A 72,089-nucleotide genomic window follows, 5' to 3' on the forward strand; every position below is an offset into this window, starting at 1 on the left:
AGTTAGCAAAATATTTATTGAGCGCGGTTGATAATTATTAGCTTGTGCGAAACACTCCCAGAACATTTGCTAAATAAGCCCCACTGTGTCTCAACTGTGTTCAAAGGTAATTTCCATCTGCTGTAAAATCCTCACCATGGCCCTTTCCAACCATAGGGAGTGGAAGTGGAGGAGGTGGGGGGGTGTTGCTAAGTTGAATCTCATGTCCAATTAGCCTAAGGACTACGTCCTAACGTTCAGGTTGTATGGTATAATGTCCATACAAGCATACTACTTAGAATGAAGCATTGTGTTGGGCAATTATTCTTAGGAGTGTGGATATTGGAGCAGGTTAGTGCAGGGTCACAGCAGATCTGTGTAGTAGTGTGTAGTAGAGACTCACACTGGTCTGTATGTCACATAGTTAGGTGTGACCCTGTCAAGCCAAGACCATCGCTCAGCAGCCCAACCCTGACCCACAGACCAACTCTGACCCTGCTTCATACTAAAAAAAACTCCATCTTCTAGGAAGCCAGACTGTAGAAGAACCCACCTGACGCTAATTTAGATATTTTAAACTTTCCCGAATGAGCCTCTACTTTAATGTAAAATGGATGATTCCTTAATGTGAGAAAGAAATGCAAATAAAAAAGGACAGACTTAATAAGTAGACTTGACAGTTGGCTGGGAAAAGCCCCAGACAAGGCCTACACCACCACAGTGGCAAATTCCACTAGCTCCTGTCCCAGCCCCAGTCCACCATCTGCAGGGTAACAGTGAACCTGGTGGGAGAGGAACAGTCCTCTCCCTGTCCTCCTTCTCCGTAATGCTATCCTATCCCTGCAGTGATCTGCGACTCAGGCTCTTCTCTGACTGTTTACCGTTCATATCCATTCATCATTGAGGGCCCCAGGGGCCATGGGATCTCAAGACCTAACCCCATCCTCATCAAGACACACACACAGGCACGGAAATATGCACACACGCACAACCCCTGAGAGAGAGAGAGATAGAGAGAGAGAGAGAGAGAGAGAGAGAGAGAGAGAGAGAGAGAGAGAGAGAGAGAGAGAGAGAGAGAGAGAGAGAGAGAGAGAGAGAGAGAGAGAAAGAGAGAGAGAGAGAAAGAGAGAGAGAGAGAAAGAGAGAGAGAAAGAGAGAGAGAAAGAGAGAAAGAGAGAGAGAGAGAGAGAGAGAGAGAGAGAGAGAGAGAGAGAGAGATGAATTAATCTTAATCTCCTGATGGAAGCTGTGTGAAGCGCTGGACAGTCTGGGCACACAGGGTCACTTTATGACCCCTCATAGCTGTTTGTTCCGCTACTCTCCTCTTGTCCTCTCCACCCCTCCACCCTCCACCTCTCCTACTCTCCTCCGCCCCTCCATCTCCAACTCTCCACTCAAGCTGTTAATACCTGTCTTCAATAGGGTCACGATTACCGAGCAACATCCTCTGCCCGGCTGTATTCTTCCCAGCCACCCTGTGTTCATTCCGTAACCAAGGATTCTAATAATGAGAGTGGATGGCTGGGTAAGCAACATTTGTGGCCAGAGAGTTTCCATTGACACTCACTGGACTTTGGACAGGAGGCATCGACATGGCTAATATACTCACTGTTGGAGCCATTCTAACCCTATATAAATGTCTGTATTTCTGTCTGTATCCGTGTTACAGAGAAAGAGACAGAGAGAGACAGAATGTGTGTTAGATGGGATACATCAAGCCGTAATTAAAACGCGTCCCTAAGGGCCTTTAAGGGCCTTTAAGGGCTGTAGAACAGACAACCACAGTGGCAGCCATGTTTGGCTAGTCTAGCCATTTCTTAATCTGAGGTCATCTCCTAACATTCCTCTCATTTTGAACTGGAACTCTGTCCACACACACATAGATACACACACAAACACACACAGAACGAGAACAAACCATCCACCCTCCAATAAACCAGTCTAGTTTATACAGCCGTGATATGGATCAGTGGTTCCCAGGAAAACCTCAGATCTTTCCCCTCCTGTGGTTGAAGTCGGAACGCCATCAGATTCTGAACAGAATGTGGACCAGTTCGCAGTTTTCCCAGTGTCCCAGAGACTTTCCCCAATCGCACCCCTAATTAAGAAGGAACTTTCCGTGCTCGTAAATGCCGAAACGTGACCATAAAACAGCCTCTGCTCGAAAACAGAGGAAATCTCCAGTAGTCACAATCTCCGGTTGCATCCCAAATGGAACCCTATTTCCTATATAGTCCACTATACATGTGCTTTTTTGTATTTTTTTTGTACCATCATCTTTGGAATGCAAGAGAAAGGCCATAATGTATTATTCCAGCCCAGGCACAATTTTTTTCCCTCCACTAGATGGCAGCATTGTATGTGTATGTGTAAAGGTTAAGACTGATCCAATGAACCATTGCATTTCTGTTCAACATCTGGTTTTTCAGACTGCCGAAATGTGCCTAATTGGTTTATTAATACATTTTCAAGTTCATAACTACACTCTCCTCAAACAATAGCGTGATATTCTTTCACTGTAATAGCTATTGTAAATTGGACAGTGCAGTTAGATTAACAAGAATTTAAGCTTTCTGCCAATATCAGATATGTCTATGTCCTGGGAAATGTTCTTGTTACTTACAACCTCATGCTAATCACATTAGCCTACGTTAGCTCAACCGTCCCGCGGGGGACCCACTGATCCTGTAGAGGTTTTAAATCGGCTTGAAAATCTATGGAAAGACTTGAAAATGGATGTCTAGCAATGATCAACAATCTACTTGACAGAGCTAGAATAATTGGGAAAATATTGTAAAATCCAGGTGTGCAAAGCTCTTAGAGACTTAGAGACTTACCCAAAAATACTCAGTTGTAATCACTGCCAAAGGTGCTTCTACAAAATATTGACTCAGGGGTGTGAATAATTATGTAAATTCGATACTTCTGTATTTCATTTTCAATAAATTTGAAAAAAATTCCAAAAACATGTTTTCACTTTGTCATTATGGGGTATCGTCTGTCGATTGGTGAGAAATATTGAATTCAGGCTGTAACCCAACAAAATGTGGAATATATCAAGAGGTATGAATACTTTCAGAAGGCGCTGTACCTGGGTCATATACGTAAGTCCCAAAAGTACAGCTCACACTTTATTTGGACAGTCCGGAAAGTCCATCTGTAGATGCTCTACAGATTGTCATACTATCAACAAACTATCTGTTGATAAGCAACTGTTTTCTAAGGTTACGGTTGGGGTTAGATTTAGGATAAGGGTTACGGGTTAAGGTTAGGGTTAGCGTTAAAATAAGGGTTAAGTTTAGGGTTATGATAAGGGTTAAGATTAGGGATATGGTTAATAGATAGTGAAATGCCTATTTAAATAAAAGTTCAATAAAAAATATAAAAATAGATAGTTAGTTGAAATGTTACTGGTAGTTTGTAGAGTATCTACAGATGGACTATCCAAATAAAGTGTTAACAAAATACGAACTCCACACTAAATCAGGAGCACATAGTATGTTTTGACATACTGTTTGTATTTGACCCACATCTGGTTCCACTTACAGTTCAAGCTCTTATGTAGACATCAAATCAAATCAAAGTTTATTTGTCACGTGCGCCAAATACAACGTGTAGACTTTACAGTGAAATGCTTATAGTGCAAAAAAGGTATTAGGTGAACAATAGGTAAGTAAAGAAATAAAACAACAGTAAAAAGACAGGCTATATACAGTAGCGAGGCTATAAAAGTAGGGAGGCTACATACAGACACCGGTTAGTCGGGCTGATTGAGGTAGTATGTAGATATGGTTGAAGTGACTATGCATATATGATGAACAGAGAGTAGCAGTAGCGTAAAAGAGGGGTTGGTGGGTGGTGGGTGGCTGGACACAATGCAGATGGCCCGGTTAGCCAATGTGCGGGAGCACTGGTTGGTCGGCCCAATTGAGGTAGTATGTACATGAATGTATAGTTAAAGTGACCATGCATATATGATAAACTGAGAGTAGCAGCATATCTGAGTTGTTATGCTCTAAGTGATGTGGTAGACTGATATGATGGCTAGACTGTGTAGGACACAGTCTGCTACAGTATCTACACCACAGAGGTATTATAACCCAAACACTCCAGCTGGGGACTTTTGTAACTCTGTCAGATCCCGAGGACTTATAACGCGTAACAACATACCGATGTGATTCTGTTATCTCTCAGAGAGACCACCTGGAGGGACAGAGAAGGTGTTCCAAATGGCACCCTATTCCCTACATAGTGCACTACTTTTGACCAGGGTCTATAGGGGAAAGTAGTGCTCTATAGGGAATATGGTGTCATTTGGGACACAGTCCGGTTATGAACGTGATCCTAGACTTAATTGATCTTATTCTCATCTTTCACTTCTACACATATGTATTTCCGAGATTCATCTACTAACTTCGTGCTCCACTAGCAGAAACGTTTCAAAGAAACGGAATAGAGAGGTGAAAATGAACGCATGCACAAGCACAGACATGTAGGCACGCACACACGCACGCACACACGCACGCACGCACGCACGCACACACACACACATAGAGAGAGCGACCGCGGGAGACACACACAGAGAAGATAAGATAACACTGAAACAGCACCTTTACCACCTACTTGGTAAAACAGGAGGTTCAAATATTATTGTATCTTTCTCTTACTGTACCTTGAGACCCGTTTTTCATAGCAGAGCAGACATTGACCGCCTCTCTTAACAGACAAACATGAAATCAGACAGCTACACCAGGACAACGCACAATGCCCGCAGACGACATGCTCGCAGTCAGAGCCCTTTCTTTAACCTTTACTTAACACCCATCCCGGATCCGGGAGCATCCTCATCAGTAAAAGCTGACTAGCATAGCCTAGCATAGCGCCACAAGTAAATAATAGCATATAAATATCATGAAATCACAAGTCCAATACAGCAAATGAAAGATAAACATCTTGTGAATCCAGCCATCATTTCCGATTTTTAAAATGTTTTACAGCGAAAACACAATATGTATTTCTATTAGCTAACCACAATAGCCAAAGACTCAACCGCATATTTTCACCATGTTTCTACCGCATAGGTAGCTATCACAAAACCGACCAAATATAGATAGAATTAGTCACTAACCAAGAAACAACTTCATCAGATGACAGTCTTATAACATGTTATACAATAAATTTATGTTTTGTTCAAAAATGTGCATATTTGAGGTATAAATCATAGTTTTACATTGCAGCTACCATCAAAAATATCACCAAAGCAGCCATAATAATTACAGAGAGCAACGTGAAATACCTAAATACTCATCATAAAACATTTATGAAAAATACATGGTGTACAGCAAATGAAAGATAAACATCTTCTGAATCCAGCCAATATTTCAGATTTTTTAAGTGTTTTACAGCGAAAACACAATATAGCATTATATTAGCTTACCACAATAGAAAAACACACAACCGCATTTATTCACCGCATAGATAGCATTCGCAAAAACCAGCAAAAGATATAAAATTAATCACTAACCTTGACCAACTTCATCAGATGACAGTCTTATAACATCAGGTTATACAATACACTTATGTTTTGTTCGAAAATGTGCATATTTGGAGCTGCAGACCGTGGTTATACATTGTGAATATGTAGCATCGATTCACCAGAATGTCCGGAGCTATTTTGGACACTCACCTAATCTGACCAAAGAACTCATCATAAACTTTACATAAAAATACTTGTTGTATGGCAAATGAAAGATACACTGGTTCTTAATGCAACCGCCGTGTTAGATTTTTAAAAATAACTTTACCATAACAAACAGCTTGCGTTATTGCGAGACAGCGCCCGCCAAAACGGCAGAGAATAGAAATAACATTTTCCACAGAAATACGAAATAACATCATAAATTGTTCTTATTTTTGTTGAGCTTCCATCAGAATCTTGTACAAGGAGTCCTAGGTCGAGGATAAATCGTTGTTTGGTTTTAGAATGTCCTTTTCTCCTGTCGAATTCGTGCCACAATGCTAGCCAATGTTGATGACGTTCCCAGTTTCTCTCGACGCAAAGAAAGGAAAACTCCAAAAGTCCCAATAAACGTTGAATAAACTGATGAAACTCGGTTGAAAAAACCTACTTTATGATGTTTTTCTAATATGTATCAAATAAAAACAGAGCCGGAGATATCCGCCGTGTATACCGAACGCTTTTCAGAAGCCAATGTCGACGTACTTCGCACGCCAGAGAAGACAAAGAAATTTCCAGACCTGTCACTCCAAAAGCTCTTGTTCGGCCTCAGATCAAGCTAGACACCCCATTCCACCTTCCACTGCCTGTTGACATCTAGTGGAAGGCGTATGAAGTGCATGCATATCGATAAATATTAGGCAATTGAATAGGCAGGCCCTGGAACAGAGCATCGTTTTCAGATTTTTCACTTCCTGTATGGAAGTTTGCTGCAAAATGAGTTCTGTTTTACTCACAGATATAATTCAAACCGTTTTAGAAACTTGAGAGTGTTTTCTATCCAATAGTAATAATAATATGCATATTGTACGATCTAGAATAGAGTACGAGGCAGTTTAATTTGGGCACGATTTTTTCCAAAGTGAAAACAGCGCCCCCCTATTGACAAGAATTAATGCCCTCCCTGGTACCACACCACACAACCAACATGATACATATTATAGAGGAAAAGTCCAGCTCTTGGTTTCCTGCGTTAATATAGACTGGGCATATCAAGTGTCAGCTTCCATTTAGGTATTTACTGTAAATGAAAAGGGGACCTCAGAAATAGTCATTATTGTTGAAGCTGAAAGAAAACACGGCAGGCATGAGACAGTATTGAGATTTTATAAAATGCTTTTGCTTTCACTGACTGTCGTCGCTGTTATGAGTGTTAGGAGAGCTGCCAAGCTGAGACTACTGTTGGGCTAACCAGTAGGACAGGCAGCAGGGCATCACAAACAGCTGAAATGACAACTGGACACATTGTATCGACAGTGGGCACAGAGAACCCAAATGCCGTTTGATACTTTGGTCGTCATGGACGTGAGCTGATCCTCCTGGTCTACAGTACATGTGTATGATTTCGACTAACCCTAACCCCCATGTCTACCTATATAAGATTACTGTACAATTAAGATATACGGTAGGGGGCTCAGCAGGAGTCTGCAGTGATGCTGTGTCTGTACTAGCCAATTACCCCCCATCAGATAGCAGGGAGTGACTGGCTACTCTTCATCTCTTTACCCCCCCCCCCCCCCATCAGATAGCAGGGAGTGACTGGCTACTCTCTTCATCTCTTTACCCCCCATCAGATAGCAGGGAGTGACTGGCTAGTCTTCATCTCTTTACCCCCCATCAGATAGCAGGGAGTGACTGGCTACTCTTCATCTCTTTACCCCCCATCAGATAGCAGGGAGTGACTGGCTAGTCTTCATCTCTTTACCCCCCATCAGATAGCAGGGAGTGACTGGCTACTCTTCATCTCTTTACCCCCCATCAGATAGCAGGGAGTGACTGGCTACTCTTCATCTCTTTACCCCCCATCAGATAGCAGGGAGTGACTGGCTAGTCTTCATCTCTTTACCCCCCATCAGATAGCAGGGAGTGACTGGCTACTCTTCATCTCTTTACCCTTCCCTCAAGTACAGAACATACTGTAGGTCTTATTCACAGAGCAGAGACTGTCTGGTATGACGTCACTGCTGGGCCGCAGGGACATCATGATATCTGTCCTATAATGGTCACCTTTAATCTGTGGCTTTCACTACTATGTCACTACTATGTCACAACTGTGTCACTGTGTCAGCTTGTCCTCTCAGGACCACAGCCAAGTACCATTTAAACCCCGTACTAATCCATCCCCCAGGCCCCAATGTGTGTGTGTGTGTGTGTGTGTAAGAGTCAGAGAGTCTCCTGAATGTTTACATATTGCCTAGATATTTAGATATAGCTTAAATATTGTTTAGATCTTCATAAGATATGTCAAAACAAAAGGCTGCATGCATCAGAGAGAACACACAGCTGTGTGTAGGCTATTTGGCATTAATACCCCATACCCTGTCCAGCACTAATGCTAAAGGTTGAGTTTTCTAACAGTACAAAGCTTGTAGATGAATAATCAATACACCAGAGTGTCTGGCAGCGAGCCTCAGTTATTTGTCATCACCGTCTTCGATGATGCTTGTAATGAGAAATTATTTGATTCATTATTTGTCTTTTTGATCTATAATTATCTGTTGTAACTTAGTACTGATGTTCCTATTTAGCTGCCAGTATCAAATGTCTGCCAGTGTTGAATGTTATGGTTAAAGTTTAACGGCAGGCTGGGCCGAGGTCACACTGATAATGGGTCGTGCCACAAAATGAGTGCCCTTTGCGTCCCGTTGATATTTTAAGTAGAAATTGCGCACTAATATTTCATTTTAAAAAGCCTATTATTTTCAATGAACTGCCATATAATATAGACCACACGAATAATTCAATAAATCAGATTTGTATATGAATAAAAACTTGCTAAAGTGCCCACCCTCTGTGACTTCTAGGACGATTACAACCCACTTAACCCCAAATGTTCACCATCAAAGTCCTAATTATATTTCATTATTTTTTTCATGTGATTAGTGATTCATTTATATTCTGTATGTCCCTCATTTTAAGGTCATTGTGTTATGTGAAGTAAACTATCGACTTAATATGGGTAAACTATTCCTTTTAAAATATTTGTTTCAAAAGAAACATTGAAAATCTAACAGTGAAATCATAGTGTGAAAGAAGGTGGGCTGGTTCTACTATTTTCTGGTGTTTCGCGGTGGAAAACTGAGCGGAAGCCGTCAGCCCTGTTATCCATAGACAGACAGGCTAGAAACGCAAAAAGAAATTATGCCTGCATTCAATTGCCATCCCTGTTGCCCACAAGCTTCCTGATTTAAGATTAAATCATCAATCCTGTTACGCACAACCCCTTCTACGGTCAACCCTCTTACTTTATATGGCACTTAGTATAATCTTTTTTTTAACCTCAAAATGGGAAAACTTCTTTTTTTTTTGTACATGTGCAGGTAAAAATCAACAAAAACCACAAAGTTACACATCTCAAAAGCCACCGAATTGGTTGAAGGACCTTAATGTATCTGTGACACTGTTCGATTCTGTAGCAGCGGAGGCTGTGACTTCCTACAAACCTCTCAGGCTGGTGTTTACAGAACATTCTGTGCTGTGTGATTAATATAGAAGGGACTTCTCAGAGAAGGTCCATTAGACATTCTCTCTGCTTTTGTTCTGGAGATGTCTCTCTGTTGAAACTTGTAATAAACCGGATAGATTTTTCATTGATATTATCAACAATCCTTTTTGTTCACCTGAAAATCCCCTTGCTCTTCACATGTTTAGTACACAAACAGGCCGTGTCTAGACTTGACAGTTCATGCAGCTTTTGTATTCTGATCATGGAGTTCTGATCATGGAATTCCTAACACGTAATGCTTCTACACCTACGTTTGCCTCTAACTCCCAAAACGCACATTTTCTGGAGACTTGTGAGCAGAGGGCTGATGACGCCGCCCAATTGTATGTGCTTTCGGTAGCCTGATTGCGTCCAAACTAAGAAATCTGCTCACAATGCCTCCCTGGCTGTGTCTACACTTGACACTTACATGCGACTTCTATCAGAATACGAAGATCGCATTGAAAAGACAGGTCTAGATGCACAAAAGTCGCATTGTGGTCGGATTGTGTTCCGATCTGTCTTTCAATGCGATCTTTGTATTATGATAGCAGGAGTAACATGTATGTGTCATGAGTAGACACAGCCAGGGATACATTGTGAACGTGGTTTACAATCAGCGATTTCCCTTTACAGAATGCTAGCACAAATGAAGGTTTAGTCAGGAATAGCCGTGGACCAAAAGAGAAAAGCTAACTTTTTGGAAGACGAGATCACTGCGATGGTAGAGGAGATTGAAGACAGGCAACACGTATTAGTCGGTGGACTAAATAGTGGATTGACAAACAAAGCCAAACAGGTAGCTTGGGAGTGTGTCGCAGCTGCAGTGAACGAGGTGGGGCAGCAAGACAGAACTGTGGCTGATGTGAAAAAGAAATGGTCTGACCTTAAACTGCAAGGGAAAAAATAATAGCCATACATAACCTCAGGATTAAGGCAACAGGAGGGGGGCCTGGCACGCCGGAGCTCTCCCTAATGGACCAGCACATACACTAGCACATGCTCCAACGGCGACAGTGAACGTTTCAAAAAAGGTGAGTTTATTCTATTTTTCATGTGGTTTAATCCCAACTTTTACATTGTTTAGCAGTAACATTGGAAACGGTGAAGTTGGCGCGAAACCCCCAGGACTGCATCACCGGATCACGGTAAGTAATTAAGAGGATGTGAAACTTGGTTGTCAGTAACTTAATATACAAGACATGCGCTGATGTATTTTATTCACATAGAAACGAGGAAGCTTTGTTGCAGCCCGTGCGCTGGGTGAGTGTGCCCCCTCCACCCAGGGAGGGTTCCCAAATCAGCAGGTGCCAGGAGTGAGGGGCAAGGTTTGGCCACAGGTGTCAAGGGTCCATCCACGTCTGCATCCACATGTTGACCGCCTCAGTCCTGCAAACCCAGAACGAGTTGAACACATTGGATGGGCAGATTGTGACTGAACTCGGAAGAATATGTGAATAAAAAACCTTTGTATATTGTCTGGCATTGTTTCTTACCACCAATCTCTATGAGCTGCCGCCTCCTCCTCACTGCATCAGCCAGGGCAGGTGCTCCATTTGGTGTTGGGTTAGGAGGCTCTTGGCGGTCCATTCTAATCTCTGCATCCATTTCAATACCATGCCTCAGGGCTATGTTGTGGAGCAGACCACATGCCAGTATTATGCGTGTCACCTTTGATTGGGGAGGAAAACCATTCATTCTTAAAACAGGCCAACATTTTATATTTAGGTTTGAAATTGCACACCCCAATGTTCTTGTCAAACAAACTTACACTACTAATGGGCACTACAGTTACTGAGATGTCCCCTTAATCTGTTCGCATTTTGTTGCAATGCTAGTGGAAACTAAAGGAATGAGCTGATTCCATTCTTTTACAACAGCATTGCTACAAAATGAACAAGCTTCAAGGGGACATCTCAGGAACTGTAGGGCCAAATTAAAAACTGCTCTCAGCTATTTGGCCAAAACCTTTGGGTGTGCAATTTCAATAAAATGCTAAATATAAAATGTTGGTATATGTTGCTTTAAGTTGACCATTTTAAAACTAAATTTAAGTTTTGTATTTTTATTAAATGAAGTTACCTTCTCTGGCTTGTAGAGGAGCTTTCCACCTGATGCAGCAAGGCAACGCCTACTGCCCTTCAGCAGTCCGATGGTGCCCTCCACCACCGACCTTGTTCTGCCGTGCGCCAAATTATAGCACATTTCCTCTGTTGTTCGGGGTTCTGCAGAGGGAGTGAGAAGCCACGCTTTCAGTTGATAGCCCCGGTCACCTAATAGGGTAAAACCGTTGTTACATTATATTTGCACGGTTAATAGGCTATTATACAGTGAAAAAAACTCTGAGAAGCCAACCAGCGCCACTCTCACCAGCTTCTAGACGCAGGCCTACTCTGCTGTGGCGCAGAATGAATGAGTCGTGCGTAGACCCTGGCAACTTGGAGCATAACTGCATACGGGCATCGCAGATGATCTGAACATTCCATGAATGGAAATTCTTCCTGTTAACATATACATGTTCAGCTACAGACGGTGCGTGTAAGGCAATATGCATGCTGTCATGGGAAATTAAACGAGCGAACAAACTCGGCTTTGACGCGCGCCTGTAAATGGGAAATGAACGTATCTCGTGGACAATGCGTGTAGGCAGGATGTGGCTGAATGATGGCTGTGATATACCCGACCTGTCACTCATTTCCCTCTGGAGTGTCCCAGTAGCGAGGAATCCCAAAGTGGACAGTACTTGGACAGATACGCTGTAATCATGCCATACCCGTGTCTTCCTTTCCAGATTAGGGGCTAAATCCGAGCACAAATCTAACAGAACATTTCTTGGGAGACAATAGCGATTTATAAGCCATGGATCATCATGTGCAAAAAAGTAATTCCGAGCTCGGGAAACTCTCTCCCTTCTAAAAGCACAGTTTTCAATGTCTTCCAATAACTCAAGAACAGCCATGGGTACCTTTTCTAATTTGACACACTATTTATAGAACATCACATCCTGTTTTTAATTCAAAACACCTTGCGTCTGGCAGTTAATTCCTCACACCTTTTAATTGATCATTCCTAACAAATTGTTCATAAAGCTAATGTAAAGTTCCCACAGGCTTGGACTCAGATGCCTCCCAAACTGCAATACCCCTACATAACCAGCAGGAAAATCACTTACGTCGGGACTTTGCGTAGAGATAAGATAATTTCCACGTCAAAGTAAGGTTTTATAAATAACTATTTATGTGGTTTTCTGCGTAAGTCAAACTTAAGATCAGAATTGACCGTAAGTCTGTTTTATAAATGAGGCCCTAGGTCACTATCCCATCAATATCCTCCCATTATGCTTGTGGTAATGGTAGCCTCCCCAAAACGTTTTAAACAAACAAAATCAAATAGACTGTTGTGGATAGTACTTAAAACTGACATCCTAATCAAAGACCCCTGTTCCCAATGAGCTTTTATCTTTCTCAACAAAATCCAATGGTTTACACTTTTCAATGAGCTACAATCAATAGGACTAGGTGTAATCAAATAGAATGGCCACATAATCAATGATCCAACTCCTTGTGACTGACTTGGCAACCATACAGGAAGTACTATTTGAGGAACAAGAAAAAGGGTAAGTAGAATCAGCGTTAAGCTCTTGATCTGCAGCGAAGGAAAGTGAAGACAGGACAAGAGCAGGTTCCTCGGGGGACTAAGTGGATCACAGACACTTTCTTCTTTGGTGGATTAGCTACGCATCCTCCCAGGCCGCCCTGGGGGAGCCAGACCGAGTAGGTATCAACACAGCTCCTCTCAGCCCTTCTCCACTGGCTTACCGGTAGATAGACTATACACCCTTTGTCTCATGTGTCCATGAGTGAGTTTTAATAAACAGTGTGAACAAGTGAGCAGCCTACAGCTGTTATTTTACTGAATGTACTTGCATATCTACATATGTATTAGTTTGTCAGTGTGTGAAAGGATCTATACCTCCTTGTCAGTGGTGTAAAGTACCACTTAAGTTGTTTTTTGGGGCATCTGTACTTTACTTTACTATTTATATTTTTGACAACTTTTACTATTACTTCACTACATTCCTAAAGAAAATAATGCACTTTTTTTACTCCATACATTTTCCCTCACACCCAAAAATACTCGTTATATTTTGAATGCTTAGCAGGACAAGAAAATGGCCCAATTCAGACATTTACTGCCTCTGATCTGAAGGACTCATTAAACACAAATGCTTCATTTGTAAATGATCTCTGACTGTTGTAGTGTGCCCCTGGCTATCCGTAAATTTAAAAAAGAAAGACAATTGTGCTGCCTGGTTTGCTTAATATAAGCACTATGAAATTATTCTTTACTTTTACTACATTGTTGAATAATAGTGAAGACATCACAACTATGAAATAACACATATGGAATAATGTAGTAACCAAAAAAAGTTAAACAAATCAAAATATATCTTATATTTGAGATTCTTCAAATAGCCACACTTTTCCTTGATGACAGCTTTGCACACTCTTGGCATTCTCTCAACCAGCTTCACCTGGAATGCTTTTCCAATAGTCTTGAAGGAGTTCCCACATATACTGAGCACTTATTGGTTGCTTTTCCTTCACTCTGCGGTCCGACTCATCCCAAACCATCTCAATTTGGTTGAGGTCGGGGGATTGTGGAGGCCAGGTCATCTGATGCAGCACTCCATCACTCATCTTCTTGGTCAAATAGCCCTTACACAGCCTGGAGGTGTGTTGGGTCATTGCCCTGTTGAAAAACAAATTATAGTCCCAATAAACCCAAACCAGATGGGATGGCGTATCGCTGCAGAATGCTGTGGTAGCCATGCTGGTTAAGTGTGCTTTGAATTGTAAATAAATTACAGACAGTGTCACCAGCAAAGCACCCCCACACCATATCACCTCCTCCTCCATGCTTTATGGTTGGAAATACACATGTGGAGACCATCCGTTTACCCACACCACGTCTCACAAGGACACGGCGGTTAGAACCAAAGGACAAATTCCCACCGGTCTAATGTCCATTGCTCGTGTTTCTTGGCCCAAGCAAGTCTCTTCTTCTTATTAGTGTCCTTTAGTAGTGGTCTCTTTGCAGCAATTCGATCATGAAGGCCTGATTCACGCAGTCTCCTCTGAACAGTTGATGTTGAGATGTGTCTGCTACTTGAACTCTGTGAAGCATTTATTTGGGCTGCAATTTCTAAGGCTGGTAACTCTAATGAATCCTCTGCAGCAGAGGTAACTCTGGGTCTTCCATTTCTGTGGAGGTCCTCATGAGAGCCAGTTTCATCATAGCACTTGATGGTTTTTGCAGCTGCACTTGAAGAAACTTAATTTTTCGTATTGACTGACTTTCCTGTCTTAAAGTAATGATGGACTGTCGTTTCTCTTTGCATATTTGAGCTGTTCTTGCCATAATATGGACTTGGTATTTTACCAAATAGGGCTATCTCCTATGTACCACCCTACCTTGTCACAACACGACTGATTGGCTCAAACGCATTAAGGAAAGAAATTCCACAAATTAACTTTTAACAAGGCACACCTGTTAATTTAAATGCATTCCAGATGACTACCTCATGAAGCTGCTTGAGAGAATGCCAAGAGTGCCAATGCCTATTTGAAGAATCTCAAATATAACAAATTGTGATTTGTTTTAACACTTTTTTGGTTACTACATGATTCCGTATGTGTTATTTCATAGTGCTGATGTCTTCACTATTATTCTACAATGTAGAAAACAGTAAAAAGAAAAGAAAAACCCTTGAATGAGTAGGTGTTCTAAAACTTTTGACCGGTAGTGTATATTTTTTGCAATTACATTTACTTTTGATACCTACGTATATTTAAAACCAAATACTTTTAGACTTTATACAAGTAGTATTTTACTGGGTGACTTTTACTTGAGTCATTTTCTATTAAGGTATCTTTACTTTTACTCAAGTATGACAATTGGGTACTTTTTCCACCACTGCTCCTTGTCCCTGTGTTTGTTTGAATAAATACAGAAGAGTGTGAAGAAGCACAATACTGGCTATGCATGGCAGAGTACTTCAGACCAGTACTACTCTTCTCTTGGCTGTGGGGCAGAAGTTAATATGGTCAAGGAGGCTTTTGTGTCCCTGCACTGGAAAGGCCTTGTCCCTGTCCCCTCTCTACTCTGCTCTGTATATCCCTGTCCCTGGGTTCCCAGCACTTGTCAATGTATAGTGGTGCTACGAGTGCCAGGGAAAAGAGTGGAGAAGGTCAAATAGGCAGCTTGCAAAGAACCGCAGGGTTTGTTCACAGACAGGCCTACAGAAAGAATTCCATATCAGTGACCATATGTAATTAACTGTTTTCGCTAGGTAACAAAACTGGATTTGTTCCCTTTCTTGAATTTCCGTTGGGGCCTGGGGAGAATGACTATCAGAGTTGTCAAATTGTGTTTGTCTTTTTGTCTCAGCTGGAGTAGTGGCCTGTGGTTTTGGCTGTGCAGGTGGAGGGAGAGAGAGAGTGTACTATTTACAGTTCATTTTTATTGTTTATTTTACTTTTGTTTATCTACTTCACCTGCTTTGGCAATATTAACATGTTTCCCATGCCAATATAGCCCTTAAATTGAATTTTGAGAGAGAGAGAGAGAGAGAGAGAGAGAGAGACTGTGGCAGGGAGAGATGAAGGGACGTGGGGCCTGGAGAGGACCCAGAGGCAGAGGAGAAAAAGAAGACAGATGGCAGTGAGGTAGAATTCATGCCAACAGGGTTGGACGTTTCAGGAAATAAGGACGATGGAGGTGTATAATTTTACAGCATGAAGAAGTATGGAATTGAAACCATGGAACCCTCTTTATACTTCCACAAGCACAGAGCACGAAAAAACGAACAAAGATGAAACAAAAGCACAACTTCTCATAGTTTCCACACTAAGCGTTTGTGTATACATGGACAGTATATGTTTATACAGTATATGTTTGCATATGCAGAGTGTGTGTATGTGTATGTCTGTATGACAGGGGTCAATCCATTGAGAACATGGGTCACAACTTGTATACCTAACATGGCCACTACAGCCACTATGTCACTGAGAGACAAATAAATGCATTAATATTTCCGAATGTCATCTCTGCCATCCAAAAAGCTTTGCCCTGTAATTAACCATTTTCGGCTGTAATACCGTAACTGGCCGCCGTAAATGCTGAGAGAAAGGATGGCAGCGTGAAGAGGTAACATAAGGTCTATATAGCCACAGTTAATCTCAGCCCAAATCAGTTTAAACCTCTTCAGGATCGGACACTTTTTTTAAAAAATTTCACCTAAAATGACATACAGGCAGTTAGATTTGGGTAGCTCAGGACCTGAAGCACTTAAGTTTGTGAAAATGTGAAATTAATGTAGGAGAATATAACACATTAGATCTGGTAAAAGATAATACAAACAAAAGAACATGCATTTTCTATATATTTAAAAAAAAATCATCTTTGAAATTCAAGAGAAAGGCCATAATATCATATAGGAGTTTAGGCGCAATTTAGACTTTGGCCACTAGATAGCAGCAGTGTCTGTGCAAAGTTTCAGACTGATCCAGTGAAGCATTGCAATACTGCACAATATTTTGTGTCAAGTCGGCCCAAATGTTGTAACTATCCTACTATCCTACCGATCCTTGATTTCGGCGATGTCATTTACAAAATAGACTCCAACACTCTTCTCAGAAAATTGGATGTAGTCTATCACAGTAACATCCATTTTGTCACAAAAGACCCATATACTACCCACCACTGCGACCTGTATGCTCTCATTGGCTGGCCCTCACTTCATATTTGTTGCCCAACCCACTGACTCCAGGTGATCTATAAGTCTTTGCTAGGTAAAGCCCCGCCTTATCTCAGCTCACTGGTCACCATAGCAGCACCCACCCATAGCACGCGCTCCAGCAGGTATATTTCACTGGTCATCCCCAAAGCCAACTCCTCCTTTGGCCGCCTTTCCTTCCAGTTCTCTGCTGCAGAAGACTGGAACAAATTATAAAAATCACTGAAGCTGGAGTCTTATATCTCCCTCCCTAACTTTAAGCATCAGCTATCAGAGCAGCTTACCGATCATTGCACCTGTACACAGTCCATCTGTAAATAGCCCACCCAACATCCCCATATTGTTATTTAAAATGTTTTGCTCCTTTGCACCCCAGTATCTCTACTTGCACATTCATCGTCTGCACATCTATCACTTCAGTGTTAAATTGCTAAATTGTAATTATTTCGCCACTATGGCCTATTTATTGCCTTACCTCCCTGATCTTACCAATGTATATAGATTTTTCTATTGTGTTATTGACTGTATGTTTGTTTATCCCATGTGTAACTCTGTGTTTGTGTCACACTGCGTTGCTTTATCTTGGCCAGGTCGCAGTTGTAAATGAGAACTTGTTCTCAACTGGCCTACCTGGTTAAAATAAAGTGCCGATTTGGTGAATTTATACATTTTCAGGTACATAACTATAGAGAACATACACAAATGATATGGTAATACAAAATGTACGTTTACACACTCCCAGGAATGTCATACATGATGGATCATTAGCTAGCACAAACTTTCACATATCTACATGGCCTGACGTGGTGGGTGAGGAGCCAGAGACAGCAGGGCTTCAAACTGTAGAACCCAGTTCCTACATTTGAATATAAAAATAGATTTGATCAAACAAAACTATGCTACATTTTATCTCTGGGACCCTCAGGATGACAAATCAGAGCAACATTACTGAATGTAAGTACATTTTTTACCTTCAGAGGTGAATGTATCAAACCAGTTGCTGTGATAAAAGATTTTTGTTGTTGTTGTGCACTATTCTCAAACAATAGCATGGTATTCTTTCACTATAATAGCTACTGTAAATTGGATAGTGCAGTTAGACGAACAAGAATTTAAGCTTTCTGCACATATAAGACATGTCTATGTCCTGTAAAGTTGGCTGTTACGTCATTCTAGTCACGGCGGCAGGGTAGCCTAGTGGTTAGAGCGTTGGACTAGTAACCGAAAGGTAGCAAGATTGAACCCCTGAGCTGACAAGGTAAAAATCTGTCGTTCTGCCCCTGAACAAGGCAGTTAACCCACTGTTCCTAGGCCGTCATTGAAAATCGGAATTTGTTCTTAACTGAGTTATAGGGACACTGATCCTGTAGAGGTTTTAAAAGGACTGCTGAATAAACTGATGGGCATCACTTTTAAAAAGGCTTGATGCCCCAAGTCTTATTCAGTTGCCAATGATTTGACATGGCAAACCCTGTGATGCTGACAGCTACAGTGTCAGTTGGATACAAGCAGGTTTGTTCCATTCATGTATAATGGAAATGGTTTAGTGAACCACACTTGTGTGATGAGAGTAAAGTGACCAAGGCTTCAGCTCAACATGCTAACAGTCTTGTGTTTTTTATTACCTTTATTTAACTAGGCAACTCAGTTAAAAACAAATTCCTATTTTCAATGACAGCCTAGGAACAGTGGGTTAACTGCCTTGTTCAGGGGCAGAACGACAGATTTTTACCTTGCCAGCTCAGGGATTCGATCTTGCAACCTACCTGCCACCCCAATGTAATGTAATGCTGAAGACCAAGGTTCAGGTCCTTTATTGATAATGATACTACAGCAAATCGGTGTGGCAGGGAAACAAACACAGGTTGCTGGCGTGAAAGGCAAACGCATTGTGCCAGTAAGGTTAACTCACTCGGTGGGAATTGTAACGAGGCTCACACAGTGAGGATTGCTACATTGCCCCCTTCTGACACCAGTGTGGCATTAGAGGGTCCACTCCTTAGCTAGTTAACTAACTAGAAGAATGAGAAGATGGTAGCTCAAGTTGAACCGGCAAACCAGGTTAATGCCCTTGAAATACAGGCTAACAGAGGGTTATAGAAGGGTTGCCCAAAACAATAAGCGTATCAGACTCACTGTATAACTTGGTGGAAGTCAGAGATGTTATTGTGATCCATTCAGCCTCGGTCTGTCTCGCTCTGACACCCCTCAACCCCCAAAACTAGTGGCCTATCAGCTATCCCGAGACTTCCGAGTAAGGGCAACGGTCTAAGGCACTGCATCTCAGTGCTAGAGGTGTTACTACAGACACCCTGGTTCCATTCCAGGCTGTATCACAACCGACCGTGATTGGGAGTCCCATAGGGCGGCGTACAATTGGCCCAGCGTCGTCCGGTGTAGGCAGTCATTGTAAATAAGAATTTGTTCTTAACTGACTTGCCTAGTTAAATAAAGGTTACATTTACATAAATATAATTTTGAACTCCTCCCCCCACATGATAGAGCAAGAAGGTCGCTACAATACTCTTGTGTTGTCAGGTGTGTGAGAGACCTGGAGTGGATAAATTACAGTGTTTCACCAATAATCCCCCATCAGGATCCTCCAGTGAAGAGGTACTTATTTACTGCTATGGGTGGCAGTATTGAATGGTACTCTATTTGTAGCATGGACCATCATGGACCAGTGGAAAGGGAATCACTGTAATTGTCCGCAATCATTCTCTCCACAACCAATTGACGTGGCCACAATCACTGAAATAGGACACAGATTATCCTCATCATCATTACAGACACTGTAACCTGTTATTAGGGTTGGTCGGCAATAACCTCTCATCAATAGTTCCTGATTGAAAACTTATCAGACTTATCAAATCAGTGATCGTATCATATCAAAACAGAGGTAGGACCCCATGCCAGATAGATTGTAAAAGTAAATGGTGATGAAATGTTGTGACCTGCAGCCAAAGACGAAGATAAAAAACCCTCTCATAATCAACTGGGGATCTCCCTGCCTGCATGCCTGATAACTCTCTCTCTATGTCACGGCACTGTAATACAGACTGGGGATGAAATAAGCCATCCTGGTGCTAGGCTTTGGGTTCAATTCCCTCAGGAATCACATACAAATGTATGCCCTTCCTGTAAGATGTTTAGGATGAAAGTGTCTGCTAAGTTGTAAATATGATAGCTGATCCTAGCTGCTGTCTCTCCATAAACGTGTTTGTTCTTCTTCTTAAACGAGACGGAAAGCTATGGCTTCAGGCTGCCAACATGACATTCCAAGGCAAACATACCGTACATACACAGGGCGAGGGTAAGGGTAGGACCCTGTCAAACATACATGTGCCCTGTGTAACCCTCAACGTCATTCAGACAGCACAGGCAAACTACAATTAAGGGGCATGCAGGGGCCTGTTGCTGAAGGAGGAAGAAATATCAAGTTCATCTTTTAGTGTGCAACATTCCCCACAATTCAGTCAGCCTACATTCTATTTATTTTTAAAATGGACAATATAAGCACTGGCCATCTGTTTGAATTGCTTAATAACGATGTAGCGTAAAACTATAACAATCTGAAGGGGGAATTGTGCACTCATGTTTAGGCCATTTTGCCAGTAAACAGAAACAAACAAATACTCTAAGAAAAGACCATGTTTACATCACTACTTGACTAGCAAACATTGTACTCATTCTGAGAGCTCTTTTGTAAGTGTGTAAACATGTCAAATCTAGATTTGGTTGTAACTGTCGCCATCTGGTGGTCTTGGTGTGTAACACGCGAACAGAGTGCATCAATTCAAGTTACTGTATGGAGGAGTATATCACACAGGTTATAAACACACAAATTGACGGGTTTCTGTAAATAAATCAATAATGTTGAACAAAACTAAACAAAGAGCTCAACAGACCAACCATTCTGGATCCATGATTAAACATAAAATAAACCATTATCAAGTCGTTGCTTTTTATTCTGAAGTTTCATTTTGAGAGGAACATTGGCTGAAATAACAGAAAAAGCTCTTAATACAATTTGAAACCAACCTCCACAATGCATTGTTTTGCCCTTCAATGACCTCCGATCTACAGTATGTCTAAGTTGCTGTGATGAAGGGAAACACTTTTTAAAATATAAAATATGCAGTGACTTCACTTCTCTAGTGAATGAGAATACTGGCGGTCCAAGTGGACTACAAAACATTTGTTAGGAAATGAAGCGTCGGTGTTAAGTGATCATTGTGTGTAACCTACTCCTCAGTGAAGTCATGTTTCATGCTCAGTTCATTGGATTGTTTGTGCAGGTATAGCAGGGGTAGGTGTAACGAAGTGGATCAAGAGTTGTTAAAAAGGTAGCGACTTTAGTTTGGATGCTAGTCTAGTGTTGTGCCTGCCAACCATACTAACAACAACGTCTGTATGAGGCTCTGTAGTGCTGGCTAGGTCTCTTCTGCTTGTCAAAAGAAGAACGTATGGCTCACTGAGTAGCTACCCAAGTTCACTCCACAAAACATCAGCTCTTTCGCTGTAAACAAAAGGAGCTATTCAGTTCAATTAAATTGAGGTTTGTGTGACCTATATAACTGTTCACATCAGATTCACCCGCTCACTGCATCTCACATAGCTGGTAGCGTCCTCTGCTGATAGGAAGCTGTAATGTCTCACTGGCAGAGCTTAGAGCTGTGAGTGAGTCAGTGCAGCGCGGCAAAGCTTTCCTTTCTTCTGTGGTCCTCTGCCCCTGAACCATGACTAGGCCCCAGGCCTGGAGAGATGGGGGGGTTGAGGCTGACGTCAGCCGGGTTGGAGATGTGTAGAGCGGCCTGCTTGCTGCTGCTCCGCTTTGACAGAGTCCTGTGGTGCCGGTTATGGTACTGGTGCTGCTGGTGGGGTTCGTCCAGACGGCTGGTGGTGTGGCTGTGGTGCTGGTTATGGTACTGGTGCTGCTGGTGGGGTTCGTCCAGACGGCTGGTGGTGTGGCTGTGGTGCCGGTTATGGTACTGGTGCTGCTGGTGGGGTTCGTCCAGACGGCTGGTGGTGTGGCTGTGGTGCCGGATCCCACATGTCAGAGAGGGCACGGCAACAGGGTCAGAGGGCACGGCAACAGGGTCAGAGGGCACGGCAACAGGGTCAGAGGGCACGGCAACAGGGTCAGAGGGCACGGCAACAGGGTCAGAGGTCACCGTTGGGTCGATGCTGTCTGGAGAAGAAGTAGAGACGGTCTGGGGTTTCACTGTCTGGGGGCATGGAGAGCGAGAAGCCAACTCCAACAAGTTTTTAGTTCCCTGTGTGCATTGGGTGGAAGGAGAGAGCGAACCAAAGAGAGAGAGGCAGAGCGAGCGAGAGAGAGGGGCAGAGAGCGAGCGGCAGAGCGGGCCAGAGCGGCGAGAGGGGCCAGAGTGGCGAGAGGGGCCAGAGTGAGCGGGCGAGAGGGGCAGAGCGAGAGGGGAAGATCAAGCGGGGGCAGAGCGAGCGGGGGGGCAGATCGAGCGAGCGGCAGATCGAGCAGCAGAGCGGGCAAGAGGGGGAGAGCGGGCGAGAGGGGCAGAGCGGTGAGCGGACGAGAGGGGCAGAGCGACGAGAGGGGCAGAGCAGCGAGCGGGTGAGAGGGGCAGAGCGAGCGGGCGTTTCATTATTTATTTGAGACCAAATTGATTTTATTTATGTATTATATTAAGTTAGAATAAAAGTGTTCATTCAGTATTGTTGTAATTGTCATTACTACAAATAAATAAAATTGGCCCGATTAATCGGTATCGGCGTTGAAAAATCATAATCGGTCGACCTCTAGTAGGAACTGTTCACACATTTATCATAATGTCTTAACACAGAAAACATACAAATAAATTAATGTATGTCTATTGAGAACTCATTTGGGAATAAGTGTATTTATTTTATTTTTTAAAATGCAATGTTTTATACAGTACATTTCAGATGGACTTAATATATTACAAAATGACAAATATTAAAAAGACCAAAATAAAAGAAAGAGAAAGAATATAAAAGCATAAGGAACCAGTAAGAGGGAGATGGCTGGCTAGAGGGCAGCAGATACCCTAACAGTTCAGATCTGGTTAGAATACACTAGAACAAGCCACTGAACCCTACTGGCTCCTGTGTCACTCTGGATAACAACATCTGATTAATGACTCAAATGTAGAAATGGATGTAGCTTGTGTCACATGACCATTATATTATGCTATGACACACAACTACACCAACAGACTCACGTCAGAGACAAATACAAAATACAGACAACATTGAGGAAAGACAAGTGTTCACACTCTGTAAACAAAGACAACTCCATGTGTGTCAATAAAACATTCCCCCACTCTTTCTGCTGGCCAACTGCATGTCAGTGTCCAGATTGAGACAAATGAAAACAGCACTTGGGTACAGACATGTGTTTGTGACAGGTACATCCCCAGCAGTAACCACTTCCATTACCAGCATGTGTTTGCTAAAAAGTATAAATACTGAACCAATACTGTACATCATCTTCTATGGTCTAACTCCTTCTGTGCAAAAATACATATAATATGCAACCTCCCAGCAGACAAGACTGAGCCCTTGTATCCTTAAAGTAAACCAAGGTTAGCTTGCCTGGATATTGCTTGAGTGTAAACAGCAGAAAGGCCTGTTGGTTTGGAAGAGGCAGACAGTCTGAAGGGTTGGAGAGAGCCACTACCGTAAGACTGAACTAAATAGCCCAGTGGCAGTCACACTTAGTAAACAAACATGTTCTAATAAACTCCTAGTACTTAAGTTTCTCCTGGACCTCAAATCAACAACGGCTCAACCTCTAACCAAGCCAGGAAGTGGATGAATCATATATAGGCTGTGTTCCCCTTTTCACTGAAAGACATAACACAGAGTTGCCTGGTTATGACGCTAAGGCACGGAATGACGTGAGTAACTAACGGTTGAGCTACACCCAGGTCAAACATGGCCTAGCAGGCGGTTTCACTTCCTTGTTCCAAAGACAGTCTTTTACAGTCAGCAGTAAACAATGAACAGTCTGGTGTAGACTGGCTACCAGGAACAGGAAACACCACCATATGTAATGTCCTGATTACCGGATCCCGACCAGCAGTAATACAATACACTGGTTTGTACCGGATCCTGACCAACAGTAATACAATACACTGGTTTGTACCGGATCCCGACCAGCAGTAATACAATACACTGGTTTGTACCGGATCCTGACCAACAGTAATACAATACACTGGTTTGTACCGGATCCCGACCAGCAGTAATACAATACACTGGTTTGTACCGGATCCTGACCAACAGTAATACAATACACTGGTTTGTACCGGATCCCGACCAGCAGTAATACAATACACTGGTTTGTACCGGATCCTGACCAACAGTAATACAATACACTGGTTTGTACCGGATCCCGACCAGCAGTAATACAATACACTGGTTTGTACCGGATCCTGACCAACAGTAATACAATACACTGGTTTGTACCGGATCCCGACCAGCAGTAATACAATACACTGGTTTGTACCGGATCCCGACCAGCAGTAATACAATACACTGGTTTGTACCGGATCCCGACCAGCAGTAATACAATACACTGGTTTGTACCGGATCCCGACCAGCAGTAATACAATACACTGGTTTGTACCGGATCCCGACCAGCAGTAATACAATACACTGGTTTGTACCGGATCCCGACCAGCAGTAATACAATACACTGGTTTGTACCGGATCCCGACCAGCAGTAATACAATACACTGGTTTGTACCGGATCCCGACCAGCAGTAATACAATACACTGGTTTGTACCGGATCCCGACCAGCAGTAATACAATACACTGGTTTGTACCGGATCCCGACCAGCAGTAATACAATACACTGGTTTGTACCGGATCCCGACCAGCAGTAATACAATACACTGGTTTGTACCGGATCCCGACCAGCAGTAATACAATACACTGGTTTGTACCGGATCCCGACCAGCAGTAATACAATACACTGGTTTGTACCGGATCCCGACCAGCAGTAATACAATACACTGGTTTGTACCGGATCCTGACCAACAGGAATACAGTACACTGGTCTGAGACTGTCATGAGAGGGTGACCCCATACACAACAGCCAGTCAGGAAACCTTGTTAGAACAGGCAACTAAACTGGGGTCTGCCAGTCAGGCTGAGGGGGGTTGCAGGTAGAGGGGAGGAGGGAACCTGCAAGGCACGGGAGGGGGGCAGCTGGGACGGCGTGGGCCCTCCTACCACTTTAATCTCCTTCTTAGCAGCCAGCACGGGTAGCACCATCTCCGTGGAAACTGTCTGCGATGACTCCTCCACTGGTACGAAGCCTCGCCTGTCAATCAAACTGACACGGAACAACATGGAAACAGGTTAGACAGAAAGGTTAGGCTTCAGGGTTACATGCTGACCACACCGCTCGCGGAAGCGTTACAAAATAAATGTACACATACATGTTATTCAATCATTGAACCCACACTGCTCCCAAGCATCTGTGTAGTCAGGCGCTAAAATAGAACTTGGTTCTATTTGTGACGCTTGACATGCTGCAAGTCCCGCCTCTCCCATCTCCTCATTGGTTTTTAGGAGCATATATCGACGTAGGTGATTAAAATATGAACGGAGGTCCACACTCCAGTCCAGTTGGTAGTGGTAATACACCTTAAAGTTGGTTGCCAACCACCATATAAAGTCCAAAGAAGAAGAAGCCTGGAGGAGAGATTAATAGAAACTAACTCGGTTTACCCCTTTATCTGTGGATTAATTGTCAGAGTAGAGGACCTTGTGCATTTCATGTAAAATAACAACCCAATGTTTATATCCCAGGACAAATTAGCTGGCAACAGCAAGCTAGCTAGCTAAATTGCCATGAATATAGTTGGTTTAAGGTTTTTGATATTTCGTGTCCTGATTGCATCTGGTGTGGGTGGACAAAATCAACATGCGGTCTGGTCAGCATGTTAGGGTGAATTCAGTTTCCTGTTCAGTCAATTCAAGGAGTAGATAAAAAATGTATTCATGAATTGGAGAAAATCCTTCGAAATCAATGGAGCATATTTCATTCAGAAAGACACACACAAAAAAAATCACATCCTAAATGGACTGACTCAAACCTTATCAAAGATGCATTATAAACCAGGTTGAGTCTCACCTGGGAGGCATGGGTCCACAGAGTACAGAGCAGCAGTTAGTAATGATGTTGTTATAGCTGTAGGGGTTTCCGGTGTCCTCCGACCCACTCTTCCCCGACAACGAGCCTTTGATCTGGGAACAAGAGAGACACACAAGTTGACCATCAGTCCTCATCCTAGACTAGTTTTAGTTTATTTGTCAGGGACCAGGCACAACAAACATGTCACCACATGTACAGTTGAAGTCAGAAGTTTACAAACACTTAGGTTGGAGTCACAAAAACTAATTTTTCAACCACTCCACAAATTTCTTGTTAACAAACTATAGTTTTGGCAAGTCGTTTAGGACATCTACTTTGTGCATGACAAGTAATTTTTCCAACAATTGTTTACAGACAGATTATTTCACTGTATCACAAATCCAGTGGGTCAGAAGTTTACATACATTAAGTTGACTGTCTTTAAACAGCTTGGAAAATTCGAGAAAACTTTGCAAGCATACATACAGTTGAAGTGGGAAGTTTACATACACCTTAGCCAAATACATTTAAAATCAGTTTTCACAATTCCTGACATTTAATCTTAGTAAAAATTCCATCTCAGTTAGGATCACCACTTTATTTTAAGAATGTGAAATGTCAAAATAATAGTAGAGAGAATGATTTATTTCAGCTTTTATTTCTTTCATCACATTCCCAGTGGGTCAGAAGTTTACATACACTCAATGAGTATTTGGTAGCATTGCCTTTAAAATTGTTTAACTTAGGTCAAACGTTTCGGGTAGCCTTCCACAAGCTTCCCACAAGAAGTTGGGTGAATTTTGGCCCATTCCTCCTGACAGAGCTGGTGTAACTGAGTCAGGTTTGTAGGCCTCCTTGCTCGCACACGCTTTTTCAGTTCTGCCCACACATTTTCTACATGAAATTTTCTATAGGATTGAGGTCAAGGCTTTGTGATGCCCACGCCAATATCTTGACTTTGTTGTCCTTAAGCCATTTTGCCACAACTTTGGAAGTATGCTTGGGGTTATTGTCCATTTGGAAGACCCATTTGCAACCAAGCTTTAACTTTCTGACTGATGTCTTCAGATGTTGCTTCAATATATACACATAATTTTCCTTCCTTATGAAGCCATCTATTTTGTGAAGTGCACCAGTCCCTCCTGCAGCAAAGCACCCCCATAACATGATGCTGCCACCCACATGCTTCACGGATGGTGTTTGGAGGCTTGCAAGCCTCCCCCTTTTTCCTCCAAACATACAAACACCAGAGGAAATTTCTTCAAAAAGTACAATCTTTGTCCCCATGTGCAGCTGCAAACCGTAGTCTGAAATTTGTGGAGTCGTTGAAAAACGAGTTAGGTTGGAGTCATTAAAAGTGTATGTAAACTTCCGACTTCAACTCTATGTATGCATGCACACACATTTTCCACACTATAAGGTTGGAATAATGCTGTGATTATCATTTTCACAATGTCCTTTTCTCCCGTTTTGGTAGGATGGAGTTTTGGCCTATCATGGTGACACCACCATGCAGTAAATGAGTTAATAGACCAATAAGAAAGAGTTCCAAACCTCTGTCAATAAAAGCCAATATTCCGTTTTCCCCTCCCCACTCAGACCACTCACCGACAGTCCTAGCTAAATTCTTGCTTGAGAAAATGCCCTTTACTAAGAAGCCATTTGTTTCTTTTTTACAATTTTAATTGAAAACAATCCCAGTAAGATACGTATTGTTACCCAGAAATGATGTGAAATTGAGATTAGAACAGCTGCACTGGACCTTTAAAGTGTATTACACATATCCCAAAGGTGACAAAGACATCACACTCATTGGCATTTACTCACATCTTCATTTGTGGTCAGGTTAGAAGCAACCAGGTAGGTATGGAAGCCTGAGAGGCCCAAGATGGACCAAACTGAAAAGAAGCAAATCACCAGCTCCACAGCAGTGCAGGAAGAAAAGTCAAGGACAACATTTATGGTTTGAGTATCTAAATATCATCAGAGACATCAGCTGGACAAAGAGACTTATTCTTATTCTGCAATACGGCCAAGAAACTGAAGTGAATGACAGTTTAGGTGCCCTAACACCACACTACTGGAGGCAGGGAGTGGTATTATGAGGGGATCAGATCGGTTACCCTAGACACACAGAGTCTTGGTAAAAGGATATCTGGCTGGACTCTCCTGAAGAGCAAAAATAAGGCCTCTGCCTCCTTGTGCCCCTGAGGACAGAGCAATTGAAGATTGTTACAGGAAACCATGATAGGATAATATCAGGATCCACTCAGCAGTTGAGCACAATATCACAAGCCAGGGCAGCGGCCAGATGTGTCTGCTGTGTAGACTACGTACTCAGTGCTAGATGTGTGGCGACGCAGCCGAAGATGAAGGCTGTCAGGAAGGACAGAGAGACGATGAAGGTGTAGAAGAAACGATAGTTCCTCTTCCCAACACAATTCCCCACCCAGGGACAATGGTGGTCGAATCGCTCTGGAGGACAGGAAGCGAGATGGGGGAAGAAAATGTACAATTATCTACAAAGGACATCTCATTGACATTGAGGCCAAGCTCTCCAGTTCCTTTCAATAGGAAAATACATTTGTAGAAAAGTCTAACATTTTTAAGAGGCCCGGCTTTCAGAGTTGATCAGCATCTTTATGGAGAGCACTAATAAATCCTCTTTATAAGACCGATAGACCGTTCAGCAAACAATCTCAGTAACAGGCTGTGTAGTAGAGTCTAAATAATTCAGTGTAATAAATGTCAGTGTGTTGACCCCCTCTGTGTTCCGTGCTGAACGCCCCCCTCGGCCTCCAGTCCTTACCCACACAGTTGTCACAGAGGGAGCAGTGGGAGGTGCGCGGTGGCCGGAACATCTTGCAGGTCAAACAATACTTGAGCTTCACTACCTGCTGGTTGATCATCACCTCCTTGGTGCGGGGAGGGGGTCGGTAGGTGGAAGATCCAGAGTTATCTGAGGATAAAGACAGGGAGGACATATCAAGAGACATAGTACACAAGGTGTATTAATAACCTTGCGGTTACTGTAAATCCCCAAAAGTCCCCACAAGGATAGTAAAACCTATGCTGTGTGTGTGTCCATGTTGTGATCCAGGTAGTGGCATTAGGCCTAATTGCTGGCGGAGTAGTGTCCATTAAGGTGGAGTCAAAGGGGCGGCAGTCAATCAACTCAGGCTCTGTGTAATGTTTGAAAGTGTGATGCCTGCCTAGCAGGCCCATAGGCTGTGTTTATACAGGCAGTCCAATTCTGATATTTTTATTCCACTGATTGGTCTTTTTGCCAATAATTAGGCAAAATATCAGAATTGGGCTGCCTGTGTAAATGCAGCCATAGTAGTAGAAGGTTTCAGATGAGTGGCGATTTGATGTATTAATAGACTGGCTCGATCACGCCATGGCATGAGCTCTTTCACAGTAAAGTGTAAGGTACTCTCAAGAGAACAACTTTGTCAGAACTAAGTATGATACTCTTGATAAGAACTTTCTGGATGTATTCATCTGGTTTTGGAAATTAGGCCTAACCAGCAGATATGTAAAACATTAGGCTTAAACCATGTTGCAGAGAGTATCACCACACAACGTTTTTATATAATTTTAGTGCAAGAAAATAACACTTCTCTCTCTCTACTCTGAGCGGTGTGTGTCAGCTGTGTGTGTATTCATGGACGCCAAGGGAAGCCAGCCTTGCCCATAAAAAATATATTAAATGTATTTTTAATCTCCTGCGGTTCATCATTTACATTCATTTCGCAAGTGGCCAGGCTGAATCTATATCTCAAAGGAGGAAACAGAGCGAGGAAAACAGCACCCCTCTGTCTCAGTAGCCTATGTGTAGCCCATGCATCTGTCTGGTGAAAAAGAGTAGAACTTGATGTTGCCGCCTATAGTATTGAATTCAACAGCAAAGGAAGCCAGCTGGCGTTAAGCTTCCATTGATAAAAACAGAAGCCAAACGCTTAACTCTGAATGGTCTAGGTGCAGCAACAAAAACAAAAAACAAGTCAAAAGGAGGCCCGTTTGGATTCGGCAAATCACACCAAAGCGTCACTGTTAGCTTAAGGTCTGTGTCCTGCAGTAGCTAGCTATGGATGCAGATCTAGCAGCAGCTGAAAAGCAAAAAGAACGGGAGGGTGACTCCAAAATTGGATATTGTGCAGGGGTTGAGGAGCACAGGGTGGGACCCGATCTTTCAACACAGAATTACAATTGAACCGACTGGCTAGCTGGGAGTGCTAGGCTAAAGAAGCGGTTTTGCTGGCCATGCCTTTTATTTGACAAGAGCACACGATTGATCCACAACCCTTGGGCCACCACTGGTTTTTCCTGATCTTGCAAACCTGGGCAGGTCCCTTGACCGACATGGAAAATCTCAAAAGCACATGGGAAGCCTGAAACTAAGCTCTTTGGTCGAGTCCGGATCAACGAGGCTCTCGGCCAGGCCACAGTGATCAGTGTCCAGAGGCACAATGAACAGGTGAATAAAAACAGACATTCTAAAGAAACTGGTCATCGCAATGTACCTGGGACAGCAGGAGCAAGCTTTCAGGGGGCATGAGGAGTCAGCAACAAGCCTTAAAGATAATTTGGTTGAACTTGTCAATGCATTTGCAGAGTTCGATACTGCCATGGCTGAACACCTTGGGACAAGCACCATATTTACAGGCATGTCAAACACCATACAGAATGCCATTCAGAACATCGCAGACGTGATACAAAGTGAAATTGACAGTGAGATCAGTTCAGCACCCTTCATAGCAGAACAGGTGGATGACGCCACAGACATATCCGGCAAATGTCAATCATTGCATGCTTGGTCAATGATAAGGGTGTTATATGCGAGAGATTGCTGGGATTTTCTGATGTGAGCCAGAGAGAAACAGAGGCGATCACCACTGTTGTACTAGAAATTCAACCGAGCAGCCGAACTCAGACTTACAACGGGGCAAGCTGCATGAGTGGGCAGTGAGGTGGGGTTCAGGCACTCGTGAAAACCCACTTTCAATACGCCATGTTCATTCATTGTTATGCCCACAAACTAAACTTACATTTTAGCACAGGAGACAAGCAATATTCAATATTTTTTGGACATCCATTGACAGTTATTATAACTTTTTTTACCCTGTCACGCAAGAAGACAGCAATGCTTACCGAGGTCGACAATACCAGTCAGGTACTGAAGGCTGTGCCACTCCTTGGAACTTCAAAAGTAGAGACGTGCACGAAGGCCAGATTATTGGATATCGTTTTTGATCGGATCATTACTGAGCCCGGCTAAGATAAAGATTTGATCGCCCAGAGCAATGCTCTGAAACAAACTGAAGGAGATCATGTATAAAAAAATATATTAAAAAAAAAAAAATACTTGGCGTTGGTGGTTCTGTGAGTCAAAAATGGCCACAGTTTCAGGCCCTGCAGAGCAAATCTCTTGACCTAAGACATTGTGTTTGGGTTGATAGTACAGTGTATGCCATCAGAAGTGATGCGAAGTTTCAAGGGATATGACAACACTGTCCAGACTGTTAGAATGGAAGATGAAAGACACCGTCATGACTGGGATGACTATGAGCATAGACTCAACCACCGGGACAACGCTGACAATGACCCAGGCTCCCTGGACAGATACCGACGACCGCACTTTGAAATACTCGATGGAATCATACTACACATGACCCAGAGGTTTGCTGACATGAAGAGCCTCGACTTCTTCGTGTACTTGATCATGGGTCATTTCCAGAGTACTCCAAGCAAGAGGGGTTTCCTGACAGAGCACTCACACAGCTGTTCCAGACCTACCCTTTCTTTGACAACCAGAGGTTGAAAAATTAGCTGCAGGTAGTCTATTGCTGATGCCTCCTTCCACAAACCACCAGGTGAGCTGCTGCAATCACTTGTGAAAAATGAACTGACCACCACTTTACCGGAGGTATAGAAGCTCCTGAAACTGATGCTCGCCATCCGTTACAAATACATCAGCTGAAAGGTCATTTTCCTGTCTGAAAGGGATTAAAACCTTCCCTATGGTAGCTGTGGACAAGAGAGACTCACGCATTTGGCAAAAATGTCAATGGAAACATGTGCTGCATGAACTTAAGTCCAGCGGAGTACTGTATGAAAACGTAACTTACCATTTTGCCAGCGAGGAGGGTGGCATTCCTTTACAAGTAGGGCGAGTCAACATGTTCCTCTTTTTGCACACACACATTGATTAGACTGAATTGTTTGTGTTTTTAAAAATTGCCATTGTATTAGACTAGGCATATACCTTATGTTGTTGAAAATGTTGTTTAAATGGTTTCTGTTTTCATCTTTGCCGTAAGGTGAACAATGTCTATATGTGTACCATGTTATTCATTGTTTTAGCTCGGTTTATTTCATATTTGCTTCCATCTTTTCTGCAAGACGGTAATACGTAATTATTTATCTAGTCTGGACTGTGGGCATATATTCTGGTTTATTCTAAGTTGCATATATTATTGTGATGAGTTAGTGTGAATGTGCTCGTTGAGATGCGAGCTGTCCAACTGGTGGTGCTGATAGTGGAGGCCGCGCTTTCCGGTAACTCTCCGTGGTCCTGAATCAATAGTTAGAGTGCTCGGAGTCTGTTTTAATGCACATCTTGGGGTTCCCACAAGTTAACATGACTATTCCGGGGGGGGTGTATCTCTATAGTTGGCCAACAACATGTCAAAGTTGAAGTGTATTGCGGTTGTATTTCCCATTAGGCTATTTTAAGCTTTATGCTTCGGAAATATTTTAGTAAGGATGTTTTTATAACTTGAGCAAACCGATGGTGAAATTAACTTGAACTTGCATTTGACCATGCTGTGTAGGTCATGTGACTGTTTGCTGCATGAAACATCTTTGTGGACTTAAAACAGGACACACGTTGCTCTCCGGTTTTAACTGTGATGAAACACAAATGTACGTGGTTGAATTTTTTCCGCCATTGTGTCCCACTTTGGAACTGTCTGTGACAATGTAGGCTATGGTTTATCAGCCTCATATTGGCTATCACGGTGCTGTATAAATGCATTTCTAACAGGTTAGAGAAAACAATACAATTATCACAACATCGGTTGTGATTAGTGATACACCGATATGACATTTGTGGCCGATACCAACATCTGATATTTTTGTTGCCAAAAATACCGATATTTCAAATTTTAGCAGCCTTTTAAGCATTCTAGCATTTAAATAGTTAACACACACGGACGCAGTGGTCTAAGGCACTGCATCTCAATGCAAGAGGCATCACTACAGTCCCTGGTTCGAATCCAGGCTGCATCATATCCAACCGTGATTGGGAGTCCCATAGGGCGCGCGCAATTGGACCAGTGTCTTCCAGGTCATCATTGAATATAGGAATGTGTTCTTAACTGACTTGCCTAGTTAAATAAAGGTTACACACACATCGACCAAAAGGTTATTTTGGTATGTTCCCAATACCAGTAAAACATAATCAAAACCTATTTATTTCACTTACTTGCTGTGCTGTTTCGTTGTTCAGTCGTTTCATTCTCAACCAGGATTTCTATGGACCGCCGTTTTGGTCTTTGCATGTCAAAAAAGATACACGTCAAATAACACTATTTGACATATCAAATAACACAACATAATCCATTTCAGTAGCTATAGTTAGCTAGCTAGTCCACAGTAGTGGACTTTGCGGTTAGCCTTCAAAATAAAAGTATGGCATAATTCTACTATTTGTATTCATTTGCACCACTGTCAATTACATACTCTTATTTTGAAGGCAAACTGCAAATTCCACTAATGTGCCTAAACCTTATTGTGGCTAGCTTCACAACACATAACCCAGTCCGGTCAAGGCTCACTAGCCAGATGAAGCTAGCTGGCTGCTTATAACGTTAGCTTTGGGCAACAGGGTTAAGTAGATGGCTAGCTATTTATTTTTATGAACTGAAGTTCAATTTCAATATGTGAACAACAAGTGGCAACCTAGCTAATACTTACTCACAAGGATTCCTAAATCATTGCTAAGAATAATGAAAATGACTGGTTTCTACTGTTTTCAGGCTGGTTGTATTGGTGCTAGCTAGGTACCAAGCTAAAGATAGCTACCCCAGAAGTTGCGGTCGAACAAATGATGCTTTATTACCAACGAGGTATTGTAAACACATCGTTCGTGGCCGGTGTTTGCAGACTTTTTTGTACAGCTTTGACAGTGCTACTGTATCTTTTTTGACACGCAAAGACCCAAACAGCGTTCCATAGTATGTCTATTACTGTGTAACTCCGGTAGGGCAAAATCGGAAAAATAGCGCACATTGTAGTGTGTACCGATGCTCGACCAGTCGGCGATAGCCAACATCATCCACGACAGAGAACGGTTGAATGTCAATGAATTCCATTCTTGGCTTTAATGGATTTTGGCTTTGAGTTGTCTCGCTGAAATGTTCTTACTCTTTAAAATGACTGCTCGACTTGTTGACTGCTCAATCCACACAGCAGACTTTGTGGGCTAGGTTAGGAATGCTGTGTTGCGCAACATTTTACGTGGCGTTATTACGCTATTATTTTTTAACATCGGCCAATTGTGATGTTAGCATTTTTAGCTAATATTGGCTGATTCTGATATGTTCACCGATATATTGTGCATCCCTAGTTGTAATGTTTTGCCTAGCTTGGCTTCCCAATTGATTTTACCGCTACTGGTGTGAATGTGAGAGAGCGAGAGATGTTAGTGGCATCCCACTGCAATTTGGCCAGAGTGTCTTAAATTTCTCACACAATTAAACAGCAGAGGCAATTAGCCCAGGGGGCTGACCACACACCGCAACAAGCAGAGTCATTAACAGTTCAAAGACCTCTAGCCATCCATCCCGCCATGCTCTGTCAGAGGGGACTGTCTGTGGTTCTCTCAAGGGAGGAGGAAGCCTGTAATTATGGCAGTTCAACCACTTGCTGGCTGAATAATTCATGGCTTCGAACAAAAAACAGGAAACTAACGTATATGTTGCTGTTACAGTGTCTCAAAACCAGTGCAAAAACAAACAGACCAGCATATGGAACAGGAAAACAAATGCTGTCACTTGGGTAGTGTTGGTGAACAAGTGCACAAAGCTGTAAAAGTGAGGGGGACAGTAAGAATGTTCTTTCAAGTGTGTACTTGTTGCCCTTACCGATCTGCTTCTCAATGTCTGCGGCCTCGTCCGGCGTGGCCCGGGGCAGGATGCCAGGGTCAGTGAAGCTGGTCTGCAGGAGAGAGATGACCGCGAACACAAATAGCACTCCTCCAATCACTGGGATGAACACAGTCAGGTGCTTCACCAGGAAGGGACAGCTGGGATGACAAGACAAAAAGAAAAAAAGGACAATATTCAGCAACAATTGAAGTGGACTACCTTATATGTTAAAACTAAGGTTGTGTTTACACAGGCAGCCCAATTCTGATCTTTTGTACCAATTACTGTCAAAAAAAGCTGATCTGATTGATCAAAAGACCAAATAGGCCCTTTTCTGTGTTTGCAAACTTTCCCGCACGGGGCGATGTGCACACAATTTGGTTGCAGAAACCCCTCCCTGCTAACACGTAAACAGCTAGTTATGTATACTGCTAATTACAGATGCAGAAAATCTGTGTGGAGCTCAAATGGTGAGCTTAAGTATTTTTTTCCCCACAATGTATTCCGAATATTACTGAGCCTTATCGGCGCAAGATCAGGAGGGCTTCTCCAGAAAAATCACATTCAGCAATACTCCGAGTTCCTATTCACAATTTCCCAATTTCCCAACCATAGGGGGAAAACACAGGGCGTTCAGACAGCCAACATGTAAATAGTTTTTTTTTTAATGTTGATTATGAGTGCATTTCACACACACCTTTTCAATTATAAAATTGGATTATAAGTATTGCATGAATGTTCTGCTTAATATAATTGTGTCATCGTTGCCAATCAACTGCATTACACTTCAAAAACACGTCAACCAGTAAAATAGCTCTTTGGCTAGCTTTGATACCAGCCTATGTCTATGAGTGTTAGCATTATAGCTAACAACTGCTGCATCTAAAATAGGTATTTTGCAACTACCACAACCAAATATAATCTTAGGGACTGTTCAAGCAATAATCAAAACATTGTAAGCGAATGAGAATGTCAAAGCTTATTTCAGTGGCTGATAATACATGCTGACTGGTGGGCGAATACCCGTGCGTGACGTCAGTGTGTCGGGTACTGAAAATAAATATCAGAATTGGGCTGCCTGTGTAAACGCAATATAAAGTGTTTTGTGTAGCCTGCCTTCACAAAGGTCATTTTATTTCTCTCACCAGGAAACTAAAGAGGTCAAGATTGATTGCAGAAACAAACAGGACCCCGATTAACCACATGAAGGACTAGTTCTCATTTTCAACATGAGGAACTGAAAATGCTGTCAAACTAGACTGACACGCAAATAGTACAATAGAGTTTCTCAACCACCCAGAGGGGATCTGGTTTTAGAAACTCACTTTTTAATCACCACTGTAGCATAGTCTCAGGAGATGCAACGCATTTCAGCAAGACACTTGCAGGAAGATATGACTTTCTGGTATTAAAACTAATTATTCTATTCCAGAATCTGCTGTGTTGTGTAAAGTGCCAGACACACAACCAAACTTACCATGGTTTGTTGAAACCTGTGCCATTGTTTTCTTGGCTATGGCAAACATTATTTTGTGTCAAAGAAATACAAAACAAAAAGAGAATGTGTACTTACTCAAATACAAAGAACAGTACGGTGGTGACCAGAATGAGGCCGAGGGTGAGTGGTAGGACACCGCTTTGTTGAGCCACGATGAACCGTCCATCGCAGTAGAAGCGATTCTTGCCGGGGAAAACTTCCCACTTTCTCCGTGCCCTTTCCTCCTCCTCCTCTTCAACAACTGCGGGTCGCGGCGGCAGGGTCGGAGTTGGAGTTGAAAGTGCCTGCGGTTCGATTTGTTCGTATTCGCAATTGTTCATGATTTACGAAAATCATGAAACTTTTATTTCTCCCAGTTTTGGGCGTCCGGAGCAGATAAGCAGTCACCGATATCTTGCTAACTAGTTAGCTACCTAACATAGGCATCTAGCATGCTAACAGACTAACGCGTTGCCAGTAACATTAGCTACAACCATGTTACAGCACCGGTAAATTAGTGGAGCATGTCGTCATTGAATCAACAAAAACACCACCAAGCGTTTCCATTATCCGGTGTATGAAAATAATGTGCCCAAAATATACACTCATTGAAGAGAACTCTACTTTTAAATGATCCCTCCGATCTAGCTAATTAACAGCTGTGTGACCCATTTCATCAGCAGACCGCTTAGCTGGCTATGCTAACGAAAGCTAGGCTAACGTTAACTAGCTAGCCCAAAATTGATGAGCAGACATTTGTTAGTGGATAGTAGAATACATATCATATGAACAGCATCAACATGTATATTGGTACCATACCAGGGTTCTGTCTGATACGGACAGTTCAATTTGATCCTATGAGCCCACCAACTCCTACACGTCCAGCCAGGCAGAAAGTAACGTTAATGTTGAAATTTCCAGGTGGTGATGTTGACAGATGAGAGCTTTTGTCGGAGTTTTCGTAGCTACGAATCGACGCTAACTAACCAACTGCAGACAGTCTGTTAAACATATACATTTAACGAAATATAATTTGTTTTGGTCTTGTGCAGTCTATTAAAATTCAGGAAAGCGTGCAGGTCAGGTGTACTTATATCGTATGGTCCAGCCCTATGGAGAGAGAGAATTTACTCCGCCCAAAATCTGCTTGTGTGAGAATTACTTGAGGCTTTTTTGATCTTATATACGTTTCGTAATGTTTCGGCTGTTAATGTTCTGATATAAGTGGATGCACGTGGCATTCCAGCAACTTTGAGAAAAACGACTACGGCCGGGTGCGTTCGTAAATTAATTGAGGTTATCTACTCGTTTGAGTGTCAGAGCGCAGAATAACTGATGGACTTAGCAACGCGCAACACCCTTTGAATACAACAGTTGTCCGAAAAGGTTGGTAAAAAAAACTGAATTAAATTGTTGCTAGCAGCAGTTAGTCACTAACGATCTAGATAATATGAACACAGCCCTAACTAGCTCTGCTAGGGCTGGTAAAATTGTCAGAGTGAGGTGTTCTCTCGTTTGTGTCTCGAAGTAACAGTTAGCTAGCAAGCTCGAGTGCGCTCTGAATTTACGAACGGACTATGGCACTCCAGATGTAATTTACGAACACAACCTCTTACTACTTGTGCATGTTGTTCACACGGGTATCTGCCCTCGCAGAGGCGCTGACCAACTGCTGATAATGATAGCGGAGGACGCGCACACATTGGTTTCATTGTCTATGGGCTAAAATGGTCCCACCTTACCTCACTCGCCTTTACTAATTGAGGATATGTATTTCCATTGTAAGGGGGTCACTGGGCTATCTTGTCAATATAATAGATAACATTTGGTTATGATTGCTATGAAATGTTTACAACACATTCACAGCGTTCGTGATTTGCTGGCAAGGAATGAAGTCAATATTTCACTTACACCCTTTTAATTTTATGGTTTATGCTTACAGAACAGACACATGAGGAAACCTTTAGTGGGTTACTTACCAGTATTTTTGCTTACACCTCAAAATGCGAAATTCAGGTAGTCTACTTTGAATGATCATATTAACCATATTAAAATCATGAACAAGTGACCAAATAATGTCATTGCAAAATTATTTGTATTATGCCTAGATATTTAGAAAACGAGGTTTCTGCAGTTCCATTAGTTGAATGTTGTTCCTCAGGGCCTTGGGCTGGTGTGGTTGCTGGATGACATGAAGTCTGGAGAATCCCCCTGGAGGAGTTTACACACCAAATTCTCAGTGATCTCAGAGGCTGCTAGGGATGTGTTTGAGATGGCTGCAGAGGTGCTGGAAGGCTCGCTGAAGAGATTGTTGTTGCTGTTGACTGGACAAGCCAGCTGAGCCACCATCCCAGTGCTTCCACTAGTGGTCCTGGAAATGTCCAAGTCCATGGAGCTGACCACCCTTTTTTAGAGAATAAGGGAGAAAAAAATATATAACTTTATTAGTCCATCTTGCAAAGGATATTCAAAAATGTATCTGAAACCACCAGCCCTTCAGTTGTAATTTCAGTTCCACATTTTTTTCCATTGCCCTGCCTTGGATTTGACCCAGTGACTTTCCAGCGCTACTGGTCTGCCTCTAACCTCTGGGCTACTTACCTCTTGGCAGCCTGAAGAGTACGGAGAGGTCGGATTCTCCTCCTGCTGTCCTCTTGGACAGGCTTATTATCCCTCTGACTGTTAGTGGGGCGAGGAGGGGGCGTTGGCACCAACGTTCTGCCATTCGTACCCAACTTCACAGCAGAAGCTCTACTTTCCTTTGTATCTGTGGAAAGAAAAATACATCAGGATTTAATTAAATAATATACAGTAGCCTATGGCATATGTTGCACCAAATTCTATCTAATATGAGGTGTGATGAATATCATACAGGATCAATAAAGGTATTCAGGACTCCTACCTGAGACTGTGTCAACTGGAACCTGAAAAGCTCTATCCAAAGACAAGGAGCTAATGATGGATTTGCTCATCAATGCACACAGCATACTAATTAGCTCCTCCCGTTTCAGTTGGCTCCGTGGCGAGAGCTCGGGGGGAGGCTCCGTAGTGAATCTCCTCTGAACACTCTGTGGTCTACGTAGGTTCTCTGTGAGAGAAGAGGTAATTATTTTATTTACATTTAGGAAACATTACATAGTATTAATAGCGAAGAAGGCTGAATTATTTGTTTATTTATGCATTTTATAATAAAAATAACAAGAATTAAAAAACAGAAGAAAAAATATATATGTATTTTCTTTAAAAAAATAGAGAAATTCCTCTGTCGATCTTACCAGGATCCTTTCCTTGCTGGGGACTGGTAGAAGTAGACATTCCTTCTCCTAGTTCTGGGATGGACACCCGCTCATCCGTCAGCTTATGCACAAACTTTTCCACAGTGGTTTGTAGGAGGTTCACGGAGGATCTGGACATTCTAGCCTTGATCTTGATAGGCCGCTGCTGGTTAACATCACTGATTCTGATTGGACCACAGTTTGTGACCGTCGCCCCAGAGACATGAGTAACATGAGGAGGATGGCCCCCCTCAGTCACACGTTTAAACATGGTGTCAGAGATAGTCGTGGACATGCAGTCAACTGCCCAGGCGCTGCATGCCTCATCGCCTGTTCCGTGACTCTTAAGTGTCTGCAGAATCTCCATGAAAGCACATTCTACCTCAAGGCAGCTCTCCGCCATCTTCTGCGCTAAGTGCTCTGTGGGCTTGTGAAATGATCCCCTTTTGGTGACAAAACTGCTCAGCTTGGTCACAACCATCTCCAGAACCTCCCTGTAGACGTTGTGAATTTTTGACCCACACGAGGTGGCCTGCTGGCTGAGCTCTGGATGGCTGACAGTCATGGCTCTGACAAAGTCCCGAAGGCTAGTCATCGAGCAAGTGGTCTTGCTGCTACCTGAGGCCTCTTTGAGCTTCTCAACCACATTGGAGCTGATGTCCATGGCCACAGCCGAAGCCACAGCTCGGCTCCCCAGGTTGGTCATCGAGACGCTCTTAGCCAGGGTGCTTGACGACGACCATCTCTTCTTGGGCTCGAAGCAAGACTCGGACCTCAGCAGATTGATGGACAGATGTCCGATGATATCGCTGATGGGTTCAACTGTAGCCTCCTGCAACTTCGTCTTGAAGCGGTCGTCAGTATGTAGGGCATATGTTTGGGTAGGTGCCACCTGTAGATCTCCAGTAGTGGCCATCTTGTGGTCGAGCTTCTCAAGCAGGACCTGGATGACATCACAGAGCAGCAAGCTTTCTGTGGCCTGTCTGCTGTGGTCGTTAGCCTGACCCAGCCACCCATGGCGTCTATGGATGGTCTGCAGCACCCACCTGACTACTCTCAGGGCCTTCGGATCAACTGACTTCAGTGATTTCCGATCAGCCCTCTTGGGGATGTAAAGCACAGGGATCTTGGCGTTATCCTGAGGAGAGTATTGTGACAGAAGAGCTGGGCGTGATCGCCTTCTTGGGGACAGTGGTTTCTGGCCACCCACGGACTCGTAAAGGTCATTGTCATGGTGCATCTTCTGCATGATAATGTTGATAATGCTGTTGGCATAGGGCATTAGCTCCCTGTCTGACAGATCCTTTTCATTGAGCAGCAGTGGGTTTTGAGATCTCAGGGTGCTGGCCTGGCCTCCTAGGAGCTTACCAGGTGGGTCAGATGGGCGTTGGACATGGATCTCCTGATCGTGGCCGCTGGACATGCAGCACAGGGACTCACTGCTGGGGCTGGACCCTGGGGTGGCAGAAGAACTGCTTGGTCTGGCCTCAGGGATGGAGGAACTTCTTGCTATGTCCACTGGAGTAGAGGTAAGACCTGGTCTAGATTCTGGGCTTGAGGCAATACACACCGTGGAGTCTGGGCTTGAGGTCATACTTGGCCTGTCCTCTGAGAAGATGACCTTGTGGCCCTCCCCAGTCAGGACATCAATTACCTTGAATTGAATACACTTTATTTGATATACATGCATCAGAACACATAAACCGAGCACTGATGGAACAAGTACAATACATGTCATCCATAGTCAATAGAATAAACTATGCATAAAACAAGGGACTGTACAATACATTACCTTGTCTAGGATCTCATCAACCTGGTCCGAGGACAGGGCAGCGCTCTTCAACATGCTGCTCATGGGGAATATCGAAGGACCACCTTCATCACTGTCTGATGATGACTGAAATAGCTCAGGGCTTACGTGTCTGTGTTCACTTTTCTCAGCATGTGCATTCTCAACAGAATCCTTTGCATCCATAGTTTCATTCTTTGCATCAATATTCTCATCCCTGAGTTCTACCTTGCATTCTATTTTCTCATCTCTGACTTCTATCTTGGACTCTCCAGCTGTTAGAATAAGCTCATAGCACCTGATGTTATACTCCGATATGGTATTTGCTTGTTCATCTGCGTTCATCTTAGCATTGGCTTCTTCCGTTTTAGCGTCAATGTCCAACCTTTTAGTCAGCTTGACCTCTGTCTCAAAACTAGCCTTTACCTTTGCCTCTTGGGTGTCCCTCTTGTTAATCTCAACTACTTCCTTAATTTTGGTCTTTTCCGTCACATCTGCAATAGTCTCCACTTCCTGAACTTCATTCTTGGCTGTTGTACCTGCAATAATTGGCACCTCTGTAAATTCAGTCCTTGCCATCTCATCTGCAAGAGTATCCTCTTCCTTAGCCTCCACCTTTTCCATCGCATCCACAACAGTGGCCACCTCCTCACTTGCAGTCTTGGGTATCACATCAGCAATAATCTCAACTTTCTTTATCTCCAGTTTAGCCATTGTATCTTCAATAGTCAGAAGTTCAGTCTTGGCTGTTGTGTCTGCAATAGTCAACACTTCTGTCTTTGCCACTCTATCTGCAACAGTCTCCACCTTCTTACCATTGTTCCCCACTCTCCTGACTCTCCTCTCACCACTACTCTCTCTTGATGCAGCCTCAGTACTCTTGGAGACACTCTCAGCCTTTTCCTCAGGACTCATGTTTCTCACCCTTCTTCCGTGCCTGTTGTTCCTCTCGGCCTCTAGTTTATCTACGGCTCCCCTTATCACCTCCTGAATAACGGCCTCGACCTTCACCAGCAGGTTGGTTCCTAAAGCCCCCAGACTGGATCCAGAAGATTCCAAACGGGTTCCAGCAGATTCAAAAATGGTTCCTGAAGACCCCAAGCACGGAGGACTTGTCTCTAAAGGCGAGGATTGGTTTTCAGAAGGGCTTGGGCTACTGTAGGCAGCCAGGTCCACTGAGAGAGATGCCTCTCCCTCGGTTTCTCTCTCAGACTCTCGATCAGCCTCTTCAGGAAAGCTCACGGTCAATGTCCCCTGTCTGATGACACCGGTAGTAGGTTTGAACGGCATGATGGGAGGTGTAGGTGTATTGCTGGACAGCCCTATCTGAGGGGAGGAGGACTGCAGGCTAGTGCTGAAGGAGGATGTCTGGTAGTAGTCAGAGGAGGAGGGGCTGCTGTAGGTGGGTACGTCACTGCTGGGTATGTCACTGGAGCTGACGGAGCCTGTTAGGCGCTCATACTCGAAGGCCATGATGGCTGGGATGAGGATCCCGTTGACCTCCTCCACTACGGTCACCACCACACTGTGTATGATGGTGTGTAGGTCCTCAGTGGTGATCTATGTGGAGAGCATGGCATGAACAATCAATGCACAAGATCCATTCAAACTTCGTTCGGACTGGACCCATGTCACATTCAGACTGTATTTCCAGTAGACGTGAATGACAGTTATATTTCATATTGATACCTAGATGTTCTCGTTTACTTGACTTAACAAGTGACTAATAATGCATGTGGCAGAATGAATAGAAATCAAAACTCACAGTTCCTTTAAAATGCTCCTTCAGTAGCCTCTGTTCTCTGCGGTGGGAAACATATACAAATTCACTGCAACAACACTCTACATAGCCTTCCCATTTATAGTGAACAAAAGAAGAAATGGGAAAACATGGACTGAACCACAGCTTTTACAGATAAAACTCACTGGACCATACATGTCAATTAATCAACTGCGGAATATCTATACAGCACATTCCATACATACAAAAGCAAATATTTACAAATGTTTGAAAGTGCAGACTTACATTTCAGACAGTTGCTGGGTGATGGACTGAAGGGAGCCAGCTTGTCCAATCAGACTGCTACAGGTCACCAAGGTGGAGGAGACAGAGTCAACCAGCCCTGGGCCCTCAGCACCTACAAGACATGAACAAAACACTCTTTATACCATACACATAAAGTATAGAATGAGTAAGTTAAAAGTTACCTAAGGCAAGAAATGATGATGATTGTTTTCACTCTATATTGAAGATACAGTTAAAATACTGTTATAGATAAACTGTCATGTTATAAACAAATGGCCCCCCAAGTTTTATCATTGGAATGTGATACAAAACGTGGCAGCGGGTGCTTTAGGACCATGCGGACGCCTCCGAGCGGTCGGGTAGGCTGTTTGGAGTGTTTATCCGACCGGATAAAGAAAAGATGTCCGCCCCACTTCGAAAAACCAAAGTTGCAACTCTGAATCTCAGTGTGGCGTTTCATAGTAATGCTGATTTACTAAATCCTAAAATATTTTAAACTGAAAGATGAGAGGAATCCTTGCCTTCTACTTACAGAGGTTGTGGGCAGAGATGATGGACTTCTGATTCACTGCTTCGACCATGTTTTGACACAGAGCCGAGAGTTTCTATAAACACAAATACAACTTTTCATAAGTAAGATGTTAACCACATACAAACACATACAAATGACAGCCTATTCACTACGTAGTGCCCTAGTTTGGATCAGAAATAAATCACTTCCACTATAAGTTATAAATTAAGATTCTTACTCTCGTTAGGTCACATTTCTGTTCCACTGGAGAAGGTAAGGATTGATGATCAGAGGGGTCGACTGATGAGGGATAAAAACAAAGACTAAACATCAAAGCATCTCTTACTGGCTAATTCCTTTACAAACAGCGTATGTACTGCGCCATACTTCAGGACTTGTCTGTTCAGAGCAAACATCAGTAGGAAAGTCTCACATTGGTTGTTGTCAGGATTTGATACTGATATCAGGATGTTGTCCATGCTCTCTGGGTTGTCTTGTGAATCTGCCTTGGTTGGAGAATGCCTCTCTTTCTTCTGGCCTTTGAGACGTCTCTTCTGTTGTCTCTCTCGTTTCTAGGAGCAAGTGATCAAAACAATATCATTTTAAGTTGCGATCCATGTATTTTGTTTCTGTTGGTGAAGTCATTGATGCTTTTTGCAACAAAACACACTTGCTTTTCCCACTGCGTGCTCTTAGACCAGGGCTATCCTTAACCTGCCGTTTGAACTAGTAAGTGTAGTGTGACCACGACTAAGACCAGGGCTATCCTTAACCTGCCGTTTGAACTAGTAAGTGTAGTGTGACCACGACTAAGACCAGGGCTATCCTTAACCTGCCGTTTGAACTAGTAAGTGTAGTGTGACCACGACTAAGACCAGGGCTATCCTTAACCTGCCGTTTGAACTAGTAAGTGTAGTGTGACCACGACTAAGACCAGGGCTATCCTTAACCTGCCGTTTGAACTAGTAAGTGTAGTGTGACCACGACTAAGACCAGGGCTATCCTTAACCTGCCGTTTGAACTAGTAAGTGTAGTGTGACCACGACTAAGACCAGGGCTATCCTTAACCTGCCGTTTGAACTAGTAAGTGTAGTGTGACCACGACTAAGACCAGGGCTATCCTTAACCTGCCGTTTGAACTAGTAAGTGTAGTGTGACCACGACTAAGGAGAGTTGAAACATAAAATTAAAATCCAAAGCCATACCATTTTCTCTTTTTCCTGTTGGTTTGTGACCCATCGTTGCTCCAGCCTCATCTCTCTCTTCACCTCCTTGCTGACCTCCTGCAGCAATGCACGGCCCTTAGCATTCCACAACTAAGACCAAGGAGAGAGGGTTCTCAAGTCAGTGACTGAATATAAATGTACCAAAAGTTATTTTGACTTTTATGTTACAAAATACTACAGTATATCAGAACTTTATTTCACCTGTTCAGTGGAATATAGAGATGTATATTCACTTTTATGTATTGCTTTCATTACTGATGTTGTGGCTATATTTGAATGCCATTTTTTCCCCCAGCCATTCTAGTTGGCCTAATAACAGTAGCCCTCATGTTTGATTTGATGTCTTACCAGTTCCGACCTGCAGGTGAGGCTAGGGCAGCAGTCTAGATCTACCATGTTGCCCCCCATAGCAATACTGGACAGTCTAGCAAGATAACAGTCCTCCTCCAGCCCATACCTGGAAGGGAACCTTCTAAAGGGGTTTTCAGACATCAAAGCACCGTGTAAGTAAGTGTTTTTCTCCATGTGCAGCCACATTCACCATAGCTCCCATAACAAATCAATATAGAGAACCTCCATGGGGCATTTTTCCTTGCTACTTTTCTGGTGTTGTAAGACACACATACCATACTTGTTTTGCACTTAATTTCTTAATCTTACTCATATTATTCTCATCAGGTACTATGCCGGCATCTTTCATGTTTTGTGTCTATACAGTAACACTAGCCCTTTCCCAGGTCCCTTACTAGCCTGTCAGCCAACCTGTCTGTGCCCTCTCTGTCTCACCTGGCCCTGTTGGACTGCTGTCTCTTGCTAAAGAGGCTCCTTCCCCTGTGCAGTAACCACTCTGTGACATCGGATAGAGTCACGTGTTCAGGGATCTGACCCTGCTGCTGGAGGGTCAGGAACTTACGCACAGACTCTTTCTGGAATTACAGAGAATAACATGTAAACATATAACTTGTGCAACAATTCTTTCTAAAACCGGGGAGGGAAGGATCATGTCACTGAAATTGCAGTTGATGACGACATGGCTAGAATGTCTCTTTCTCTCGCTCTCTCTCCCTCTCAAAGCCCTGGTATCTGAAATCTGAACTCGCCCAGACTCACCTGTTCTGTCCTGAATCTCCGACCCCAGTCCAACTCCACATCCGCCAGGTGATCTCTATAGCGGTTCAACTCTTTGACTGAACAGATAATCTGAAGAATGGGAAATAGGGTGTCGAGACCATAGAATTAGACTACATACAGTACCAGTCAAAAGTTTGGACACACAAACTCATTCCAGGGTTTTTCTTTATTTTTACTATTTTACACATTGTAGAATAATAGTGAAGACATCAAAACTATGAAATAACACATATAGAATCATGTAGTAACCAAAAAAGTGTTAAACAAGTCAAAATATAATATTTGAGATTCTTCAAAGTAGCCTTGATGACAGCTTTGCACACTCTTGGCATTCTCTCAACCAGCTTCATGAGGTAGTCACCTGAAATTGCAGCCCAAATAAATGGTTCACAGAGTTCAAGTAACAGACAGATCTCAACATCAACTGTTCAGAGGACCAGGCGTGAATCAGGCCTTCATGGTCGAATTGCTGCAAAGAAAACACTACTAAAGGACACCAATAAGAAGAAGAGGCTTTCTTGGGCAAGAAACAAGAGCAATGGACATTATACTGGTGGAAATCTGTCCTTTGATGTGATGAGTCCAAATTTGAGAATTTTGGTTCCAACCGCCGTGTTTTTGTGAGACACAGAGTAGGTGAACAGATGATATCTGCATGTGTGGTTCCCACCATGAAGCATGGAGGAGGAGGTGTGATGGTGCTTTTCTGGTGACACTGTCTGTGATTTATTTAGAATTCAAAGCACACTTAACCAGCATGGCTACCACAGCATTCTGCAGCGATACGCCATCCCATCTGGTTTGAATTCTAAGAGTGGGCAAAGCTGTCAAGGCAAAGGGTGGCTACTTTGAAAAATAAAAAATGTATTTTGATTTGTTTAACACTTTTTGGTTACTACATGATTCCATATGTGTTATTTCATAGTTTTTATGTCTTCGCTATTATTCTACAACGTAGAAAATAGTACAAATAAAGAAAACCCCTTGAATGAGTAGGTGTGTCCAAACTTTTGACTGGTAGTGTACATGGTAGAGACATGGATGGGTCTAAGGGTAAGAACTTCTATTTAGGATTACTTTATTTTTCCTGAGGGCTGTTATATTGTGGTGTCAGTACTATCCAAGTGCGCCAAAACTCTTCCAATCACACCAAACATTATGATACAGTTCATAAAAGGAATCAACAGGGCTTATTGTAAAAGGCTGAAAGCTCACTAACTTTCTCATCCTTGGTGATGAAGCCCAGGTTAAGGAGGCGTTGGTGGATGTCTTTGCGGTGGAGGTACTTCCTGAGGTTGGGGTCATGGAGGCTGCTGTACCCAGAGCTCAACAGGTAGCCGTTGGGGTCCGTCAGGTCAAAGTCACTCTTCGGCTGGAACAACTGAAATGATGACATGATAAGTTTCTCTGACCTTTCTCCCAGTCAAGTGGAATTGGAGCGATCTCATCAATCATAGTAGGCTATTTCATGAGTCGGAGCATTGGTTGTAAAACATGCAGATGCACAGGAAATGATAGCTTGATCCCTTTACAATTTTCAAAGTTATTTTAACAATATAGTGCTGCTTACCCTGATGCTTAGTGGTGCTAACAGTAGCGCTTAGTGCTGCTTACCCTCTCACAGAGCCGGGTTGTGTGGTAGACATTGGACACCCCAGAAACAACAGGGATCTTTCCTCGGATGGGCAGGTCCAGAGGGTGAGGGGTGGTCTGCTTACCAGCACCCTGTAGTGGATACCAAACCACTCAATCCATAATGTAGCATATAGGATAAGAAGGCAGCTGACCATGAAGACGATGTTTTTCTTTACTGGGGTTTCATTTGAAATGTGGGCCTAATAGGCTACTGTACATCCAAACTCAAACTACTTTTATGGATGAAACTAAAGACACTGTACAAATGCCATGGTCTCATCTGACCTAATTAGAAATCAGAAAGTAACAAAAAAGCAGTTGAATATTGAATAAATAGCTATAGCAACTGAAATATAACTGTCTTTATAGAAAATAGCCTACATACCATGTGTTCCATACTGATCAAATTCAAATCCTCATTCTGATGAAGAAAACTGAATCATTTCCAGTGTCGTTATTCTATGAAATTAAAAAATGTTAGGGTATAAAATGAACAGACAGTACACGAATCTGAGTTGCAATTCTAGAACCCGCATCATCACCTGGTACGCCATAAACCTGAAATATGACGTCATAGTAGAACTGGCTGGGCTCGATGGACATAGCAGCCGACAGGCTGTCATATAAAAATCTTCCCACAGGCGTCTGCCGACAAAACTGATCTACAAAGAACCTTGCATCATGAATAACTACTCGTTATTACTTGCACATCTGTCAGTTAGTCACAATCTACCCATGATATAGGTTTTGACCCCTCTTGAACACGGCCGTGCTGTTGTTGTTGTGCGATCTGAGCGGCATTGCCACCAAATGATCGCTAGAGGGTGTTACATGCTAAACAACTAGCTAGCTATTTCCCTAGTGCATAATAATGTACTGGTTTTCACGTTGACAGCAGCGTGTACAATTACTACTCTCGTTAGCAGCGTTCACACTGCCCGTTAGCCCAGGGCTAAGCGCTTTTTATCCCGGGGCTAAGCGATTGTTCACACTAAAGTGGGCTAGCAGGCACTGCTCCAGTGCTTAATTTGAATCCGGGGGGCTCTGAGGTACCGGAACACATTGAGAAAAAAGTGTCAAACACAACGTGGCAGCGCAGCAGACAGAGTAAACAGTCAAGTAGCCTGCTGTCTATTGTGGTGAAACGGACAGCACTCTCCAAGGTGCTGATTAATTCAAAGCGTTTTAGGCGCCACTGCAGTATGCCTACACTTGAGTATAGCTGCGGGGCTTACAAGTATATAGGCCTCCTGACTATGTGATAATATGAAGCACATGTTCAGATTACCTTCACAGTACAAAACTAGTTTGTAAAGGAAAGTCCTACCTTAGTTTTCAAAACCTCCTACAATGACTCTCCTCATGTCATGTCCATTCAACTCCTGAGAGTCAATGCCTTGCTCAAAGCCATGTGCTGTTCTGAAGACTCTGGCTGTAGTGTCTATTTTTTCATTTTGAGGGTTAACTATAACCTGGGTGTCCTCTTTAGCCTCATCTTCAAGGAGGGCTCTTTGATGTTTTTTTTTTTTTTTTTTACGTCTGAGGCAAAGGATGTTAATTCACTGTACAACCCACCTACTCTTTTGCTAGCTGAATCCCTCCTGTCGTTTCTAGACCCAAACTCCCTACCCTTTTGCATGTTGTATAGGCCAATTTATTTACTCTGCATGACAAACCAGGGATTATACGTTTGCTGGTTCTTGAACTGCAAATTGCACCTGCTCCGAGCTCCCTGTCTCCTCTCCGGTTGAGTCTGACTCGCTAGTAGGCCTACTAGCTAGTGGAGGTGCCGGTGGTGATGTTGAACTGGCAGGATTAGCAGCGCTTCTAATTAAGGCATCCCCATCAAGAACATTTGCCCCTCACTCCTCTCCTCCGGCACTGACAGTTCTCTGGCTCGTTCTGGGTTCGATTCACCATCTTTCTCTGGATTTTTGGACTTGAAAAATGTCATCATAGTCGATTGCCTTTTCTTATCCATTTTTATTTGGCTTTGCCTCGATTCAAATTCAGTAGGGAGACGACTAGTCTAGGCTCTTCACTAGCTGACCAACACTATCAAGACCTGTGTCAAGATCAGTTACTTACCCCACCGGCCCTCCCCATAACCTCTATGTACAAATAAGAGAGCAGGTCTGGAATCAGTGTGGCAGGATAGGATGCTTACACAGATCACCATGCTTTTACATCAATGTCTTTCTGGGGAACGGGAGAAATAACGAGGTGGCAACTTGATTTAACGCTGATCGCGCTTTTATTAGAATGTCTACAGTGCGAACAGGGAAACAATTCATTTATAATGCCGCGAGAGGTACCGGATGTTCCGTCAGAATCCGGCTCAAATTAAGCTCTGCCCTGCTCCCAGAAACATGGAGCCAAAATAGCCTGTGTGAAACCGTCAAGAACAACGCCTAGAATGCTCACTGTCCAATCACAAACGCTGCACTGTCACTTACTTTACAAATTCTTGTGGTGCCTGTAATAATGCATTCTTCTAGTTATTTTGATAAGTAAATGTAACTATTTAATCCTTCCATTTGAGGACAAAACCCAAAATACTTACACCCTGCAAAAACATTGGTTGCTGTGCCTAACAAAAATGGTTGCTATGCAGCAAGCTAACGTCTTCTCACTTAGCCAACTGAAGCTACAAACTCTACAGCTGGAAGGGCAGCAAACGCTCAATTTTCGTCTGTTTTCATAGATGTTTTATTTACAATTAATTGGCTATATCCATTATAATAATATTGTTGCATTATTTCTCCTGGATCAGAAAAGTTGATGTCTCGTTTGTGCACAGCATTCTCTGTAAAAGAGCAAGATCGAATTTCAAAAGTGAAACATTGTCTGCAAGGTCATTTTCCGCCAAGATAGAACTGCCAAAGGGGGTGGAGTTGCAATCTACCGCAGAGATAGTCTGCAGAGTTCTGTCATACTATCCAGGTCTGTGCCCAAACAGTTCGAGCTTCTACTTTTAAAAATCCACCTTTCCAGAAATAAGTTTCTCACTGTTGCCGCTTGTTACAGACCCCCCTCAGCCCCCAGCTGGGACCTGGACACCATATGTGAATGACTTGCCCCCCATTTATCTTCTGAGTTTGTACTGTTAGGTGACCTAAACTGGGATATGCTTAACACCCCGGCCGTCCTACAATGTAAGCTAGATGCCCTCAATCTCTCCCAAATCATCATGGAACCTACCAGGTACAACCCCAAATCCGTAAACTCGGGCACCCTCATAGATATCATCCTGACCAACCTGCCCTCTAAATACAACTCTGCTGTCTTCAACCAGGATCTCAGCGATCACTGCCTCATTGCCCTCGTCCGTAATGGGTCCGCGGTCAAACGACCACCCCTCATCACAGTCAAACGCTCCCTAAAACACTTCAGCGAGCAGGCCTTTCTAATCGACCTGGCCCGGGTATCCTGGAAAGATATTGACCTCATTCCGTCAGTAGAGGATGCCTGGTTATTCTTTAAAAGTGCTTTCCTCACCATCTTAAATAAGCATGCCCCATTCAAAAAATGTAGAACCAGGAACAGATATAGCCCTTGTGCATCCTGTAGCACAAACTCCAAAAAGTTCTGGGACACTGTAAAGTCCATGGAGAATAAGAGCACCTCCTCCCAGCTGGCCACTGCACTGAAGCTAGGAAACACTGTCACCACCGATAAATCCATGATGATTGAGAATTTCAATAAGCATTTTTCTATGGCTGGCCATGCTTTCCACCTGGCTACCCCTACCCCGGTCAACAGCCCTGCACCCCCCACAGCAACTCGCCCAAGCCTTCCCCATTTCTCCTTCACCCAAATCCAGATTGTGGATGTTCTGAAAGAGCTGCAAAATCTGGACCCCTACAAATCAGCTGGGCTAGACAATCTGGACCCTCTCTTTCTAAAATTATCCGCTGCAATTGTTGCAACCCCTATTACTAGCCTGTTCAACCTCTCTTTCGTATCGTCTGAGATCCCAAAAGATTGGAAAGCTGCCGCGGTCATCCCCCTCTTGAAAGGGGGAGACACTCTAGACCCAAACTGCTACAGACCTATATCTATCCTACCCTGCCTTTCTAAAGTCTTCGAAAGCCAAGTTAACAAACAGATCACCGACCATTTAGAATCCCACCGTACCTTCTCCGCTATGCAATCTGGTTTCAGAGCTGGTCATGGGTGCTCCTCAGCCACACTCAAGGTCCTAAACGATATCATAACCGCCATCGACAAAAGACAATACTGTGCAGCCGTATTAATCGACCTGGCCAAGGCTTTCGACTGTCAATCACCGCATTCTTATCGGCAGAATCAACAGCCTTGGTTTCTCAAATGATTGCCTCGCCTGGTTCACCAACTACTTCTCTGATAGAGTTCAGTGTGTCAAATCGGAGCTGTGGCAGTCTCTATGGGGGTGCCACAGGGTTCAATTCTCGGGCCGACTCTTTTCTCTGTGTATATCAACGATGTCGCTCTTGCTGCTGGTGATTCTCTGATCCACCTCTACGCAGACGACATCATTCTGTATACTTCTGGCCCTTCTTTGGACACTGTGTTAACAAACCTCCTGACGAGCTTCAATGCCATACAACTCTCCTTCCGTGGCCTCCAACTGCTCTTAAATGCAAGTAAAACTAAATGCATGCTCTTCAACCGATCACTGCCCGCACCTGCCTGAGCATTTCTGGTCTGCGGTTGTGAGGCCGTTTGGACGTACTGCCAAATTCTCTAAAACAACTTGAGGCGGCTTATGGTAGAATCATGAACATTCAATACTCTGGCAACAGCTCTGGTGGACGTTCCTGCAGTCAGCATGTCAATTGCATGCTCCCTCAATTTGAGACATCTGTGACATTGTGCTGTGACAAAACTGCACATTTTAGAGCGTTCTTATATTATCCCAAGCACAAACTGCACCTATGTAATTATCATGCCGTTTAATCAGCTTCTTGATATGGATGGATTATCTTGGCAAAGGAGAAATGCTCACTAACAGGGATGTAAACAAATTGGTGCTTAAAACTTGAGCTTAATAAGCTTTTTGTGCGTATGGAACATTTCTGGAATCGTTTATTTCAGCTCATGAAACATGGGACCAACACTTTACATGTTGCATTTATATTTTTGTTCAGTGTACAAACGAACATGACACTTGAGGCTCTGTGTGATATGTGGAAACATGTTTATTTCAACATTATAAAGAACTTTTAAACAATGGCAACACTGCCATGTTGCACTGTCCTGCTGTTGGAAAAACCAGGAGTGTCCTACTTCCGGCTGTCACAGATGCACCTCCCTCGACTTCACTACTCAACTTTCATCTTGCTCAAAAACGAGCCCAATATCTCCGGTGCTGCTTGTGGCAAAATAATTTCGCTGAATCGACATTTAAGCAATGCATGCTCTATGGTACTCAAACCTGAATGGCCCAGATTTGAGGTAGCTAACAAAGCCTTCGAGTTGAAGGCAAATAACACTTACTGTATGTACAGTTGTATGCTCAATATCATAACACTGTCAGCCACCTCTAGGAGAATATGTCCTATACATGTAGTAGAAATCAGTTGCATTATAAGAATATATGTATCGACTTGACTACATCCAAAAGATGTGTGGCACACTGTAGCAAAACATTTAGCAACCAAAACGAGTGTTTCAGTTCAGCTAGTTCCTGCCTGGGTTCAGCCCGTTTGCGTCGGTTTGGTTCCTTGTGAATACACCCTTGGTGTATGACTGCAGGTCCACAAATAACAGACGCGTTCAAAAGCCCATAATAAATAAATCCATCAAACGTCTTACGAAGATTTAATGTACATTTATTCTTAACACATGGAACATATAGTATAAAGATTTCATACTGAAGAAATTATATTCATTAAGCCAAAAAAGGGAAAAAAATTGGAATTTACATCAAGTCTTCAGCTACATCGTCTGAAATACAAATATGCAGAATCCATATCACTGGAAAAACAAAACTCAAACGGTTTATTTCTTCATCAGGGGTCTTGCTTTGTTGTTGATGTAGGAGCTGAAATGGAACCGTAGCAGACATGGTTTCAGTCATGTTAGACTCAGGGGTACCGGAGACAAATTTAAACTTCATCTGTGTGTGTCGCAGGGGTGTGTGTGTGTGTTTGGGGGGGGGGGGGGGGGCATTGCGAGGGAGTCACAGCAGCGGAGTCCCTGTAGCGAGAGACAGGCGGGTGGGGTCGGGGGTGAGGGGTCAAAAGGTTAGGTAATCCCATGGCGAAATTTCACTCGAGTGTAACCTTAATTCATCGAAGATTAAAAATGGTGAAGTGCAACAGAAGGGTTTGAGAGAAAGGGAGAGAGGTGTAATGTACAACATCATATATACACTGCAGTCGGGACTGCCTCTAGAGCAGAGGAGCAGTCCTAAGAGGTGACTTCTTTTATAAGGGTCAAGTCATACAATCGAGGGACAGAGAAGAGGTCGGGGTGTTGTAAGGTTCACGATACTTTGGGGGGAAAGCCTTTTGTCATCTCTCTCAGTTCAACATTTAACTAAAATCATTTTGAAAAACTACAGTTTGCTGCCAAGCCAGCGTATCTCAGTGTTATTACAGTATGTTTACAGTTGTTTTTAAGGTGTACAGTACAGAAAAAAAGTCCTACAATCTACTGCACAGGCCTCCCCATTGAAGACGTGTCTGTCTGTTCACAGCTGATAACCTGGGCCGTGTAGGGCTGAGTATATAGCAAGTTACAGCAGTATACCAAACCAGTCCAGGAGTCTGTTTCACCGTACATGAACTAAAAACAGGTTTTCCCCATCCATGCCCGCCTTGCTCACCCCCCTGCCAAACCCAAGGGAGGAGAACCTGGGTATATACCCCAAAACTCACTAGAAACGAGACAGCAATTTTGGTTACAGTTATGCTTTCTTCTATATTTTCATTAAAAAAGTTGTTTGCCGCAGGGCAGCTCCATCCCTCCCTCCTTCCCGACCCTCCATCCATCCCAGGGTCCCATCTAATCCGTCTTATCACGTCGGTTTCCGTGTTCCAGAATGTTTAACTCCACCGCTACTTCAGTAAATCCGTCCTTTAGTGAGAACCAGGGGGTAGAAAGGGTAGACAGTGGAATCCGAGGTGATTTTGCATAAATTAAAAAAAGGACAGTCAGTTTTGCTCTTAGTTCTCTCTTCCACTCACACTCAACAGACACACACAAAAAGAAAAGGGGGGGGGGGGGGGGGGGGGGGGGGGCGGGGCGGGGTAACAGAAAGAGAAAGCGAAGCTGAAGCCCCCACTGCTGTCATGACTGGCCAATCAGAAAGAGTACGTCACAGATCACATGGGACACCAGAGAGTTCATGAGTGGTGAGACAGAGATGTCCAGTAGGCGGGACTCATACAGGGTGAACTCTGAGTGGTTCTCCTCCACCTTAGCCATGGCATGCAGGGCGCGGGCCGCTCGCCGCATCATGTCCACGCTAGTGGGCTCAAAGTGCGCCCCCTGTAGGTGCATCATGGAACTCTGGCTCTGCTGGTACTGCGTGGCTGCTAGACTGTCCTCCAGGAAGCCCAGGAGGTTACCTACGCTGGCCTTCTGCACGGCGATGGCCCTGGCCGCCATGCTGTCTCCCTGGGCCAGGTTGGCCAGTAAGACCACAGACATCTCCCTGCAGACAGCCACCTTCCTCTCCCCAACCAGGCGCACCAGCGTCCCGTACAGCTTCTCCAGCCGGCTGAACGGCGGCGTGGCCAGGATAAGGTCCACGTTGTTGTCCTGGATGCTCAGCTTGCTGAGGGTCTCCAGCACCAGTCTCTGGGGGGATAGGGCCCCATGGGGCCCCAGCATGGGGAAAGGGTCCAGGGCCTCGGCCGAAGGACAAACAGCCCAATGAAGCAGGCCGTCCAGCAGGGGCAAACAGATGCTCTCTGGGTAGATGGACAAGTCCAACTGGCCGGAGATGTTAGCCAGAGTGACCAGGCAGTTCTCCCTGAGGACCTCCAGACAGTCCCACCACCACTCGTCCCTCTCACAGCTCACCCTCTCGTCCTCGTCCTCCTCCTTCTCGTAGGTGACGGGGGCCTGTTTCCTCTCTGGGTGACGGTGGTGGAGCAGAACCAGACGGCCCAGCAGCAGCAGCAGCCCCGGGTGTTTGGACATCTCCAGGTCGTTGCCGGGGATGAAAGACAGCGAGCGGACGATGTTGGAGACGCAGACACAGCGGCGGGCCAGGGCATCCTGCCAGTCCGACAGCGTGCTCAGCGGGGTCTCGTCCTTGCTGTGAGGCTCGTCCTCCAGGATGGTGACGTTGCGTCGGCTCTGCTGCGCCTGACGGATGGAGAACAGGAACTTCCCCCTGTTCTCCTTCTGCTCCTCGGCTGCTCCTCGCACCGCCTCCTCCGTCACAGAGCCCGGCCGGGCCGACAGGACGTCGTCGATGGTGGCGGTGACCGGGGCGGGCGTGGTTGGGGTGGAGGTCTTCTCTGCAGGGGAGGTGGTCTGCTCTTCCTTGCCAGGCTTAGTAGTCTTCTCTGGTTCCTCTGACACCGTCGCGGGCATGGCGACCTTTCTACTCTCGGTGGCTGATGGCAGCACCCGCTTCCGCTGCTTATGGAGGTCGGACCGGCTCTCGAAGTGAGTCTGGATGTGTTCCGTGGTGTCCCCCCCGCCGATGCTCCAGTGGATTAGTCCGCTGTCAAAGCTCTGCCGCCGGCCTAGCTTACTGGAACGGCCCCCAGGGAAGGGATCTTTCTTACGCACCATCTTGATGGGCAGCTTGTCGAACTTACTGGCCTGTTTGGGTTTCTCCTGTAGGAGGCTGAGGTTCTGGGGGGCCGAGGAGGTGGAAGAAGACTCCCCTCCTTCCCTCTCCTTCTCCTTTTCCGCTGTCGACTTCTCAGTCGTGGATTTCTCCTCTTCCTCCTCCTTTTTCACCTGGACCTGCTGCGACGAGGTGGTGTCTGCGTTGCTCTTCCTCTCGTCCTCCTCCTCTTCGTCCTCTTCCTCCTCCATGTCCTCCTGCTCTGGAAGCTCTTCGTCAGAGCAGTCTTCGTCGGCAGCATGCGGGTCGATGAGCGTCCGCTGGCCAGGGTCTCCCACCTCATACTCCTTTAGAATGCAGAAGATCTCGATGAGGCAGCGTCTGAAATACTCCACTACCAGCTCCAGGAACCCAGGCAGCTGAGAGGAGACAGGACAGGATGGAGTTAGACATCCACATCAATGTCAAATGAATCACGCATGAATTCTTTATACAGAGATGTGATCAAGACAACCTAGGAATATGAACAGAGGATAATGTCAGACAATACATATTGACATTTTGAAGCTTCTTAGAGAAGATTACTGTAAGATACAGACTTCATAATGTAATATTTTTAAATGTATTATGGGTGTTTCATCAATCTAACGCCTGTTGGAACTCACCTGGCAGAGGTTGAAAGTAGAAATGCTGTTGTCATCGTAGAGTAGGATATTAATGGTGTCCAAGGCCCACGTGCTCTCTGCTAGTAAGCCTGACTTCAGTGACATCATCACTCTCCAGGCCTCTGGGGTGCCTGAGGAAACAGAAAATACAGCACTGACTGATACAGGATGATGGTACTACTTCATTACAATTACATACCTTGAAAATGACACGTTGAGGAGCAATGTTCCCTCTGAGCTGCCGCGCAGAAGAAATGCCAGGCCCCTCAAAGGCGCAAGAGATTGAACTTCACCGAGTTCGCCCCATTAGTTTGCACTATATAGATACTTTTTTTCTGTGATCGAATCAACATTATATCAGTCCCTTTTCAATGCAACAAAACAAAACAAATCGAACTTCGCAAGATTGAGTCTGTGATTTTGTTGTAGACAGAGCCAGAGTGCAACAAAGTAGAATTCGGGTGGGAAGCCCACGAGGGGTTTTTCAATCACTGAATGAATGCACTTTTTATATTTCAGATCAGAATATTTGTTGATATTTTTTGCTAGTTAGCGAGTTATTAGTATAGATCAGCAATGGAGAGTTACTTACTGCTTACTACATGAGCACAAAATGTGTAGGCTACATTTCAAGCTGTCATTGAATAGTGATTCAGGTATAAAGTTTATGTCTTAATTAAAGAGGCAGTGTTGTATTTTGAGACAGGCTTGAATATGCAAATAAGACAATAGGCAGAAGGATAGCCTACATTGTTCAATTCTATGTATGGTAATAATAATTCATTGTATTTTGTAAAGTGGTTTCTTGCATCATAAAACACAATACAATGCAATTCTCAGTCATCTATTTGGCCCGTGGTGTTACAGACCAAGTAAAAAAAATATGAATATCAAGCCCTTCATAATGTAAAAATGTTTTTAAAAGTCTCATGTGATGTAGGCCTGCATTGAACATCACATATAGGCTACTGTAGTCTATATGATAGAAATTAAAAGCTATTACCATGTGAAAATATTATGGGATTTAGTCCATTGGTTTTGTTGGTAGGCCTACATTATGCTCAAACAGCCACAGCCTATTGGCTACTGTCTAAAACTGTAAGGCTACAGCCTATTGGCTACTGTATACAACTGTAAGGCTACAGCCTATTGGCTACTGTATACAACTGTAAGGCTACAGCCTATTGGCTACTGTCTAAAACTGTAAGGGTACAGCCTATTGGCTACTGTCTACAACTGTAAGGCTACAGCCTATTGGCTACTGTCTACAACTGTAAGGCTACAGCCTATTGGCTACTGTCTACAACTGTAAGGCTACAGCCTATTGGCTACTGTCTACAACTGTAAGGCTACAGCCTATTGGCTACTGTATACAACTGTAAGGGTGCAGCCTCAGTGTTCACTGTAAACGCGCCCTGGAAGTTGCCCAAAATCCTCACAACGTTCAAGTTTCCTCTCATAATACCTCAAATTTGCTCAGTGCCCCAGAAATTTGAGGGAACATTGTTTAGGAGTATAATAACTATTATTAAATAATTGTTTGTTTTTTAAGAAACAGTGTAAGTGACTGCTAAACATTGAATATCCTTAAAATGGCAAGTGTTGGGTGAAAACAAATCAGTCAACCCTTTCATACCGATGTCTTTCATGGTGAGTCGTACTCGGGGTTTGAGGATGGGTTGGGAGGCCTCCACCGACCCTGGGGGGAAGGCTATGTCCCGCCTGATTAGGGGGGGCTGCACGGGGGCCTGGCCTATGTGGGACGCGGGCACGGGGGGCCCCGCCTTCTGCATCTTGATGCCTGAGTGCACGTAGGGCGACTTGGAGGGGGACGTCCGGCTCTCCATGGGGCGGGGCATGGGGGCGGAGCTGGACACCTGGGAAATATGGTTCTGGGAGCTCTGATAGTTGGATTGCAGGGGTCTGGACATGGGGGGGCCCGAGCCCCCCGGCCCGTAGGGGGACTGTCTCTGGCTGGGGTGTCCAGGCCACTGGCCCTCATGGTTCATCCGCTGGTCAGCCCCTGGCATCATCTCCTCAGAGCGGTTCATGCCGTGGTAGCCCTGGGGGGGGCCCTGGCCAGGTCCTGGAGGCCCCTGGCGGTTGGGGTAGTTGGGGTAGCCCATCTCGTTGCGTCCCTGCCACATGGGGCCCTGGGGGCCGTCAGAGGCTGCCTGCATAGGGCTGCCCATCATTTGGGGAGGCATGGGGGACTGGGAGTTGGGGCCCCCGCTGGAGGGCCCCCGGTCTCGGCCGAAGGGGAAAGGGAACTGGCCCTGGGGGCCAGGTGGTCGGCGGTCAGAGCCGGGGTAGCCTGCGTTGTACTGATTGTACATGTCTTGTTGGCCCTGGGGGCCCCCGGAGGGCTGGGGCCCTGGCTGCTGCTGACCGCTGAAGGGGACATTGTACATCCCATCCCCCTCATGACGCTTCGCTGGGGGACCGTAGCCCCCATCCACTGGAGGACGCTTGTAGTTCTGAAGACACACAGACACATTGTTAGCATCTCAATATCAAACCAGTGGATGATATATCCAGCACATACATATTGATTATGGATTCAATACATTTCAGTACGTTATTATATGCATTTTTTACATTCATATCCTATCAATACAACATCCCACATTCATTTCACTGAGTAAGTTATACCGCTAAATGCAAGTGAACATTTACAAGGCTTCTGAAGCAGATATGGGTACACAAACAGAGCAGTGGACAAAATGCTCTTACGGGTTGTTGCTGTGGAAACATTCCTGGCTGCTGATTGGGGTAGGGGCCACCAGGTGGCGCTCCTTGACCAGGATATTGATTACCATAGGAATCATGACTGAAACAACATACAAGGTTAACAAATTAACACTTTGGCAAATGAAATGCAGCAGAACTTAACTAAAATAAACTACACAGAAAACACGAAATCATAAAAAGCAAATGCTTGACTGGATAACATAAGCTCACACCAACATCAAAGCCTTCTTGAGAAAAGATAGTAGCGTATTTAACATGTATAAGATCCTGTACGTGACTTAGCCCCGTTTGAGGTACTGACCGTTGCTGCGGTGGGGGTCGGCTAGGGGAGTACATCCCCGAGTCGGCCCCTGAAGGCATCAGGTTGGGCTGGGGGGCCCCAGGACCCATACTGCCGTCAGGACCCATCCCTGGCTCCTGTCTCCTGTCATATCCAGGTCCGTAGGGGTACTGTTGTCTCGGACCCATCTGCATGTTGGGGCCCATGGGCCCTGGGGGGCCTCTGTTGAACTGCCCCTCCATACCACTGTTAGGACCCGGCCCTGGAGTCATGAATTGCTCTCCAGCTGCAGAGAGTTAGGGTTGAACAGTGTCTCAATATTGTATGGGACTAGTCTGTCTAGGCCACTTAGCAGATGGTTAGAACCCAGCACAACCATCAGTCTTGGTGTTGCTAGCACCACAATATACAACATACTCAGAGTCTTCATACAGTATTGTTGTATAATTTTCCTTATTTCCAAATAACATCTCTAAAAGCAAGTTAGACCTATTGCTCACCTTTCCTCATGCCACCAAAGGGGTCCTTGTTGGATTCGTAGGGCCCCATGTGACCCATCATCTCCGGACCACCCATCCCAGGCTGGTAGCTGTTGGGGGTCATGGAGTTCCGTCTGGCAAACGCTGGGTCACCCCCGTCTGCAAACGGATCCTGCAGCCTACAGGGAGGAGGGGAGAGAGGGAGGAAAGGAGGGAGAGAGGGAGGGAGACTGGGAGGAAGGGAGGGAGAGAGGGAGGGAGAGACATTTAGAAAGAGAGAAAAACAGAGTTAATTACCCCAAAAAACAAACCAGCTAAATAACATGATCAATCGTGTTGTTAGTTTGGTTCCCCTTGAATGGAGGGGAAGGAGATTGTTGTCAGGTGTAGTAGAGCGAGAGGATGTTTTCAGACAGTAGTTGAGTGTGTGTCATGGGTACCTGACGGGCATAGGGGGCATCTGGCTGTGAGGGGTGGAGGCTGGGGTGGGGGGCTTCAAGTCTCCCCCCTCCGCCATGGAACTACTGGTGGACTGGGGGGTCTGGGGGCCCTGCAGAGATCCAGACCCAGCTGCAACACACACACGGTCGAGATGCGCACATTTTAGACACACACACGTCATAGGGCTGAATCCCACTGAATGCCCATGCACAGCTTCAGCTGTGTTATAGAAGAGACTCAGTGAGAGAAAGAGAGACCACTTCAGCTGTGTTATAGAAGAGACTCAGTGAGAGAAAGAGAGACCACTTCAGCTGTGTTATAGAAGAGACTCAGTGAGAGAAAGAGAGACCACTTCAGCTGTGTTAAGAGACTACACCGGATCTCTCCCTCCCATGCTGCTGTTGGCTAGCTCAAATCCCATTAACTCATTCCCATGCTACACAGAGCATGCTTTGGGCATCCACACACACACAGCGATGCTGAATACTTCAACACATCTCAGCATGCCTTGCTGCTGGCATCACAAAGTCACCAGGAAACACTGCTGTATAGGCTGTCAGATCACCACATGGCCCAGTGTGTGTGTTGTATGGAGTGACTCTCGGCTTTTGCCCGGCTCATGCCTTCTCACTATTAGCATGCCTGTCGGATGAGTCATGTGTTTCATTCATTAACACACACACACACACACACACACACACACACACACACACACACACACACACACACACACACACACACACACACACACACACACACACACACACACACGGTCATTGACAGGTCACAGTTATTCACATTTTCTCACTTCTCACACATTGCAGTGCAAACATCAATCTGCCTGCCTCCCTCCCCCGGGGCAGGGACTTCCCTCTACTACAGCTGAGGAGAGTGGGAGGAGGAGGAGGAGGAGGAGGAGGAGGGTGAAAGGGGGGAATCTCAGGAAAGGAGAAAAAGACAGCAGGCCAGGGAGGGAAAAAAAAAAAAGCGTGTGACTTTACACACACAACCTCTTTTCCCATTCATCATTTTCTGTCTCAGCACAAAGCTCCAGGGAGGGGGAGGGTTGCCTGTGAAGCCGTGGGCCAGGAACCAGACACTAGGCCCTGCAGTAGCAGCAGCTAGTAATGGAGGGAATCAACAAACGACCCCCCTCCTGTCTTCTTACTATTGAGGGGCTGTTAGCAGACATACTCCCCATCAGAGAGATCTTCCCTGCACCCCCGAAACCTCTCCCCACCCCACCCTCCAGCCCACTGACTCCGTGCACCCCCGTAACCTCTCCCCACCCCACCCCTCCTGGCACTGACTCCCTGCCCCCCTGTAACCTCTCCCCACCCCTCCAGCCTCCTGGCACTGACTCCCTGCACCCCCGTAACCTCTCCCCACCCCACCCCTCCTGGCACTGACTCCCTGCACCCCCGTAACCTCTCCCCACCCCACCCCTCCTGGCACTGACTCCCTGCCCCCCTGTAACCTCTCCCCACCCCTCCAGCCTCCTGGCACTGACTCCCTGCACCCCCGTAATCTCTCCCCACCCCACCCCTCCAGCCTCCTGGCACTGACTCCCTGAACCACCATAACCTCTCCCCACCCCACCCTCCAGCCTCCTGGCACTGACTCCCTGCACCCCCGTAACCTCTCCCCACCCCACCCCTCCAGCCTCCTGGCACTGACTCCGTGCACCCCCGTAACCTCTCCCCACCCCACCTTCCAGCCTCCTGGCACTGACTCCGTGCACCCCCGTAACCTCTCCCCACCCCTCCAGCCTCCTGGCACTGACTCCGTGCACCCCCGTAACCTCTCCCCACCCCACCCCACCCTCCAGCCTCCTGGCACTGACTCCGTGCACCCCCGTAACCTCTCCCCACCCCTCCAGCCTCCTGGCACTGACTCCGTGCACCCCCGTAACCTCTCCCCACCCCTCCAGCCTCCTGGCACTGACTCCCTGCACCCCCGTAACCTCTCCCCACCCCACCCTCCAGCCTCCTGGCACTGACTCCCTGCACCCCCGTAACCTCTCCCCACCCCACCCTCCAGCCTCCTGGCACTGACTCCCTGCACCCCCGTAACCTCTCCCCACCCCACCCCTCCAGCCTCCTGGCACTGACTCCCTCCACCCCCGTAACCTCTCCCCACCCCACCCCTCCAGCCTCCTGGCACTGACTCCCTGCACCCCCGTAACCTCTGTCCACCCCCCCCCCCCCTCCAGCCTCCTGGCACTGACTCCCTGCACCCCCGTAACCTCTCCCCACCCCACCCCTCCAGCCTCCTGGCACTGACTCCGTGCACCCCCGTAACCTCTCCCCACCCTCCAGCCTCCTGGCACTGACTCCCTGCACCCCCGTAACCTCTCCCCACCCCACCCTCCAGCCTCCTGGCACCTGGCATCATGTGTTCATGGTGTGTCTGCCAGGCTGACAGTGATACCAAAGACCAGCCTCTCCAGAACCAACCGTGTTTGGGGCGAGAACACAACACCCTCCTGAGGAGATATGCAGGGGGGAGCAGATCACTGAGGACATCCCCATTAACCTCCAGCATTAGACGATGAGGAACCATGGAACAAACACAGTCTGTGTCTCATAGACAACCACAGCACGGCCTCAGCATACCGGTATGTTTAGAAGAAAATGAGTGTTTGTGATGTGAGGCTGCAAAGGGAAGTTGCATCCAGGAGAAGACACACACCTAAGTGACCAACACACACCAGGCTAAAGGACACGTCGATTCCCCACCTCGTCTTCACACACACACTTTGGTAAATGCCAGGAAGTATTCCCCCAGGTATGATCATGAAACTGTGAGGACACCACACACACAAGCCTGTGACTTGCTACCTTGGCGGCACTATCATTTACAGGTTGTTTATCCTCAGCCAAAACAACGGTAATTTATAGAGGAGATGACGAACCATGTTCTAAGTTTGCCTTTTAACTTCACTTCATAGGACACAGTAAAATGAGTTTATGGCCCAGTTATATGGGGAGGGACAAGAGTGATCTACAGAGCATTCAGAATGTATTCAGACCCCTTTTGCCACATTGTGTTACGTTACAGCCTTATTCTAAAACCGATTAAATAATTGTTGTCCCCTCATCACACATTCTTTTCTACACACAATACCCCATAATGACAAAGCGAAAACAGGTTTTTAAAATGTTACGCAAATGTATAAGAATGAATGAATACACACACACACCCTTTACTGTGAGACTCGTAAATGAGCTCAGGAGCATCTTGTTTTTATTGATCATCCTTGATGTTTCTAAAACTGGAAAAGAGTCCACCAGTGGAAAAACCAAGCCATGAGGTCAAAGGAATTGTCCATAGAGCTCCGAGACAGGATTGTGTCGAGGCACAGATCTGGGGACGGGTACGAAAAAATGTCTGCAGCATTGAAGGTCCCCAAGAGCCACCAAGACTCTTCCTAGCGCTGGCCGCCCAGCCAAACTGAGCAATCGGGGAGAAGGGCCTTGGTCAGAGAGGTGACCAAGAACCCGATGGTCACTCTGACAGAGCTCCAGAGTTCCACTGTGGAGATGGTTGTCCTTCTGGAAGGTTCTCCAATCTCTGCAGCACTCCACCAATCAGGCCTTTACGGTAGAGTGGCCAGATGGAAGCCACTCCTCAGTAAAAGGCACATGACAACCTGCTTGTTATTTGCCAAAAGGCACCTAAAGGACTCTCAGACAATGAGAAACAAGATTCTCTGGTCTGATGAAACCAAGATTGAACTCTTTGGCCTGAATGCCAAGCGTCTGGAGGAAACCTGGCACCCTCCCTATGGTGAAGCATACTGGTGGCAGCATCATGCTGTGGGGATGTTTTTCAGTGGCAAAGACTGGAGACTAGTCAGGATCGAGGGAAAGATGAACGGAGCAAAGTACAGAGAGATATTTGATGAAAACCTGCTCCAGAGTGCTCAGAACCTCAGACTGGGGCGAAGGTTCACCTTCCAACAGGATAACGACCCTAAGCACACAGCCAAGAAAAACTAGGAGGGGCTTCGGGACAAGTGTCTGATTGTCTTTGAGTAGCCCAGCCAGAGACCAGACATGAACCTGATCTAATATCTCTGGAGAGACCTGAAAATAGCTGTGCAGCGACGCTCCCCATCCAACCTGACAGAGCTTGAGAGGATCTGCAGAGAAGAATGGAAGAAACTCTCCAAATAAAGGTGTGCCAAGCTTGTAGCGTCATACCCAAGAAGACTCGAGGCTGTAATCGCTGCCAAAGGTGCTTCACCAAAGTACTGAGTAAAGGGTCTGAATACTTAAGTAAATGTGATAAAAAATTAAGTAAACATTTAGGCTGTTTTTATAGTTTTTTTGTACTTTGTTGTTATTGTCATTATGAGGTATTGTGTTTAGATTGAGGGGATTTTTAAAACAATCAATTTTAGAATAAGGCTGTAACGTAACAAAATGTGGAAAAGGTCAAGGGGTCTGAATACTTTCCGAATGCACTGGATATGATAAACAGCACAGTAACCACAAGAACCTCAAGAGACTGGAGAAACCAAACACTCTTTCACTCATTCCATTTAAATCAGCGTGACTATGTATAACTCAAACTGAACAGAGTCGGTATGGGAGGGGATGTGAACTACTAGTTTGAGAATCCGGAACTGACATGGACTAGGGGGCTGACAGACAGACACACACACAAAGTCAAATACTAAGGACACACATATCTGGGCTGGGGGGCTGACACACAGACAGACAGACAGAACACTGACCTGGGCTGGGAGGCTGACAGACAGACAGATAGACACAACACTGACCTGGGCTGGGAGGCTGACAGACAGACAGACAGACACAACACTGACCTGGGCTGGGGGGCTGACTGACAGACAGACACAACACTGACCTGGGCTGGGAGGCTGACAGACAGACACAACACTGACCTGGGCTGGGAGGCTGACAGGCACAACACTGACCTGGGCTGGGGGGGCTGACAGACAGACAGACACAACACTGACCTGGGCTGGGAGGCTGACAGACAGACAGACACAACACTGACCTGGGCTGGGGGGCTGACAGACAGACACAACACTGACCTGGGCTGGGGGGGCTGACAGACAGACAGACACAACACTGACCTGGGCTGGGAGGCTGACAGACAGACAGACACAACACTGACCTGGGGGCTGACAGACAGACACAACACTGACCTGGGCTGGGGGGGGGGCTGACAGACAGACAGACAGACACAACACTGACCTGGGCTGGGGGGCTGACAGACAGACACAACACTGACCTGGGCTGGGGGGGCTGACAGACAGACAGACACAACACTGACCTGGGCTGGGAGGCTGACAGACAGACAGACACAACACTGACCTGGGGGCTGACAGACAGACACAACACTGACCTGGGCTGGGGGGGGGGCTGACAGACAGACAGACAGACACAACACTGACCTGGGCTGGGGGGATGACAGACAGACACTGATCTGGGGGGGATGACAGACAGACAGACAGTGACCTGGGCTGGGGGGCTGACAGACAGACAGACACTGACCTGGGCTGGGGGGGATGACAGACAGACAGACACTGACCTGGGCTGGGGGGGATGACAGACAGGCAGACAGTGACCTGGGCTGGGGGGCTGACAGACAGACAGACACTGACCTGGGCTGGGGGGGGGTGACAGACAGACAGTGACCTGGGCTGGGAGGGGGGGGGGGGGGGGGGGGGGGGGGTGACAGACAGACACTGACCTGGGCTGGGGGGCTGGATCTTGGGCTGGGTGGTCTTTTTGGCGTCAGTGAAGAGATCCGGGGGCGGGTCCTCGCCACGTTCGATCTTGCACTCGAAGGCGTACAGACACTGGATGTACTGCTTCTTCAGGGAGCTGGCGGCGCTGCTGGACGTGCCCACGTTCAGGTTGGTGGACAACTCCCTCCACTTCTTATTCTTGTTCACCTGGTGGGCGGAAGCAACGAGGAGAGCTTACAACACCACAGCTCCCAGACAGTCCAGACTAGCTAAATATGTCGTGTTCTGGCATAGAACAACTCTACACTGCTGTAGAGAAATGAAATGACAATAACACAAGATTATCAGGCAAATAATGACACGTCGGTGTACTAAAACAGAGAGATAAATACACACACTAAACACAAATACTACAACACAGGAACCACTGACCTGTGTGAGGCCTCCGATCTCTTTGACCGAGACGTAAAGTCTGAAGAGGTCTAGAGGTTTTCGTCCCACGGCGGGAAGGTTGGTCATGCCCATGGCCTTATCCTCAGCGAACGCCAGGTACCGGTCTACCCACGTCCTCCTCTCCAGCTCCGGACCCAGCTCATACAGACGAGTTATCTTCTCATTGGTCGTCGTCGAAGAGTTTGACTTCTGAAAGAGGGAAATGGGAGGAGGAAGAGGTGAGGATTTGGCTTGACATTCACCATTGACTTCAACTTACTTCCACTCACTACCTCATAGAAGTAGAGTCCCAATCACAATGCCAGGTCAGCCACATTGAGTGTACCCATGAGGTTCGGTCAGAGGGGCTTTGGCCGTTCTAGGGATTCTATTTCTATGCACAAACACAACCATGCAGCTCTCTCATTCTGACTGTATCATTCAGTACCACAAGTCAGTGACCACAAACCTTCTTTACCTTCTTGGTTTCAGGTTTGGGCGTGCCGTCCACCTTGTTGTTCATCTTCTGTGCTGGGCTCAGTTTGACATCGATGCCAAACTCAGGGCTAGGAGCCATGCCTGGCAGATGGAGAACAAATCGGAGGGGTAACATTTCAATCCGATTCATTGACAATTTTATACAATATCAAATATCACGTCAGATGATATGCCAATAGCAATCTTTTGTCCACTTGAGTTGGGTGATTAAAAAAATGTCCAGACGCAACCACAGACTGGATATCTTGTCCAGACTCACCAGGTGTGTTGTTGGCCATGTTCCCTCCCATCGGCCCTCCTCCGTAGGGTCCTCCCTGGTTCATCATACCTTGCATGCTGTTGATGGCCCCCGGCCCAGGGCCATACGGAGGCCCTGCTCCCATCATCCCCTGGGGCATATTGGGGGGGTAACCTGGAGGCCTGGAAAGGTGGGAGGGGGAGACGACAACATAAAACCATTCACAATGGTTACGATTAGTGGTGTAACGGACCGTACGGATCACCCCCCACTGTTCGGCACGCATGTGGACCGCGAATCAATTGCATTTTGGCTTCCCTGTCAAATATGATGACGGAAGACAACACCATTACAGTGTGTAGGCATTGTGCCACAAGAAATCCGTATGATCATGGAAATACAGAGCGTGGCCACACATTTAAATCGTCATCACCCTGGTGTGTCAGTGACGGGAGCCAACTCAGCCAAGAGACAAACTTCTCACCGCGGCATTTAAGCCCTTTGCTGCAGAATCAGACCGGGCTGAAGCCATCACCAAATCTACTGGGATGTTTATCACTGCAGACATGAGGCCGTACTCTGTTGTGGAAAACAAAGGGTTTAAAAATATGGTGAAAGTGCTTGAGCCACGCTAGGAAATCCCCTCGCGCCCCACTTCAGTATGAAGATCATGCCAGATCTTTATGAACAGGAAAATATCAAAATTGTCAATGAATTATCCAAGTCACCCTCTATTGCCCTCACTACAGACGGGTGGACCTCCAGGGTAACAGAAAGCTACGTGACTGCTCACTACACCACAGATGGGTGGACCTCCAGGGTAACAGAAAGCTACGTGACTGTTCACTACACCACAGAGGAGTGGACCTCCAGGGTAACAGAAAGCTACGTGACTGTTCACTACACCACAGAGGAGTGGACCTCCAGGGTAACAGAAAGCTACGTGACTGTTCACTACACCACAGACGGGTGGACCTCCAGGGTAACAGAAAGCTACGTGACTGTTCACTACACCACAGACGGGTGGACCTCCAGGGTAACAGAAAGCTACGTGACTGTTCACTACACCACAGACGGGTGGACCTCCAGGGTAACAGAAAGCTACGTGACTGTTCACTACACCACAGAGGAGTGGGTCTCCAGGGTAACAGAAAGCTACGTGACTGCTCACTACACCACAGAGGAGTGGACCTCCAGGGTAACAGAAAGCTACGTGACTGTTCACTACACCACAGAGGAGTGGACCTCCAGGGTAACAGAAAGCTACGTGACTGTTCACTACACCACAGACGGGTGGACCTCCAGGGTAACAGAAAGCTACGTGACTGTTCACTACACCACAGAGGAGTGGACCTCCAGGGTAACAGAAAGCTACGTGACTGTTCACTACACCACAGAGGAGTGGACCTCCAGGGTAACAGAAAGCTACGTGACTGTTCACTACACCATAGAGGAGTGGACCTCCAGGGTAACAGAAAGCTACGTGACTGTTCACTACACCATAGAGGAGTGGACCTCCAGGGTAACAGAAAGCTACGTGACTGTTCACTACACCATAGAGGAGTGGACCTCCAGGGTAACAGAAAGCTACGTGACTGCTCACTACACCACAGAGGAGTGGACCTCCAGGGTAACAGAAAGCTACGTGACTGTTCACTACACCACAGAGGAGTGGACCTCCAGGGTAACAGAAAGCTACGTGACTGTTCACTACACCACAGAGGAGTGGACCTCCAGGGTAACAGAAAGCTACGTGACTGTTCACTACACCACAGAGGAGTGGACCTCCAGGGTAACAGAAAGCTACGTGACTGTTCACTACACCACAGAGGAGTGGACCTCCAGGGTAACAGAAAGCTACGTGACTGCTCACTACACCACAGAGGAGTGGACCTCCAGAGTAACAGAAAGCTACGTGACTGTTCACTACACCACAGAGGAGTGGACCTCCAGGGTAACAGAAAGCTACGTGACTGCTCACTACACCACAGACGGGTGGACCTCCAGGGTAACAGAAAGCTACGTGACTGTGACTGCTCACTACACCACAGAGGAGTGGTCCTCCAGGGTGAGACCCTGTCTCACCTCCTCGACCCTGTCTCACCTCCTCGACCCTGTCTCACCTAGACCCTGTCTCACCTAGACCCTGTCTCACCTAGACCCTGTCTCACCTCCTCGACCCTGCCTCACCTAGACCCTGCCTCACCTAGACCCTGTCTCACCTAGACCCTGTCTCACCTAGACCCTGTCTCACCTAGACCCTGCCTCACCTAGACCCTGTCTCACCTCCTCGACCCTGTCTCACCTCCTCGACCCTGTCTCACCTCCTCGACCCTGTCTCACCTCGACCCTGTCTCACCTCGACCCTGTCTCACCTAGACCCTGTCTCACCTAGACCCTGCCCTACACCGGAGGACATACAGTGATCTCACCACTGACATTGTGGCCACTGAGGAGGTAATAAATGATGAGTGAATTACTTCAATAATAAATATACTGCAGGCTAATCTTAGTCTATGCTATTGCTATTAGAATCATCCATTTTTTATTTGGAATAATAATGGCTTTTATTAAATGTTATTGGCACAATTACAGTTCTATGAAATAAACCAAATAATTAATTGGTTTAATAGATCAAGTCCTTTTTTCTGCAGGGTCAAGCCACAGAGCCGACAGGAGCAGACTCAGAGGCACCTCCTCCACAAAATATTTCAGCCATGAAGGAGCTTTTCGGGGAGACCTTTGCGAGCAAGGACACAGGCAAGACGTTTGCCAACACCATCAAAGAGGAGGTGGCATCCTACAAGGCAGCAAGCGGCGTTCCAGTGGATGGTGGAAAACATTGCCATGATGGCAAGATGCTACCTGGCTGTGCCTGGCACTTCAGTTCCTAGAGAGAGGGTGTTCTCCACAGCAGGGGACATAGTGACTGCAAAGGAGGTCTATCCTCTCCCCAGACAATGTAGACATCATCATCTTTTAGAAAAAGAATGTGAAGTTATAAGCTCAGGTCTGCTTTGTTTTTCTTTTTGTTCTTTTGTTTGATGACGTGGACACGGGCTATTTTGACGTTCACTATTGTTCAAAGGAAGAAGGTATCAAGCCTCATATTGCACTTTAATTTAACAACTGAGTATTGAGTATTTTATTTGAAGATTTTATTTAAACATTGAAAAGTTCCTTGCTTGAAGTATTTAAGTAATAAATGGAAAGAAAAGTTATATTTGTCTCCCTTTTTTTAATGTGATCTGAAAAATGATCCGATCCGTGACTCAAAACAGTGATCCGAACCGTGACTTTTGTGATCCGTTGCACCACTAGTTACGATACATGACAGTTAAAAAAGAACATGGCAATATTCAAAACATATATACGGAAGAAAATCGTTGCTGTCAGATGAAAATGTATTCAAAATAGCTTCTGAAGTTTCATAACTGTATGTTCCTCAATGGAGAAATATGGCAGCTTTTTCCATTTCCTGAAAAG

At 45.2% G+C, this 72,089-nt stretch overlaps 2 protein-coding genes across 4 annotated transcripts in view; both read right to left on the minus strand.

The window, feature by feature from the left end:
- Window positions 1-25,085: 25,085 nt before the first annotated feature.
- On the minus strand, window positions 25,086-37,813 carry LOC120022809 (palmitoyltransferase ZDHHC18-A-like). Its single transcript, XM_038966810.1, has 7 exons — window positions 36,867-37,813; window positions 35,291-35,451; window positions 28,951-29,100; window positions 28,479-28,616; window positions 27,969-28,114; window positions 26,142-26,254; window positions 25,086-25,337 (listed from the first exon to the last, which is right to left on the minus strand). Exons 1-7 carry the CDS (start codon window positions 37,109-37,111, stop codon window positions 25,115-25,117), a joined length of 1,176 nt encoding a protein of 391 aa, XP_038822738.1. The 5' UTR covers window positions 37,112-37,813; the 3' UTR covers window positions 25,086-25,114.
- A 16,342-nt stretch (window positions 37,814-54,155) lies between these two features.
- The window catches only part of LOC120022830 (AT-rich interactive domain-containing protein 1A-like), an 84,784-nt gene continuing 66,850 nt past the window's right edge, over window positions 54,156-72,089 (minus strand). For 2 of the 3 annotated variants that reach the window (XM_038966850.1, XM_038966849.1), the window contains 11 exons: window positions 68,625-68,785; window positions 68,337-68,446; window positions 67,868-68,077; window positions 67,438-67,642; window positions 61,713-61,842; window positions 61,294-61,451; window positions 60,815-61,079; window positions 60,496-60,592; window positions 59,399-60,239; window positions 57,763-57,893; window positions 54,156-57,516 (listed from right to left, as the gene is read on the minus strand). In XM_038966850.1, coding sequence (XP_038822778.1) covers window positions 55,639-57,516; window positions 57,763-57,893; window positions 59,399-60,239; window positions 60,496-60,592; window positions 60,815-61,079; window positions 61,294-61,451; window positions 61,713-61,842; window positions 67,438-67,642; window positions 67,868-68,077; window positions 68,337-68,446; window positions 68,625-68,785 — 4,186 coding nt within the window. In that variant the 3' untranslated portion in view covers window positions 54,156-55,638. The remainder of the gene's footprint in view (window positions 57,517-57,762; window positions 57,894-59,398; window positions 60,240-60,495; window positions 60,593-60,814; window positions 61,080-61,293; window positions 61,452-61,712; window positions 61,843-67,437; window positions 67,643-67,867; window positions 68,078-68,336; window positions 68,447-68,624; window positions 68,786-72,089) is intronic. The other variant, XM_038966851.1, reaches the window with a different exon arrangement.

This window comes from Salvelinus namaycush, chromosome 27, assembly GCF_016432855.1.
Source record: "Salvelinus namaycush isolate Seneca chromosome 27, SaNama_1.0, whole genome shotgun sequence".
In the NCBI taxonomy this organism is placed as follows: domain Eukaryota; kingdom Metazoa; phylum Chordata; class Actinopteri; order Salmoniformes; family Salmonidae; genus Salvelinus; species Salvelinus namaycush.

Bases quoted from the DNA above. Each gene is read 5' to 3' on its own strand.
- LOC120022809 (XM_038966810.1), bottom strand. From the start codon at position 37,111: ATGAACAATTGCGAATACGAACAAATCGAACCGCAGGCACTTTCAACT. The intron at 28,617-28,950 runs GTAAGGACTGGA...CCTGTCCTCCAG, and splicing joins CCTCTGTGACAACTGTGTGG to AGCGATTCGACCACCATTGT. The intron at 26,255-27,968 runs GTGAGTAAATGC...TCTTGTTCCCAG, and splicing joins ACCTGACCACAAATGAAGAT to ATCAAAGGCTCGTTGTCGGG.